This window comes from Triticum dicoccoides, chromosome 6B (genome assembly GCF_002162155.2).
Source record: "Triticum dicoccoides isolate Atlit2015 ecotype Zavitan chromosome 6B, WEW_v2.0, whole genome shotgun sequence".
Lineage (NCBI taxonomy): Eukaryota > Viridiplantae > Streptophyta > Magnoliopsida > Poales > Poaceae > Triticum > Triticum dicoccoides.
Genome location: NC_041391.1, coordinates 197,278,405 through 197,350,493, shown reverse-complemented (window position 1 = coordinate 197,350,493; position 72,089 = coordinate 197,278,405).

Here is a 72,089-nt window from a genome sequence, read left to right as displayed (position 1 = left end):
ACAACGTTAAACTTTCTGTTTTGAAATAGCAACATGTATACTTGCAAAATAAGCATGGTAAAGGCTATCCTTGATTTTTTTATTGAAAATATAGATGCAAAACATTATTATAAATAACATAAAGCAAATAATAACAAAATAAAATGATGCTCCAAGCAAAACACATATCATGTGGTGAATAAAAATAAAACTCCAAGTAAAGTTACCGATGAACGAAGACGAAAGAGGGGGTGCCTTCCGGGGCATCCCCAAGCTTGGGCTCTTGGTTGTCCTTAAATATTACCTTGGGGTGACTTAGGCATCCCCAATATTAGGCTCTTGCCACTCCTTATTCCCTAGTCCATCGAATCTTTACCGAAAACTTGAAAACTTCACAACACAAAACTCAACAGAAAACTCGTAAGCTCCGTTAGTATAAGAAAATAAAACCACCACTTAGGTACTGTTGTGAACTTATTCTAAATTTGTATTGGTGTAATATATACTGTATTCCAACTTCTCTATGGTTCATACCCTCCGATACTACTCATAGATTCATCAAAATAAGCAAATAACACAAAGAAAGCAGAATCTGTCAAAAACAGAACAGTCTGTAGTAATCTGTATCAAACGTATACTTCTGTAACTCCAAAAATTCTGAAATAAATTGGTGGACCTGAGTAATTTGTCTATTAATCATCTTCAAAAATAATCAACCTAAAATCACTCTCCAGTAAAAAATGGCAGCTAATCTTGTGAGCGGTAAAGTTTCTTTTTTTTACAGCAAGATCATAAACACTTCACTCAAGTCTTCCCAAAGGTTCTACTTGGCACAAACACTAATTAAAACATAAACCACATCTAACCAGTGGATAGATGAATTATTATTACTAAACAGGAGCAAAAAGCAAGAAACAAAAATAACATTGGGTTTCCTCCCAACAAGCGCTAACCTTTAACGCCCCTAGCTAGGCATGATGATTTCAATGATGCTCAAATAATAGATAAGAATTGAAACATAAAGAGAGCATCATGAAGAATATGACTAGCACATTTAAGTGTAACCCACTTCCTATGAATAGGGATTTTGTGAGCAAACAACCTATGGGAACAATAATCACCTAGTATAGGAAGGCAAAACAAGCATAACTTCAAGATTTTAAGCACATAGAGAGGAAACTTGATATTATTGCAATTCCTACAAGCATATGTTCCTCCCTCATAATAATTTTCAGTAGCATCATGAATGAATTCAACAATATAACCATCACATAAAGCATTATTTTCACGATGCACAAGCATATAAATTTTACTACTCTCCACATAAGCAAACTTCTTCTCATGAATAGTAGTGGGAGCAAACTCAACAAAATAGCTATCATGTGAAGCATAATCCAATTGAAAATTAAAATCATGATAACAAGTTTCATTGTTATGTTTATTATTTATGGCATACGTATCATCACAATACTCGTCATAAATAGGAGGCATGCTTTCATCATAATAAATTTGCTCATCAAAACTTGGGGGACAAAAAAATATCATATTCATCAAACATAGCATCCCCAAGCTTGTGGCTTTGCATATCATTAGCATCATGGGTATTCAAAGAATTCATACTAACAACATTGCAATCATGCTCATCATCCAAAGATTTAGTGCCAAACATTTTATAGACTTCTTCTTCTAGCACTTGAGCACAATTTTCCTTTCCATCATTCTCACGAAAGATATTAAAAAGATGAAGCGTATGAGACAAACTCAATTCCATTTTTTGTAGTTTTCTTTTTATAAATTAAATTAGTGATAAAACAAGAAACTGAAAGATTCGATTGCAAGATCTAAAGATATGCCTTCAAGCACCCACCTCCACGGCAACGGCGCCAGAAAAGAGCTTGATGTCTACTACACAACCTTCTTCTTGTAGATGTTGTTGGGCCTCCAAGTGCAGAGGTTTGTAGGACAGTAGCAAATTCCCTCAAGTGGATGACCTAAGGTTTATCAATTCGTGGGAGGCGTAGGATGAAGATGGTCTCTCTCAAGCAACCCTGCAACCAAATAACAAAGAGTCTCTTGTGTCCCCAACACACCCAATACAATGGTAAATTGTATAGGTGCACTAGTTCGGCGAAGAGATGGTTATACAAGTGCAATATGGATGGTAGATATGGGTATTTGTAATCTGAAAATATAAAAACAGCAAGGTAACTAATGATAAAAGTGAGCGTAAACGGTATTGCAATGCTAGGAAACAAGGCCTAGGGTTCATACTTTCACTAGTGCAAGTTCTCTCAAGAGTAATAACATAATTGGATAATATAACTATCCCTCAACATGCAACAAAGAGTCACTCCAAAGTCACTAATAGCGGAGAACAATCAAAGATATTATGGTAGGGTACGAAACCACCTCAAAGTTATTCTTTTTGATCGATCTAATCAAGATTCCGTAGTAAAATAACACGAAGCTATTCTTTCCGTTTGATCTATCATAGAGTTCGTACTAGAATAACACCTTAAGACACAAATCAACCAAAACCCTAATGTCACCTAGATAATCCAATGTCACCTCAAGTATCCGTGGGCATGATTATACGATATGCATCACACAATCTCAGATTCATCTATTCAACCAACACAAAGTACTTCAAAGAGTGCCCCAAAGTTTCTACCGGAGAGTCAAGATGAAAATGTGTGCCAAACCCCTATGCATAAGTTCATTGAACCTGCAAGTTGATCACCAAAACATACATCAAGTAGATCACGTGTTATCCCATTGTCACCACAAATAAGCACGACAAGACATACATCAAGTGTTCTCAAATCCTTAAAGACTCAATATGATAAGACAACTTCAAGGGGAAAACTCAATTCATCACAAGAGAGTAGAGGGGGAGAAACATCATAAGATCCAACTATAATAGCAAAGCTCACAATACATCAAGATCATATTTCCTCAAGAACACGAGAGAGAGAGAGATCAAACACATAGCTACTGGTACATACCCTCAGCCCCGAGGGTGAACTACTCCCTCCTCGTCATGGAGAGCGCCGGGATGATGAAGATGGCCACCGGTGAGGGATCCCCCTCTGGCAGGGTGCCGGAACAGGGTCCTGACTGGTTTTTGGTGGCTACAAAGGCTTGCGGCGGCGGAACTCCCGATCCATTGTGCTTTATGGAGGTTTCAATATTTATAGGAATTTTTGGCATATGTCTCACGTCAGGGGGGTCTCCGGGCTGTCCACGAGGCAGGGGGCGCGCCCAGGAGGGTGGGCTCGCCCCCCCACCCTCGTGGGCAGCCCGGGACTCTCCTGGCCCAACTCTTTCACTCCAGGGGCTTCTTTTGGTCCACAAAAAATCATCAAAAATTGGCATGTCAGTTGGACTCCGTTTGGTATTCCTTTTCTGGAAAACTCAAAACAAGGAAAAAACAGAAACTCGCACTGGGCTCTAGGTTAATAGGTTAGTCCCAAAAATCATATAAATAAGCATATAAATGCATATAAAACATCCTAGATGGATAATATAATAGCATGGAACAATAAAAAATTATAGATACGTTGGAGGCGTATCAGTGTCGAGGGAGAGTTGCGTCACCACGACAACGTGGTGATGGTGAAGCACACGAGTAAATGACAAACTACTCTTAAAAAGATATAAGTGAAGATCATTGAGTAGTTACATAATTATGTAGCTATGTGAAGACTCTCTCTCATTTAAGTATTTCAGATCTTGGTATTTTATTTAAACAGCAAGAAAAACAAAACAAAATGACATTGCAAGGATAGCATAACTCATGTGAAGAAGCAAAAACATAGGTTCAACCGATACTTACCGTTAATTGTTGAAGAAGAAAGGTGGGATGCCTACCAGGGCATCCCCAAGCTTAGATGCTTGAGACTTCTTGGAATATTATCTTGGGGTGCCTTGGGCATCCCCAAGCTTGAGCTTTTGTGTCTCCTTAATTCCTTTTATATCATGGTTTCCCTAAATCTTAAAAACTTCATCCACACAAAACTCAACAAGAACTCGTGAGATAAGTTAGTATAAAACAATGCAAAAACCTTATCATTTTCTACTGTAACAAATTACTAAAATTATTATTCAACATTGCATACTAAATGTCTCTGCATATTTAATACTCCTATACTCAAATAGAATCATTAAACAAGCAAGCATATGAAAACAATGCAAACATAACAGTAATCTGCCGAAACAGTATAGTCTGTAAAGAATGCAAGATTCATCGTACTTCCCTAACTCCAACAATTATAAAAAAAATACTAATCTGTAGAAGATTTATCAGAGCTCATTATGCAAAAATATTCAACATTATATCACCCTCTGACTTTTCTAGGGAATTTTCGCAACAGTGGTAAACTTTCTGTTTTGAAACAGCAACATGTATACTTGCAAAATAAGCATGGGAAAGGCTATCCTTGACATTTTTATTGAACATAGAGATGCAAAACATTATTCTAAATAACATCAAGCAAATACTAACAAAATAAATTGATGCTCCAAGCAAAACACATATCATGTGGTAAATAAAAATATAGCTCCAAGTAAAGTTACCGATGAACGAAGACGAAAGAGGGGATGCCTTCTGGGGCATCCCCAAGCTTAGGATCTTGGTTGTCCTTGAATATTACCTTGGGGTGCCTTGGGCATCCCCAATCTTAGGCTCTTACCACTCCTTATTCCATAGTCCATCGAATCTTTACCCAAAACTTGAAAACTTCACAACATGAAACTCAAAACAAAACTCGTAAGATCCGTTAGTATAAGAAAATAAATCACCACTTAGGTACTGTTGTGAACTCATTCTAAATTAATATTGGTGCAATATCTACTGTATTCCAACTTCTCTATGGTTCATACCCTCCGATACTACTCATAGATTCATCAAAATAAGCAAACAACACAATGAAAATAGAATCTGTTAGAAACAGAACAGTCTGTAGTAATCTGTATCAAACGTATACTTCTGTAACTCCAAAAATTCTGAAATAAATTGCTGGACCTGAGGACTTTGTCTACTAATCATCTTCAAAAATAATTAACCTAAAATCACTTTTCTGTAAAAAAAATGGCAGCTAATCTCGTGAGCGCTAAAGTTTCTGTTTTTTACAGCAAGATCATATAGACTTCACCCAAGTCTTCCCAAAGGTTCTACTTGGCACAAACACTAACTAAAACATAAAACCACATCTAACCAGAGGCTAGATGAATTATTTATTACTAAACAGGAGCAAAAGCAAAGGACAAAAATAAACTTGGGTTGCCTCCCAACAAGCGCTATCGTTTAACGCCCCTAGCTAGGCATGATGATTTCAATGATGCTCACATAAAAGATAAGAATTGAAACATAAAGAGAGCATCATGAAGAATATGACTAGAACATTGAAGTCTAACCCACTTCCTATGCATAGGGATTTTGTGAGCAAACAACTTATGGGAACAATAATGAACTAGCATAGGAAGGCAAAACAAGCATAGCTTCAAGATTTTCAACACATAGAGAGGGAACTTGATATTATTGCAATTCCTACAAGCATATGTTCCTCCCTCATAATAATTTTCAGTAGCATCATGAATGAATTCAACAATATAACCAGCACCTAAAGCATTATTTTCATGATCTACAAGCATAGAAAATTTATTACTCTCCACATAAGCAAAATTCTTCTCATTCGGAATGGTGGGAGTATCATAAGAGACTTGAATACTATAAATTGTTTCCCCATTAAAAGAGTAATGTTCGTAAAAAGGGTAATCAAAATCATGACAAGTTTTATAAATATAATCATCACTACTTTTTATAGCATAAGTTTCAACACAATAATCATCATAAGTAGCAACTTTATGATAACTAAAATAACTCCAAGTCACAATAATCATCATAAGTGGAAGCAATCCAGGCGACTTGCACTGCAAGTCCCCTGGATTGCTTCTGTTCCAAAAATAACTTTCCCAAAGGTTTCATTCCGTTTAGACTCCGTTTGATATTCCTTTTCTTCGAAACACTGAAATAGGCAAGAAAAGAGCAATATGGGCTGGGCCTCCCGTTAATAGGTTAGTCCCAAAAATGATATAAATGTGCTTAGTAAAGCCCAAAAACATCCAAAACAGATAATATAATAGCATGAATGCTTCATAAATTATAGATACGTTGGAGACGTATCAGCGCCTAGGGGGTAGGGCGCGCCCCCTGCTTCGTGGGCCCCTCGTGGGTCTCTTGACCTAGTTCCTTCGCCTATATATACTCTTATACCCCAAAAACACCCAGGAGAGCCACGAAATCACTTTTCCACCACCACAACCTTCTGTCCCTGTGAGATCCCATCTAGGGGCCTTTTCCGGCGTCCTACCGGAGGGGGATTCAATCACGCAGGGCTTCTACATCAACACCATTACCCTTTCGATGAAGCGTGAGTAGTTTAACTCAGACCTACGGGTCCATAGCTAGTAGCTAGATGGATTCTTCTCTCTCTTTGATTCTCAATACCACGTTCTCCTCGGTGTTCTTGGAGATCTATTCGATGTAATATTCTTTTGCAGTGCGTTTGCCGAGATCCGATGAATTGTGGATTTATGATCAGATTATCTATGAATATTATTTGAGTCTTCTCTAAATTCTTATATGCATGATTTGATATCTTTGCAAGTCTCTTCAAATTATTGGTTTAGTTTGTCCTACTAGATTGGTTTTTATTGTAATGAGAGCAGTGCTTAGTTTTGGGTTCAATCTTGCGGTGTCCTTTCTCAGTGACAGTAGGGGCAACAAGACACGTATTGTATTGTTGCCATCTAGGATAAAAAGATGGGGTTTTCATCATATTGCTTGAGTTAATTCCTCTACATCATGTCATCTTACTTAATGTGTTACTCCGTTCTTTATGAACTTAATACTCTAGATGCATGCTGGATAGCGGTCGATGTGTGGAGTAATAGTAGTAGATGCAGAATCGTTTCGGTCTACTTGACACGGACGTGATGCCTATGTTCATGATCATTGCCTTAGATATTGTCATAACTTTGCGCTTTTCTATCAATTGCTCGACAGTAATTTGTTCACCCACCGTAATATTTGCTATCTTGAGAGAAGCCACTAGTGAAACCTATGGTCCCCAGGTTTCTTTTCCATCATATAAGTTCTCTTTTACATCATACTAGTTTTCGATCTACTATTTTGCACTCTTTTACTTTCCAATCTATAAACAAAAAAAAACCAAAAATATTTACTTTATCATTTATCTATATCTATCAGATCTCACTTTTGCAAGTAACTGTGAAGGGATTGACAACCCCTTTATCGCGTTGGGTGCAAGTTGTTGATTGTTTGTGTAGGTATTTGGTGACTTGTGCATTGTCTCCTACTGGATTGATATCTTGGTTCTCAAACTGAGGGAAATACTTACTCCACTTTGCTTCATCACCCTTTCCTCTTCAAGGGAAAAACCAACGCAAGCTCAAGAGGTAGCAGGAAGAATTTATGGTGCCGTTGCCGGGGAGATCTACGTCAAGTCAAGCCATACCAAGTACCCATCATAAACTCTTCTCTCTTGCATTACATTATTCGCCTTTCGGCTCTCGTTTTCCTATCCCCACCTCTAAGACGATTTTCAAAAAGATTTGGCTTTTCTTTCTCCCTCCTTCCGTTCGATCTTTTGTTTCCTTATGTTACCATGTGCCTTCTTTTTGCTTGCATCTTCGCTTGCTAAAAGTTTATGGATCCTCATCCACTTGCTAATCGTTTTAAGAGATCCCATTATGATGAACCAATTTCTAGTGATTTGGGTGCACTAGATTATCTTCATGATGTTTTGCTTGAAATTCGTGAATCTAAAAATTGTGATGAAGAAATTTATGAAGAAATTCGCGATAGCTCCTTGAATAAAAAGCATGATTGCAATGATTTTACTATAAATTCTATTAATGTCAATTGTGATGATATGAAAAACCCTAACCTTGGGGATGCTAGTTTTGCTATGTCTACTATTTGTTGCAATGATCATGATTGGGGTGATTCTTCTTATGATCTTGAAAATTTATTTAAGCCCCATGATGAATATAAGATTAATAATAATGGTTGAAATAATATTTAAAGTGGGTTTAGAAGAGTGTCAACTTTAGATCCCACGTATTTGGAGAATGTTCAATCTTATGTAATTTTTTATAAAAGTGGGTTTGGAGAGGTCATGACTTTAGTTAATGTTAATCCCACTATTTCGGAAGAGTGTCAACTTTGCATGCATGTGGATCATGTAGAGAATATGTTATGTGATAGCTATTTTGCTGAATTTGCTTATGATCCTACATGTAATTATTATGAGAGAGGAAAATATGAATGTAGAAATTTTCATATTACTAAATTACTTCTCGTTATGTTGAGATTGATACTGTTTCTTCCTTCTTCCTTGCATATGCTAGGTTTTGCTTGCCTTGATAATTTGTTTACATATAAAATTCCTATGCATAGGAAGTATGTTAGACTTAGATGTGTTTGTCACGTGTTTTATGATGCTCTTTTTGTGCATCAGTTCTTCTCTTTCATGTGAGCATCATTGAAATTATCAATGCCTAGCTAAGGGCGTTAAACGATAGCGCTTGTTGGGGGAAACCCAATTTTATTTTTGTTCTTTGCTTTTTGTTCCTGTTTAGTAACAAATAATTCATCTAGACTATTGTTAGATGTGGTTTTGTGTTCTAATTAGTGTATGTGTACCAAGTTAAACCTTTAGGATAGCTTACAGTGATAGTTGTGTTGATCCTGCTGAAAATTAGAAACTTTTTCACCTAGTAAATTAGTTTTCAAAATTCGCGGAAATGTTCTTTTGATCTTATTCTTTTTGCTATGGATTGGTTCACAAATTTCTCAGGGTTTCCTAATTTACCAGGATTTTTGGAGGTACATAAGTACTCGAGAGTTTCATATTACTACATGTTGTTCTATTTTTGATAGATTCTGTTTTTTGCGTGTTGTTTGCTTATTTTGATGAATCTATGGGTAGTATCGGGGGGTATGAACCATGGAAAAGTTGGAATACAGTAGATATTACACCAATATAAATAAAGAATGAGTTTGCAACAGTAACTTAAAGTGGTGGTTTATTTTAATATACTAACGAAGCTCATGAGATTTTCTGTTGAGTTTTGTGTTGTGAAGTTTTCAAGTTTTGGGTAAGGATTTGATGGACTATGGAATAAGGAGTGGCAAGAGACTAAGCTTGGGGATTCCCAAGTCACCCCAAGGTAATATTAAAGAAAAACCAAAAGCCTAAGCTTGGGGATGCCCCGGAAGGCATCCCCTCTTTCGTCTTTGCCTATCGGTAACTTTACTTGAGGCTATATTTTTTATTCACCACATGATATGTGTTTTTCTTGGAGCGTCTTGTATGATTTGAGTCTTTTCTTTTTAGTTTACCCAATCATCCTTGATGTACACACCTTTTGGGCGACACGCGCATGAATCATGATTTATTAGAATAATCTATGTGCTTCACTTATATCTTTTGAGCTAGACAATATTGCTCTGGTACTTCACTTATATCTTTTTAGAGCACGATGGTGGCTTTATTTTATATAAATTGTTGTACTCTCATGCTTCACTTATATTATTTTGAGAGTCTTTTAGAATAGCATGGTAATTTTCTTTGGTTTTAAATTTAGTCCTAATATGATGGGCATCCAAGAGGAATATAATAAAAACTTTCATATAAAGTGCATTAAATACTATGAGAAGTTTGATTCTTTATGATCGTTTTGAGATATGAAGATGGTGATATTAGAGTCATGCTAGTTGAGTAGTTGTGAACTTGAGAGATACTTGTGTTAAAGTTTGTGATTCCCGTAGCATGCACGTATGGTGAATGATACGTCTCCAACGCATCTATAATTTTTGATTGTTCCATGCTATTATATTACCCGTTTTGGATGTTTATGGGCTTTACTTTATACTTTTATATCATTTTTGGGACTAACCTACTAACCGGAGGCCCAGCCCGAATTGCTATTTTTTTTCCTATTTCGGTGTTTCGAAGTAAAGGAATATCAAACGGAGTCCAAACGGAATGAAACGTTCAGGAGCGATCTTTTTGGAACAAACACAATCCAGGAGACTTGGAGTGGACGTCAAGAAGCGATCGAGGTGGCCACGAGGGTGCCCGACGCGCCCTAAGGGGGTGGGTGATACGTCTCCAATGTATCTATAATTTTTGATTGTTCCATGCTATTATATTACCTGTTTTGGATGTTTATGGGCTTTATTCTACACATTTATATCATTTTTGGGACTAACCTACTAACCGGAGGCCCAGCCCATATTGCTGTTTTTTGCCTATTTCAGTATTTTGAAGAAAAGGAATATAAAACGGAGTCCAAACGGAATGAAACCTTCGGGAGTGTTATTTTTGGAACAAATCTGATCTGGAGATCCTAGAGTGCAAGTCAAGAAAGCTCTAAGGGGCCCACGGGATAGGAGGGCGCCCCCCCTGTAGGGCGCGCCCCCTGTCTCATGGGCCCCTAGGGCGTCCACCGACGTACTTCTTCTTCCTATATATATCCATGGACCCCGAAAACATCCAAGGGCACCACGAAACACAATTTCCACCACCATAACCTTCTATATCCGCGAGATCCCATCTTGGAGCCTTCACCGGCACTCTGCCGGAGGGGGAATCGACCATGGAGGGCCTCTACATCAACATCCTTGCCCCGCCTATAAGTTGTGAGTAGTTTACCACAGACCTACGGGTCCATAGTTATTAGCTAGATGGCTTCTTCTCTCTTTTTGGATCTCAATACAATGTTCTCCCCCTCTCTTGTAGAGATCTATTCGATGTAATCTCTTTTTGCGGAGTGTTTGTCGAAATCCGATGAATTGAGGGTTTATGATCAGATTTATCTATGAATATTAATTGAATCTTCTCTGAATTCTTTTATGTATGATTGAGTTATCTTTGCAAGTCTCTTCGAATTATCAGTTTGGTTTGGCCTACTAGATTGATCTTTCTTGCCATGGGAGAAGTGCTTAGCTTTGGATTCAATCTTGCGGTGTTCTTGCCCAGTGACAGAAAGGGTTGCAAGACACGTATTGTATTGTTGCCATCGAGGATAACAAGATGGGGTTTATATCATATTGCGTGTGTTTATCCCTCTACATCATGTCATCTTGCTTAATGCGTTACTCTGTTCTTATGAACTTAATACTCTAGATGCAGGCATGAGTCAGTCAATGTGTGGAGTAATAGTAGTAGATGCAGACAGGAGTCGGTCTACTTGTTTTGGACATGATGCCTATATACATGATCATGCCTAGATAACATCATAATTATTCGCTTTTTTATCAACTGCTCGACAGTAATTTGTTCACCCACCGTAATACTTATGCTCTTGAGAGAAGCCTCTAGTGAAACCTATGGCCCCCGGGTCTATCTCTTATCATATTTGCTTTCAATCTACTTTTATTTGCATCTTTACTTTCTTGCATCTATATTATAAAATACCAAAAATATATTTATTTTATCATACTATCTCTATCAGATCTCACTTTCGCAAGTGGCCGTGAAGGGATTGACAACCCCTTTATTGCGTTGGTTGCGAGTTCTCAATTTGTTTGTGTAGGTGCGTGGGACTTTTGAGGAGCCTCCTACTAGATTGATACCTTGGTTCTCAAAAACTGAGAGAAATACTTACGCTACACTTGCTGCATCACCCTCTCCTCTTTGGGGAAAACCAACGCTAGCTCAAGACGTAGCAAGAAGGATTTCTGGCGCCATTGCCGGGGAGGTCTTCGCTCAAGTCAAGACATACCAAGTACCCATCACAAACTCATCTCCCTCGCATTTACATTATTTTCCATTTGCCTCTCGCTTTCCTCTCCCCCACTTCACCCTTGCCGTTTTATTCGCCCTCTCTTTCCCTATCTTCTCTCCGTCTTTGTGTTTGCCTTCCCGTTGCCATGGCTGACTCAAAAAGAACTAAGGGATTCCTCCCGAGTTCTAGTGCCTTGGATAACCCCTCTATCCTCTCTAAGCTCATAAACAATGATGCTACGGAAAGACCCACCGGGGTCACTAATGAGAGTTTAAATGATTTTGATGAAGATGACTCCGGAATTTTTTGCTATTTGCTTGATGAATCTTTAAAAGATGCTTGGGATAGGTTATTAAGGATCCGGGCTAGCTATGTGCCTCAATATCAAATTGATGTTTACTTAAAAAGTTTCTATGTTGGCTTGCCCGCTTCTTTCAAACAAGTTCTAGATTCTATTTTTGAGGAAGGTTTTCTTCAAGGGGATGCTATAGATACTTATGAAAAAATTAAAACCATATTTGGGCACCCCTTAAATGATAAAGTTGAATCAACTACTCTCTTGTGCTTTTATCAAAATGAAATTATCAAAGAAATGAAGTCTAGCTTAGATGCAAATTTCTGTAACGTGCTTAATCTTACTTCATCCATTAATGGCAATGTCCTTACCCTGAATAGAAGAATGAATGCCATAGAAAGGAGATCATCTCTTGTTACTTATGAATCAAGTGCCAAAGATAGCACTAGTTAGATCTATCCTTGCTTTTATGCCTAGCTAGGGGTGTTAAACGATAGCGCTAGTTGGGAGGCAACCCAATTTTCTTTATGTTATTTGTTTTTGTTCCTGTTTAGTGTTAAATTTTGTTTCTACTTTCTGTTTAGATGTGTTTTTATCTTTTGTTTAGTGGTTGTGCCAAGTAGAACCTATAGGATAAACTATGATGATGGTTGATTTGATTATGCTGAAAAACAGAAACTTTGCACTCACGAGATAAAATTCAATAAATCAGAGAAAAGAGATTTTGCATTGATTCTTTTTGCTTCTGATCAATAAACAAAATTTCCAGTACTTCCTATTTTGGTAGGATTTTTAGAGTCCCAGAAGTTTTCGTTAGTTACAGATTGCTACAGACTGTTCTGTTTTTGACAGATTCTATTTTTCGTGTGTTGTTTGCTTATTTCAATGCATCTATGGCTAATAAATTAGTTTATAAACCATAAGGAAGTTGGAATACAGTAGGTTTAAAACCAAAATAAATAAAGAATGAGTTCATTACAGTACCTTATGTGGTGGTTTTGTTTTCTTTCACTAACGGAGCTTATAAGATTTCCTGTTGAGTTTTGTGTTGTGAAGTTTTCAAGTTTTGGGTAAAGCCTTTATGGACTATGGAATAAAGGGTGGCAAGAGCCTAAGCTTGGGGATGCTTATGGCACCCCAATATATTCAAGAATATCCAAAAGCCTAAGCTTGGGGATGCCCCGGGAAGGCATCCCCTCTTTCGTCTTCGTTCATTGGTAACTTTACTTGGAGCTATATTTTTATTCGCCACTTGATATGTGTTTTGCTTGGAGCGTCGTGTATTATATTGGTCTTTGCTTGTTAGTTTACCACAATCATCCTTGCTGTAACACACCTTTTGGGAGAAGCCTATTTGATTAGGATTTGCTAGAATACTCTATGTGCTTCACTTATATCTTTTGAGCTTGATAGTTTTTGCTCTAGTGCTTCACTTATATCTTTTAGAGCATGGTGGTGGATTAATTTTATAGAAATTGCTAGTCTCTCATGCTTCACTTATATTATTTTGAGAGTCTCTTAGAACAGCATGGTATTTTCTATGGTTTTAATTTGGTCCTAGAATGATGAGCATCGAAGTTGGGTATAATAAAAACTATCATAGAAAGTGAATTGGATGCTATGATCAATTTGATGCTTGATAATTGTTTTGAGATATGGAGGTAGTAATATTAAATTCATGCTAGTTGGGTAATTATGGATTTAAAGAATGCTTGTGTTGAAGTTTGTGATTCCCGTAGCATGCACGTATGGTGAACCGCTTTGTGATGAAGTTGGAGCACAATTTTATTTATTGAATGTCTTCCTTATGAGTGGCAGTCGGGGACGAGCGATGGTCTTTTCCTACCAATCTATCCCCCTAGGAGCATGCGCGTAGTGCTTTGGTTTTTGACAACTTCTAAATTTTTACAACAAGTATATGAGTTCTTTTGACTAATGTTGAGTCCATGGATTATACGCACCCTTTCACCCCTCCATTATTGCTAGCCTCTCTTGTATCGTGCAACTTTCGCCGGTACCATACACCCACCATATTCCTTCCTCAAAACAGCCACCATACCTACCTATTATGACATTTACATAGCCATTCTGAGATATATTGCCATGCAACTTTCCACCGTTCCGTTCATATGACACACATTACTTTTGTCATATTGCTCTTTGCATGATCATGTAGTTGACATCGTATTTGTGGCAAGGCCACCATCATAATCTTCATACATGTCGCTCTTGATTCATTGCATATCCCGGTATACCGCCGGAGGCATTCACATAGAGTCATATCTTGTTCTAGCTTTGAGTTGTAAATCCATAAAAGTGTGATGATCTTCATTATTAGAGCATTGTCCCAGTGAGGAAAGGATGATGAAGACTATGATTCCCCCACAAGTTGGGATGAGACTTCGGACTTTACAAAAAAACAAAAACAAAAGAGAAGGCCAAAAAGAAAAGAAAAAAAAAAGAAAAGAAAGAAAAAAAGAATGAGAGAAAAAGAGAGAAGGGACAATGCTACTATCTCCACACTTGTGCTTCAAAATAGCACCATGATCTTCATGATAGAGAGTCTCATATATTGTCACTTTCATATACTAGTGGGAATTTATCATTATAGAACTTGGCTTGTATATTCCAATGATGGGCTTCCTCAAAATGCCCTAGGTCTTTGTGAGCAAGCAAGTTGGATGCACACCCACTAGTTTTCTTTTGTTGAGCTTTCATATATTTATAGCTCTAGTGCATCCGTTGCATGGCAATCCCTACTCACTCACATTGATATCTATTAATGGGCATCTCCATAGTCCGTTGATACGCCTAGTTGATGTGAGACTATCTTCTCCTTTTTGTCTTCTCCACAACCACCATTCTATCCCACATATAGTGTTATGTCCATGGCTCACGCTCATGTATTGCATGGAAGTTGAAAGAGTTTGAGATTATTAAAGTATGAAACAATTGCTTGGCTTGTCATAGGGGTTGTGCATGATTAAATACTTTGTGTGATGAAGATGAAGCATAGCCAGACTATATGATTTTGTAGGGATAACTCTCTTTTGGCCATGCTATTTTGAGAAGACATGATTACTTGCTTAGTATGCTTGAAGTATTACTATTTCTTATGTCAATATGAACTTTTATTTTGTATTATTTGGATCTGAACATTCATGCCACAATGAAAGAAAATTACATTATGAATTATGCTAGGTAGCATTCCACATCAAAAATTCTCTTTTTATCATTTACCTACTCGAGGACGAGCAGGAATTAAGCTTGGGGATGCTTGATATGTCTCCAACGTATCTATAAATTTTGATTGTTCCATGCTATTATATTACCTGTTTTGGATGTTTATGGGCTTTATTCTACACATTTATATCATTTTTGCGACTAACCTACTAACCGGAGGCCCAGTCCATATTGCTGTTGTTTTTGCCTATTTCAGTATTTCGAAGAAAAGGAATATCAAACGGAGTCCAAACACAATGAAACCTTCGGGAGCGTTGTTTTTGGAACAAATCTGATCTGGAGAGCCTCGAGTGCAAGTCAAGAAAGCTCCGAGGGCCCCACGAGATAGGAGGGCGCCCCCCCTGTAGGGCGTGCCCCCTGTCTCGTGGGCCCCTCGGGCGTCCACCGATGTACTTCTTCTTCCTATATATACCCACGGACCCTGAAAACATCCAGGGACACCACAAAACACAATTTCCACCACCGTAACCTTCTGTATCCGGGAGATCCCATCTTGGAGCCATCGTCGGCACTCTGCCGGAGGGGGAACCGACCACGGAGGGCCTCTACATCAACATCCTTGCCCCTCCTATGAGTTGTGAGTAGTTTACCACAGACCTACGGGTCCATAGTTATTAGGTAGATGGCTTCTTCTTCCTTTTTGGATCTCAATACATTGTTCTCCCCCTCTCTTGTGGAGATCTATTCGATGTAATCTCTTTTTGCGGTGTGTTTATCGAGATCCGATGAATTGTGGGTTTATGATCAGATTTATCTATGGATATTAATTGAATCTTCTCTGAATTCTTTTATGTATGATTGAGTTATCTTTGCAAGTCTCTTCGAATTATCAGTTTGGTTTGGCCTACTAGATTGATCTTTCTTGCCATGGGAGAAGTGCTTAGCTTTGGGTTCAATCTTCCGGTGTCCTTTCCCAGTGACAGCAGGGGCAGCAAGGCACATATTGTATTGTTGCCATCGAGGATAAAAAGATGGGGTTTATATCATATTGCAGGTGTTTATCCCTCTACATCATGTCATCTTGCTTAATGCGTTACTCTGTTCTTATGAACTTAATACTCTAGATGCAGGCAGGAGTCGGTCGATGTGTGGAGTAATAGTAGTAGATGCAGGCAGGAGTCGGTCTACTTGTTTTGGACGTAATGCCTATATACATGATCATGCCTAGATAACGTCATAATTATTCGCTTTTCTATCAATTGCTCGACAGTAATTTGTTCACCCACCGTAATACTTATGCTCTTGAGAGAAGCCTCTAGTGAAACCTATGGCCCCGAGTCTATCTCTTATCATATTTGCTTTCAATCTACTTTTATTTGCATCTTTACTTTCTTGCATCTATACTATAAAATACCAAAAATATATTTATCTTATCATACTATCTCTATCAGATCTCACTTCCGCAAGTGGCCGTGAAGGGATTGACAACCCCTTTATTGCGTTGGTTGCGAGTTCTCAGTTTGTTTGTGTAGGTGCGTGGGACTTTTGAGGAGCCTCCTATTGGATTGATACCTTGGTTCTCAAAAACTGAGGGAAATACTTACGCTACACTTGCTGCATCACCCTCTCGTCTTCGGGGAAAACCAACGCTAGCTCAAGATGTAGAAGTGGGCACCCCCCCACCCTCGTGGGCCCCTCAAGCGTCCACCGACCTACTCCTTCCTCCTATATATATCCACGGACCTCGAAAACATCCAAGAGCACCACGAAAAACTATTTCCACCACCGCAACCTTCTGTATCCGCGAGATCCCATCTTGGAGCCTTCTTCGGCGCTTTGCCGGAGGGGGAATCGACCATGAAGGGCCTCTACATCATCTCCAAGGCCTCTCCGATGAGCTGTGAGTAGTTTACCATAGACCTTCGGGTCCATAGTTATTAGCTAGATGGCTTCTTCTCTCTCTTTGATTCTCAATACAAATTTCTCCTTCCTCTTCTTGGGGATCTATTTGATGTAACTCTTTTTGTGATGTGTTTGTCGTGATCCAATGAATTGTGGATTTATGATCAAGTTTATATATGAGAAATATTTGAATCTCCTCTGAATTCTTTTATGTATGATTGGTTATCTTTGCATGTCTCTTTGAATTATTATTTTGGTTTGGCCTACTAGATTGATCTTTCTTGCAATGGGAGAAGTGCTTAGCTTTGGGTTCAATCTTCCGGTGTCCTTTCCCAGTGACAGCAGGGGCAGCAAGGCACGTATTGTATTGTTGCCATCGAGGATAAAAAGATGGGGTTTATATCATATCGCTTGAGTTTATCCATCTACATCATGTCATCTTGCTTAATGCATTACTCTGTTCTTATGAACTTAATACTCTAGATGCAGGAAGGAGTCGGTCGATGTGTGGAGTAATAGTAGTAGATGCAGAATCGTTTCGGTCTACTTGTTGTGGACGTGATGCTATATACATGATCATGCCTAGATAATCTCATAGCTATGCATTTTTCTATCAATTGCTCTATAGTAATTTGTTCACCCACCGTAATACTTATGCTATCTTGAGAGAAGCCACTAGTGAAACCTATGGCCCTCGGGTCTATCTTTTATCATATAAGTTTTCCATCTACTTTTATTTGCATCTTTTATTTTCCAATCTATATTATAAAAATACCAAAAATATTTATCTTATCATATTATCGCTATGAGATCTCACTTTTGCAAGTTACCGTGAAGGGATTGACAACCCCTTTATCGTGTTGGTTGCGAGGTTCTTGTTTGTTTGTGTAGGTGCGTAGGACTTGGGAGGAGCCTCCTACTTGATTGATACCTTGGTTCTCAAAAACTGAGGGAAATACTTATGCTACTTTGCTGCATCACCCTTTCCTCTTCAAGGGAAAAACCAACGCATGCTCAAGAGGTAGCAAGTAGGATTTCTGGTGCCGTTGTCGGGGAGGTCTTCGCTCAAGTCAAGACATACCAAGTACCCATCACAAACTCATCTCCCTCGCATTACATTATTTGCCATTTGCCTCTCGTTTTCCTCTCCTCCACTTCACCCTTGCCGTTTTATTTGCCCTCTCTTTCCCGTTCTTCTTTTTTTGCTTGCCTCTTGTGTGCTCGTGTGTTAGTTATTTATCTCATTATCATGGCTAGTCCTCCTATCATCATTAATACTCCCGATCATGAAGTCTTAATTTTAAACAAAGGGAGGGAGAAAATCTAAAAGATGCTTGGCATAGAATTTGCAATGCTCAAAATAGATCTACTAGGAAGCAATCTACTTGTGTTCTTCTTCGCAATTTTTATGTAGGCATTACTCCTTGGAATAGATACATTCTTGATACCATTATCGGAGGTAACTTTTTGGGTAGCCATACTTTTGATGCTTATAATGCCATGACAGATTTGTTCGGTCTACCACCTCTTTTGGTTAACGGAACAATTTTAACTTTAGAACATGTGATGCAAAGGCTTGAAATTATTGAAAATAAAGTTGCTACTGTTGAGTTAATTGAAAATTTGGATAAAAAGATCCACAACAAAATTACTCAATATGGATCTAAGGTTGGAGTTACTTTGAAAAGTTTTAAATAAAAGGAACCTATAGTTAATGAAAGGATAGACCAAGATTCCACAAGAATCAGTAAACTTGAGGATATTATTACTAATTTAGGGTCTGCCTTTTCACCCATGAAAAATACTCCAACTCCTCCTACAAAAATTCCTAAATTAATGTATGTTCCCAAAAATAGGGATGAATCTTCTAGTAAGGAAAATGCGGATCTCAAATCAATAAGTATTCAATCCAATTTCTTCGCTCTTATTAAAGAACCTTTTGCTACAAATGAATATCTTGATTTTTTCCTAAGAGCTTAATCATTACCAAAAAGAAAGAAACTCCTATGGGTTATAAGTGTTCTATTGAAGAATTGAATACCAAAGATGGCAACACTTAGATTTATTCTCGCTTTTATGCCTAGCTAGGGGCGTTAAAGATAGCGCTTGTTGGGAGGCAACCCAATTTTATTTTTATTTTTTGCTTTTTGCTTGGTTTAGTAATAAGTAATTAATCTAGTTTCTGTTTAGACGTGTTTTTATGTTTTAATTAGTGTTTGTGCCAAGTAGAACCTATAGGATAACTTACGGTAATGGTTAATTTGATTCTGCTGAAAAACAGAAACTTTGCATGCACGAGGAAAAATTCAATAAATCATAGAAACGTGCTTTTGCGTTAATTCTTTTTGCTGTAGATCAACATACAAATTGCCTAGGACGTCCTATTTTTTTAGGATTTTTGAATTTCCATAAGTATTCGAATGTTACAGATTGCTATAGACTGTTCTGGTTTTTACAGATTCTGTTTTTCGTGTGTTGTTTGCTTATTTTGATGAATCTATGGCCAGTATCGGGGGTATGAACCATAGAGAAGTTGGAATGCAGTAGGTTTAGCACCAATATAAATAAAGAATGAGTTAATTACAGTACCTTATGTGGTGATTTTTCTTTCTTGCACTAACGGAGCTTATGAGATTTCCTGTTGAGTTTTGTGTTGTGAAGTTTTCAAGTTTTGGGTAAAGATTTGATGGACTATGGAATAAAGGGTGGCAAGAGCCTAAGCTTGGGGATGAACATGGAACCCCAAGATATTCAAGGACAACCAAAAGCCTAATCTTGGGGATGCCCCGGAAGGCATCCCCTCTTTCGTCTTCGTCTATCGGTAACTTTACTTGGAGCTATATTTTTATTTACCACATGATATGTGTTTTGCTTGGAGCGTCTTGTATGATATGAGTCTTTCCTTTTTAGTTTACCACAATCATCCTTTCTGTACGCACCTTTTCGGAGAGACCCACATGATTTCGAATTTATTAGAATACTCTATGTGCTTTACTTATATCTTTTGAGCTCGATAGTTTTGCTCTACGTGCTTCACTTATATTTTCTAGAGCACGGCGGTGGCTTTATTTTGAAGAAATTGTTGATCTCTCATGCTTCACTTATATTATTTTGAGAGTCTTTTAGAACAGCATGGTATTTTCTATGGTTATAAAACTGGTCTTAGAATGATGAGTATCCAAGTTGGGTATAATAAAAACTATCATAGAAAGTGCATTAAATACTATGATCAATTTGATGCTTGATAATTGTTTTGAGATATAAAGGTAGTAATGTTAGAGTCATGCTAGTTGGGTAATTATGAAATTGAGAAATACTTGTGTTTAAGTTGGCAAGTCCCGTAGCATGCACGTATGGTAAAAGTTGTGTGACAAATTTGTTGCATGGGGTGCTCTTTTAATTGCCTTCCTTATGAGTGGAGGTCGGGATCGCGCGATGGTTAACTCCTACCAACCCTTACCCTAGGAGCATGTGTAGTAGTACTTTGCTTCGAGGGCAAGTAGACTTTTGCAATAAGTATATGAGTTCTTTATGACTAATGTGAGTCCATGGATATACACACACTTATCCTTCCACTTTGCTAGCCTCTATTATGCTGCGCAACCTTCGCCGGTATTATGCACCCATTATTTACCTTGCTCAGAACAGCCACCATACCTACCTATTATGGCATTTCCATAGCCATTCCGAGATATATTGCCATGCAACTTTCCACCATTCCATTTACTATGACACGCTCCACCATTGTCATATTGCTCTTTGCATGATCATGTAGTTGACATCGTATTTGTGGCAAAGCCACCTTCATAATTATTTCATACATGTCACTCTTGATTCATTGCATATCCCGGTACAGCGCCGGAGGCATTCACATAGAGTCATATTTTGTTCTAAGTATTGAGTTGTAATTCTTGAGTTGTAAATCAATAAAAGTGTGATGATCTTCATTATTAGAGCATTGTCCCAAGTGAGGAAAGGATAATGAATACTGTGATTCCCCCACAAGTCGGGATGAGACTTTGGACTTTATAAAAATAAAAGAGGCCAAAGAAGCCCATACAAAAAAAAGAGGCCAAAGAAGCCCACCAAATAAATAAAAAAATGAGAGAAAAGAGAGAAGGGACCATGCTACTATCTCCTTTTCCACACTTATGCTTCAAAGTAGCACCATGATCTTCATGTTAGAGAGTCTCCTATGTTGCCACTTTAATATACTAGTGGGAATTTTTCATTATAGAACTTGGCTTGTATATTCCAATGATGGGCTTCCTCAAAATGCCATAGGTCTTCGTGAGCAAGCAAGTTGGATGCACACCCACTTAGTTTCTTTTGTTGAGCTTTCATATATGTATATCTCTAGTGCATCCGTTGCATGGCAATCCCTACTCACTCACATTGATATCTATTAATGGGCATCTCCATAGCCCGTTGATACACCGAGTTGATGTGAGACTATCTTCTCCTTTTTTTGTCTTCACAACCACCATATACCACACATAGTGCTATGTCCATGGCTTGCGCTCATGTATTGCGTAAGAGTTGAAAAAACTGAAGTGCGTTAAAAAGCATGAACCAATTGCTTGGCTGAAACCGGGGTTGTGCATGATGGGAGTATTTTGTGTGATGAAAATGAAGCATGGACTAAGTATATGATTTTGTAGGGATAAGCTTTCTTTGGCTATGCTATTTTGATAAGACATGATTATTTGTTAGTATGCTTCGAGTATTACTAGTTTTATGTTTTGTAAGCTTTTATCTTGAATCATTTGGATCTGAACAATCATGCCACAATGAAGAAAATTACCTTGAGAATTATGCTAGGTAGCATTCCACATCAAAAATTCTGTTTTTATCATTTACCTACTCGAGGACGAGCAGGAATTAAGCTTGGGGATGCTTGATACGTCTCTAATGTATCTATAATTTTTGATTGTTCCATGCTATTATATTACCCGTTTTGGATGTTTATGGGCTTTACTCTACACTTTTATATCATTTTTGGGACTAACCTACTAACCGGAGGCCAAACCCGAATTGCTGTTTTTTTTGCCTATTTCAGTGTTTCGAAGGAAAGGAATATCAAACGGAGTCCAAACGGAATGAAACCTTCGGGAGTGATCTTTTTGGAACAAACGCAATCCATGAGACTTGGAGTGGACGTCAAGAAGAGATCAAGGCGGCCACGAGGATGCCCGGCGTGCCCTAAGGGGGTGTGCGCGCGCCCACCCTCATGGACCCGTCGAGCATCCACCGACCTACTCCTTCCTCTATATATCCACGAACCCCGAAAACATCCAGGAGCACCATGAAAAACTATTTCCACCACCGCAACCTTTTGTATCTGCGAGATCCCATCTTGGAGCCTTCGCCGGCGCTTCGCCGGAGGGGGAATCGACCACGGATGGCCTCTACATCATCTCCAAGGCCTCTCCGATGAGTTGTGAGTCGTTTACCACAAACCTTCGGGTCCATAGTTATTAGCTAGATGGCTTCTTCTCCCTCTTTGATTCTCAATACAAAGTTCTCCTTCCTCTTCTTGGAGATCTATTCGATGTAACTCTTTTTGTGGTGTGTTTGTCGAGATCCGATGAATTGTGGGTTTATGATCAAGTTTATCTATGAGAAATATTTGAATCTCCTCTGAATTCTTTTATGTATGATTGGTTATCTTTGCAAGTCTCTTCGAATTATCAGTTTGGTTTGGCCTACTAGATTGATCTTTCTTGTAATGAGAGAAGTGCTTAGCTTTGGGTTCAATCTTGCGATGTCCTTTCCCAATGACAGCAGGGGCAGCAAGGCACGTATTGTATTGTTGCCATCGAGGATAAAAAGATGGGGTTTATATCATATTGCTTGAGTTTATCCCTCTACATCATGTAATCTTGCTTAATGCGTTACTCTATTCTTATGAACTCAATACTCTACATGCAGGCAGGAATCGGTCGATGTGTGGAGTAATAGTAGTAGATGCAGAATCGTTTCGGTCTACTTGTTGCAGACATGATGCCTATATACATAATCATGCCTAGATAATCTCATAGCTATGCACTTTTCTATCAATTGCTCGACAGTAATTTGTTCACCCACCGTAATACTTATGCTATCTTGAGAGAAGCCACTAGTGAAACCTATGCCCCCCGGGTCTATCTTTTATCATATAAGTTTTCCATCTACTTTTATTTGCATATTTTATTTTCCAGTCTATATTATAAAAATACCAAAAATATTTAGCTTATCATATTATCTCTATCAGATCTCACTTTCGCAAGTAACCGTGAAGGGATTGACAACCCCTTTATCGCGTTGGTTGCGGGGTTCTTGTTTGTTTGTGTAGGCGCGTGGGACTTGGGAGGAGCCTCCTACTGGATTGATACCTTGGTTCTCAAAAATTGAGGGAAATACTTACGCTACTTTGCTGCATCACCCTTTCCTCTTCAAGGGAAAAACCAACGCATGCTCAAGAGGTAGCAGTGAACCGTTATGTGATGAAGTTGGAGCATGATTCATTTTTTGATTATCTTTCTTATGAGTGGCGGTCGGGGATGAGCGATGGTCTTTTCCTACCAATCTATCCCCCTAGGAGCATGCGCATAGTACTTCATTTCGATAACTAATAGATTTTTGCAATAAGTATGTGAGTTCTTTATGACTAATGTTGAGTCCATGGATTATATGCACTCTCACCCTTTATTGCGTTGGGTGCAAGTTGTTGATTTTTTGTGTAGGTATTCGGTGACTTGTGCGTTGTCTCCTACTGGATTGATGCCTTGGTTCTCAAACTAAGGGAAATACTTACTCTACTTTGCTGCATCACCCTTACCTCTTCAAGGGAAAAACTAACACAAGCTCAAGAGGTAGCAAGGGGGGTGCCGCACACGGCTAGGAATAGTTGATGTGTGTTCTAGGCACCCCCATGTATATAAAGGAGGGAGGGGGAGAGAGGCAGCCCTAGGCATGCCCAAGTAGGAGGAATCCTACTTGGGCTCCTAGTCCAAGTCAGCCTGCTTCCTTGGGGGGGGGGCGACCCCTTGTGGGCTGGTGTGCTCCCCTCCTATGGCCCTTTTGGCCCATATATTCCCCCGGGGGGTTCCGGTAACCCCCCCGGTACTCTGATATGTACCCAATACATTCCGGAACACTTCAGGTGTCCGAATACTATCATCCAATATATCAATCTTGACCTCTCGACTATTTCGAGACTCCTCGTCATGTCTGTGATCTCATCCGGGACTACAAACAACATTCTATCACCAAATCACATAAATCATATAATACAAAATCTTCATCGAGCGTTAAGCGTGCGGACCCTACGGGTTTGAGAACTATGTAGACATGACCGAGAGACTTCTCCGGTCAATAACCAACAGCGGAACCTGGATGCTCATATTGGTTCCTACATATTCTACAAAGATTGAGGGAGTCCTGGATTAGGGGGTGTCCGGATGGCCGGACTAAGACCTTTGTCCGGACTCCCGGACTATGAAGATACAAGATTGAAGACTCCGTCCCGTGTTCGGATGGGACTTTCCTTGGCATGGAAGGCAAGCTAGGCGATACGATATGAAGATATCCTCCCATTGTAACCGACTCTGTGTAACCCTAGCCCTCTCCAATGTCTATATAAACCGGAGAGTTTTAGTCCGTAGGACGAACAACAATCATACCATAGGCTAGATTCTAGGGTTTAGCCACTCCGATCTCGTGGTAGATCTACTCTTGTACTACCCATATCATCAATATTAATCAAGCAGGAGTAGGGTTTTACCTCCATCAAGAGGGCCCGAACCTGGGTAAAAACATCGTGTCCCTTGTCTCCTGTTACCATCCGCCTAGACGCACAGTTCGAGACCCCCTACCCGAGATCCGCCGGTTTTGACACCGACATTGGTGCTTTCATTGAGAGTTCCTCTGTGTCGTCGCCTTTAGGCCCGATGGCTTCTTTGCTCGTCAATCGCGATGCGGTCCGGGATGAGACTTTTCTCCCCGGACAGATCTTCGTATTCGGCGGCTTCGCACTGCAGGCCGACTCGTTCGGCCATCTGGAGCAGATCGAAAGCTACGCCCCTAGCCATCAGATCAGGTTTGGAAGCTTAAACTACACTGCCGACATCCGCGGGGACTTGATCTTCGACGGATTCGAGCCACGAATGGGCCCGCCGCACTGTCACGCTGGGCATGATTTAGCTCTGTCATTGGACAATGCCCAGAGCGTCGCTCAAGTGTCCGCTCCGACTATTAGCTCGGAGCCCACTACACCAGTCGGGCACGGACGGTTGGACGCCGCCCCGAAAACTACAACCTCTACGGCGATAGAGGCGGATACCAGCCTAGTCCCCCGCAAGGCCCGTGACTCCAAGGTGCCGGACTCCGTAAATCCCGCACCTCTTCCGATTAAGCCCGATTGGGCTCCGGTCATGGAGTTCACCGCCGCAGATGTCTTTCAGCACTCGCCTTTCGGCAATATCCTGAATTCGTTAAAGTCTCTCTCTTTGTCAGGAGAGCCCTGGCCGGACTACGGCCAACACGGTTGGGATACGGACGACGAAGAAATTCACAGCCCACCCACCACCCACTTTGTAGCCACTGTCGATGATTTAACCGACATGCTCGACTTTGACTCCGAAGACATCGACGGCATGGACGCTGATGAAGGAGACGATCAAGAACCAGTACCTATAGGGAACTGGAAAGCCACCTCGTCATATGACATATACATGGTGGACACCCCTAAAGTGGGGGATGGCGAGGAGAAAACGGAGGATGACCCCTCCAAGAAGCAACCCAAGTGCCGACGTCAGCGGCGCGGCTCTAAGTCCCGCCAAAGCAAAAATGGCGATTCCGGCACCGGAGATAACAATACGCCGGACAGTGCCGAAGACAACCCCCTCCAGCAGGATTTAGTGCAGGAGGACGAAGGAGCCAGCCCTCATGAGAGAGCGGCCGACAAAGAGGATGAGGACGACAATTACATGCCTCCCTTCGAAGACGAGGCAAGCCTCGACGACGACGAATTCGTCGTGCCAGAGGATCCCGTCTTACAAGAGCGTTTCAAATGCAGACTCGTAGCCACGGCAAGAAGCCTCAAGAAGAAACAACAGTAGCTTAGAGCTGACCAAGACTTGCTAGCCGAGAGATGGACCGAAGTCCTGGCGGTCGAAGAGTATAAACTAGAACGCCCACCAAGAGCTACCCGAAGCGCAGGCTGCTACCTCAACTTGAGGAGGAAGCAACTAAACCTACATCACCAGCGTACGATACGCCCGATCGGCCACCCCGTGGCCGCGATAGAGAGGCCTTCAGGCCCTCAACCCAAGCCGCACCCCGACACCGCTCAAAACATACCAGAGTATGGGGAGACGCAACAGACCTGCGAGACATCTTGGAGAATAAGGCAAGGCAAACAAGATCGATCTACGGATCGCACGGGCGCCCCGCTTCACGTGACGCTAGCCGTCACGCCGGACATAATAAGTATGGCCCGGCCGAATACAACAGACCAAGCTCGTCCGAGCTGCGTCGTGATATAGCCCAATACAAGGGTGCCGCACACCAACTATGCTTCACAGACGAAGTAATGGATCATCAAATCCCCGAGGGCTTCAAACCCGTAAACATCGAATCATACGATGGCACAACAGATCCTGCGGTATGGATCGAGGATTATCTCCTTCATATCCACATGGCCCGTGGTGATGATCTACACGCCATCAAATACCTCCCGCTCAAGCTTAAAGGACCAGCTCGACATTGACTTAACAGCCTGCCAGCAAAGTCAATTAGTTGTTGGGAGGACCTGGAATCCGCATTCCTTGACAACTTCCAGGGCACGTACATGCGACCACCAGACGCCGATGACCTAAGCCACATAATCCAGCAGCCAGAGGAATCGGCTAGACAATTCTGGACACGGTTCCTAACCAAGAAAAACAAAATAGTCGATTGTCCGGATGCCGAGGCCCTTGCAGCCTTCAGGCACAACATCCGAGACGAGTGGCTTGCCCGGCACCTAGGACAGGAAAAGCCGAAGTCTATGGCAGCCCTCACGACACTCATGACCCACTTCTGCGTGGGAGAAGACAGCTGGCTAGCTCGTAGCAATAACATAACCAAGAGCTCCGGCAATTCAGATACCAAGGATAACAACGGCAGGTCACGCCGCAACAAGCATAAGCGCCGCATTAACGGTGATAATACTGAAGATACGGCAGTCAATGCCGGATTCAGAGGCTCTAAACCGGGTCAGCGGAAGAAGCCATTCAAACGAAACACTCAGGGCCCATCCAGCTTAGACCAGATACTTGATCGCTCGTGCCAGATACACGGCACCCCCGAACAGCCAGCCAATCACACCAATAGGGATTGTTGGGTGTTCAAGCAGACAGGCAAGATAAGTGCCGAGACCAGAGACAAGGGGCTACATAGCGATGACGAGGAGGGGCCCCGGCCGCCGAACAACAAAGGACAGAAGGGATTTCCCCCGCAAGTTCGGACGGTGAATATGATATACGCAACCCACATCCCCAAAAGGGAGCGGAAGCATGCTCTCAAGGATGTCTATGCGCTGGAGCCAGTCGCCCCAAAGTTCAACCCATGGTCCTCCTGCCCGATCACCTTCGATCGACGGGACCATCCCACCAGCATCCGTCACGGCGGATTCGCCGCACTGGTCCTAGACCCAATTAACGACGGATTTCACCTTACCAGAGTCCTAATGGACGGCGGCAGTAGCCTGAACCTGCTTTACCAGGACACAGTGCGAAAAATGGGCATCGATCCTTCAAGGATTAAACCCACAAAGCCAACCTTCAAAGGTGTCATACCAGGGGTAGAAGCCAGCTGTACAGGCTCGGTCACACTCGAGGTGGTCTTCGGATCACCGGATAACTTCCGGAGCAAGGAGTTAATCTTCGACATAGTCCCATTCCGCAACGGCTATCACGCCCTGCTCGGACGAACCGCATTTGCAAAATTCAATGCGGTGCCGCACTACGCATATCTCAAGCTCAAGATGCCAGGACCTCGCGGAGTCATCACGGTAAATGGAAACATCGAATGCTCTCTCCGAACGGAGGAGCACACGGTGGCCCTGGCGACGGAAGTACAGAGTAGCCTCTCAAGGCAGTTCTCCAATCCAGGCGCCAAACGTACGGACAACATCAAGCGAGCCCGAAGTAACCTACAAAAAATCTAGCTGGCACGTTCCGAGCAAGCATAGCAGTGCGGCCCCAACCCCAGCCCCCGCCAAACGGAAATACTGGTACCACGCGTACATAATTACGCCTTAGAGATACCATGGGCATAAGGGGAGGGGCACAACAACGGCACGCCCAGAATGCGGCTCAACCGCACTAGGGGGCTCCCTATTTCGCCATTTTCCTTTTCACACACTTTCAGGACCCAACTATTCGGAAGGCCTGTCCGGCAATACTCTCACCGAACCAACGATGCAATAGCCAGGGAGGAAGCAAGCCACGTCAAAAGTCAAGGTGGTCTCTATAACGAGTTTAATACCTGCTTCTCTTACAATCCTGCAGCTTGCCCCTGGAGGGGAATATGTCAAATACTCCCATCTCTTGCTTACCGCACTTTTGGTATCGTTCTGCTTTCACAGCAGCCCTTTTTTAATGAACAATATATAGCTCTTACCTATTATTGTACTTATCTATTTTTATATGCAAATATGTTCAGTCATGACACTATGCAACCGTACACTTTGGTACGGATAATACACCAGGGGCTTACAACACCCCATAACATGGTGTGAGAAGATCGAACACTCTAACAAGTGCGGCACCCTGAACTTATAGCACTATATGCATCGGCTCCGAATCATGTCTTTGGTCAATAGTCGGGTTTGCCCGGCTCCCATGTTTTGGTACCTTACGTTCCGCATTGTTGGCTAAGGTAGCGCTGGGAGAACTACTGCGATTGTTCCCCAGTTGAGCTGGGTTAACACCTCAGTAGAGAAAGCTAAAACTGACTGTCATGATAGCGCGAGAGACCGGTCGCTGTTCGCGAGGTTTCTTCAAGTCCTTAAAGACTTATGCCGCTTCGAGCGAGGAACCGGACTTATCCGGCCTAGGCATGGATAGCGCCCTGAACTCAGTCTTCCGAATACTAGGGGCTTCGTCGGAATTTAAAATTATAGAATTCTATGGCTAAGTGAGAGTGATAAAGCATTATAAGTCCGACGGCCTGGTTCGTTGTGCTGAACGCCTCCCTAGATGGACCCAAGAATGGGAACAAGAGCGCTTAGGTTTATCCCGAACACCCCAGCACTCGTGGCATGGGGGTCGAAGCTGACGACTTGCATCTCTCAGATTTGATAAACGGCCGCACAGAAGGTAATATTTTAAATTAACAAGAGTTGCTTAACGCATATGAACAAAGCTTCAGCGTACATGATAACAAATGCGAGTTTACTCAAAAATTACATCTTTGGAGCACTCATCCGCTATGCGGCGGGCACCCTTCAGAACGCCATTATAATACATCTCAGGCGTACGGTACTCCTTGCCCGGCGGTGGCGCATCCGTCAATAGCTTCTTCGCGTCTAGCTTGCCCCAGTGCACCTTAGCACGGGCAAGGGCCCGACGGGCACCTTCAATACAAACGAAGCGCTTGACGACCTCAATCCACGGACACGCGTCCACCAGCCGTCGCACCAGACCGAAGTAGCTCCCAGGCATGACTTCTCTAGGCCACAACCAAGCTATGAGGCCCTTCATGGCATGTTCGGCCACCTTGTGGAGCTCAACCAGCTGTTTCAGCTGGTCGCTCAGGGGCACCGGATGTTCGGCCTCAACATACTGAGACCAGAACACTTTTTCCGTCGAGCTCCCCTCTTCGGCTCGGTAGTATGTGGCGGCATCTGACACACTATAGGGCAGATCTGCGAACGCTCCTGGAGAGCTCCGGATTCGGGTAAGTAGCAGATAATTAACTTTTATATTTTTGCTTTGCATAAAGAATGCCTTACCCGCCGCTATCTTCTTCATCACCTCGATCTCTTGAAGGGCCTTCTGGGCTTCGGCCTTAGCGGTCTTGGCACTCTCAAGAGCCAAGGCAAGCTCGGACTCTCGAGTCTTCGAGTCACGCTCCAAACTCTCGTGTTTTTCCACGAGAGCCTGGAGCTCTTGCCGCACCTCCGCCACCCGCGCCTCCCGCTTCTCTCGCTCGGTGTGCTCCAAGGCCGCACTCTTTTCGGCCTTCGAAATCGCCTCTTTCAGGGTCGCCACCTCGGTCGTGGCTCCTGCAACATTAACGTTGGTCCTGTTATTATTATGCAACCAAGTATTTATATATACATTTACAGGAGGTACTATGTACCCTCTTTATCCTCGAGCTGCTTCTTGGCACGACCGAGCTCGCTCTCGGACCGCTCGAGGCTTTCCTTCAAGGCATTGACCTCCGCAGTCAGTGCGGCAGAGGTCAGCAGCGCAGCCTGCATTCCCATACTGACATATTTCTATTAGACTCCTGCCTATATCTTTTGAGATCGTCAGTTCGGCTTTTCTTTCCGAACACCGAACTGAGCATCAGGGGCTACTGTCTATGCGGTAGCATTTTTTATATATGTTTTTGAACACATACCTCAAAGCCTATTAACAGGCTTGTGCAGGCTTCCGTCAGCCCGCTCTTGGCGGACTGAACCTTCTGAATCACCGCACTCATAATAGTGTGGTGTTCTTCGTCGATGGAGGTGCCGTTAAGTGCCTCCAGCAAATTGTCTGGCGCCTCCAGGTGGACGGAAGTCGCCGGCATCGCGGGCTTGTCCTTCTTATGAAGGCGCCGCCTATCGAGCTCTGGAACCACTGATGGTTCCGGAGCAGTGTCCGGCCCGGAGCCGGACTTAGATCCCTCCGGGGCTTTACCCCCTTTGGGCTGAGATTCATAAGGTCGCCTTGTGGCGCTTCCAGGACCACCTCCTCCTGGTTTCGTCCCCTAAGGGACTCCACCTCAGCGTCGTCTGTAGGGAGAGGGGAGGAGGCCGTCGGAAGTGAAGCGCTATTCACATCCGACGAATTCAGAGATCCGCTCGACGAATCGCCAAGCTGAGCTCTGGGCGGACTGCATGATTAGCATTGGTGTTAGAAGCTATCAAATGATAAAGGAGTGCAATAATTCATTCGGGTAGCCGGACACTTACGATTTTGCTAGGGGCTTGACCCTGGATGGCCAGTCCTTCCCGCCGTGTTCAGTGTCGGGGGCATAGTCCGGCAGAAGGGTCTTCCCCTTCTTGGACCCTCTGGCTTCCCTAATTGGGGCGGCCTTTCTCTTCTTTACTCCCCCCGTCGGAGGGGGAGAGGCATCTTCTTCTTCCTCCTCCTCCTCGTCTTCGGAGGCGGAGGGTGCGTTGGGGCTGTCAGGCAAATCCGACGGCACCGGGCGCCGGGAACTCTTTCGGGTCCCCGTGGCCTTCTTCTCCGGCAGCACGTGAGGTGCCGGAACCAGTAGCTTCGCTAAGTGTGCGTCTACTAGGCCTTCGGGCAAAGGGGCCAGACAGTCGAACTGTCCAGATGTCCTCTTCCAGTCCTGTCAAAGGAACGGGAGTTTAGATCCCACATAAAAATCACGCTATGAAATTTGGGTATCCTGTAAGGGACTAAATGTAAGCTTACTTCGGAGGCTTGACGTTTGGCGCAGAATCCGCAATCCTCGGTTATGGGAGGGGAGACCTCGGAACTCTTGAAAAGCACCTTCTAGGCGTCCTCGTGCTTCGTTTCAAAGAGCCGGGACAGAGTCTGGTGCCGGGCCGGGTCGAACTCCCACAAATTGAAGTCCCGTCGTTGACACGGGAGGATCCGGCGGAAGAGCATGACCTGGACCACGTTGACAAGCTTGACCTTCTTGGTTACTAGGTCTCGGACGCAGGTTTGGAGTCCGGTCACCTCTTCCAGATTGCCCCCCGACAGGCTCGTCTCTTTCCAAGATGTGAGCCGGGTGGGGATGCCGGATCGAAATTCGGGGGCCGCTGCCCATTTAGGGTCACGCGGCTCGGTGATATAAAACCACCCCGATTGCCACCCTTTGATGGTTTCCACGAAGGCACCCTCGAGCCAGGTGGCGTTGGCTATCTTGCCCACCATGGCGCCTCCGCATTCCGCCTGTCGGCCTTGCACGACCTTCGGCTTGACACTGAAGATCTTCAGCCATAGGCCAAAGTGGGGCTGGATGCGGAAGAAGGCCTCGCACACGATGATAAACGCTGAGATATTGAGGATGAAGTTCGGGGCCAGATCGTGGAAGTCCAGACCGTAGTAGAACATGAGCCCCCGGACGAACGGATGAAGAGGAAAACCCAGTCCACGGAGGAAATGGGGAAGAAAAACAACCCTCTCATGGGGCCTGGGGGTGGGGATGAGTTGCCCCACATCTGGGAACCGGTGCATGATGTCGTTAGACAAGTATCCGGCCTTCCTCAGGTTTTTGATTTGTCCCTCCGTGACGGAGGAGGCCATCCATCTACCTCCCGCTCCAGACATGGTCGGAGAAGGTTGAGGTGGGAAGTGCGGGCTTGGGCGCTGGAGCTCGAGCGCGCAAGGACGGATAAGCAGAGGAGGAAGAGGGCGTGAATGGAAAGGGCGGATTCTTATCCCCTTATATGGGCGGCCAAAACTACGGGCCCTCCACCGGCCTAATAAAACTCGCTTATCTCCCAAGCGCCATGGTTAATGGCGCGGTTGGGTTACCCACACCTGTATTGATGAGAATCCCGGAATAAGGGGACACGATCTCTGCTTTGACAAGACGTGCCAAGGAAACCGCCTCGCTAAACGCGCTAAGGTGGAACAATAAAATGAATAAAGAGCCTGGCTGTGGCATGATGTCACGCCACGGAATACGTCAGCAGATCTGATTGATACAAATATTATTCTCTCTATGAAGGAATGTGGAACTTATTTTGCAGAGCCGGACACTACCCTGGTGTTCAACATCTTCAATGAAATATTCGGAGGAGGAACCCGCCTTGCAATGCCGAAGACAACTTGCGCGCCGGACTCGTCGTCATTGAAGCCTGGTTCAGGGGCTACTGAGGGAGTCCTGGATTAGGGGGTGTCCGGATGGCCGGACTAAGACCTTTGTCCGGACTCCCGGACTATGAAGATACAAGATTGAAGACTCCGTCCAGTGTCCGGATGGGACTTTCCTTGGCGTGGAAGGCAAGCTTGGCAATACGATATGAAGGTCTCCTCCCATTGTAACCGACTCTATGTAACCCTAGCCCTCTCCGGTGTCTATATAAACCGGAGAGTTTTAGTCCGTAGGACGAACAACAATCATACCATAGGCTAGATTCTAGGGTTTAGCCACTCCGATCTCGTGGTAGATCTACTCTTGTACTACCCATATCATCAATATTAATCAAGCAGGAGTAGGGTTTTACCTCCATCGAGAGGGCCCGAACCTGGGTAAAAACATTGTGTCCCTTGTCTCCTGTTACCATCTGCCTAGACGCATAGTTCGAGACCCCCTACCCGAGATCCGCCGGTTTTGACACCGACAAAGATCTTTATCGGTCGAACCATTATGAAAACATACGTTATTCCCTTTGTCATCGGTATGTTACTTGCCCGAGATTCGATCGTCGGTATCTTCATACCTAGTTCAATCTCGTTACCGGCAAGTCTCTTTACTCGTTCCATAATGCATCATCCCATAACTAACTCATTAGTCACATTGCTTGCAAGGCTTCTTCTAATGTGCATTACCGAGAGGGCCAGAGATACCTCTCTGATACTCGGAGTGACAAATCCTAATCTCGATCTATTCCAACCAAACAAACACCTTCTGAGATACATGTAGAGCATCTTTATAATCACCCAGTTATGTTGTGACGTTTGATAGCACACAAGGCATTCATCCGGTATCCGGGAGTTACATAATCTCATAGTCGGAGGAATATGTATTTGACATGAAGAAAGCAGTAGCAACAAAAATGAACTATTATTATGCTAAGCTAACAGATGGGTCTTGTCCATCACATCATTCTCCTAATGATGTGATCTCATTCATCAAATGATAACACATGTCCATGGCTAGGAAACTTAATCATCTTTGATTAACGAGCTAGTCAAGTGGAGGCATACTAGGGACACGGTGTTTTGTCTATCTATCCACGCATGTATCAAGTTTTCAGTTAATACAATTCTAGCATGAATAATAAACATTTATTAGGAATAAGGAAATACAAAATAACAACTTTAGTATTTCCTCTAGGGCATATTTCCTTCAGTCTCCCAGACAAAGACGCCAAAAATTCTTCGTGCTACTTGTGAGCTGCGTTGGGATTTCCTCGAAGAGGAGAGAATGATACATTATAGTCGAGATAAGTATTTCCCCTAGTTATGAAACCAAGGTTATCAATCCAGTAGGATAACCAAGCAACACTATGTAAACATCACCTACACAAACAATAAATACTTGCAACCCAATGCGTAGAGGGGTTGTCAATCCCTCAACGGTTATGAGCAAGATTAAATTGTATATGTTTTGATAGATAGATTTGACAAAAATACAAAATGAAATAAATAAAATAAAAATGCAGCAAAGTATTTTAGGATTTTTATATGATAAAAGATAGACCCATGAGCCATAGTTTTCACTAGAGGCTTCTCTCGAGAAAATAGCATACGGTGGGTAAATTTTTTTACTATTGGGCAATTGATACAAAAGCGAATAATTATGATAATATCCAAGGCAATGATCATGTATATACGCATCACGTCCAAGATTAGTAGACCGAAACAATTTTGCATCTACTACTATTACTCCACACATCAACCGCTATCCAACATGCATCTAGTGTATTAAGTTAATGGAAAAACGGAGTAATGCTTTAAGCAAGATGACATGATGTAGACAAGATAAACTCACGTATGGATAAACCTCATCTTTTTACCCTTAATAGCAATGACACATATGTGTCATGTCCCTTTCTGTCACTGGGATTGAGCAGTGCAAGATCAAACCCATTACAAAGCACCTCTTCCCATGGCAAGATAAACAATCTAGTTGGCCTAACCAAACCAATAAATTAGAGAAGAAATACAAAGATATATTAATCATGCATAAAAGAGTTTAGAGAGAATCCAAATAATATTCATGGATAGATCTGATCATAAACTCATAATTCATTGGATCCCAATAGTACATCGGATAGAACTCCAAGAGCATCAAGGAGAACATTGTATTAAAGAACATCGAGAAAGAAGAAGCCATCTAGCTACTAAATATGGACCCATAGGTCTGTGGTAAACTACCAACACATCATCGGAGGGCCGCAAGGATGATGAAGAACCCTCTGTGATCGTTTCCCCCTCCGGTAGAGTGCCAAAAAGGGTCCCCATATGGGATCTCTTGAGAATAGAGGCTTGCGGCGGCGGAAAAAGTATTTCGTGGACTCTGGTAGGCTTTCTGATTTTTAGAATTTATAGAGGTGGAGTTAGGTTAAACGGAGTCTTGTGGGCCCCACTACCGACTTGGGCGCGCCCTGGTGCCTAGTGGGCCACTTGATGACAGGAAAATGGCGGGCATGCGAATACGCGTCCACGTCATTGATACAGAGTGAAATTTAAATGCATAAAATAAAAATAGAATCAAACATTGCAAGTACTTTATTTCCAAAACTCTTACATTTACATAAAATTTTTGTTAATTACATCTCCGAAGAGAAAACCCCTGATTAAGAATTCTAACATATCTATTACATAGGATTACATCCCATGCCTATTACAATATTCTACAAGAGAAATCCTCCTCGCGGTCGATGATGAACTCCTTCTTGGTGAACTTAAAGTTTAGCTTCATGCAAATACTCCTCCGTGATTTCATCTATGATGTTGGGAATACATTTTCCTAGCATGCAACAATTTGTTCGTGTTCAACCTCATTTATATGCAGAATGGAGATTGAATTTGGATAGGCATAATTTTATCCTACACTTGGCACATAGGATATGGATATGTATTTTCCTTTAGGAATTTTGCACGATATATTTGGTTGGTGGCATGGATATACGTGGCATGCCAATTTTCATAAGTTTTGCATAATCACATTACTACTATCATTGTGTAGCACTGGTATGGTGCCCGCATGTAGCGTAACGGGCTGAAGCTTTGTGACACAATCTTGATGATTTTTCTGGTGCATATCATATGTGCCATATTTTGTTGACTTAAGTCCACACAGTATCAAGCCTGACGTGAGTGGAGTTTGCTTATGATATTTTTGTTCGAAGCCTACATGAGCCGCATGGAATATGCCTTATCATGTATTTTGCATGAATTTGTATGCACATGTGGATTTGGAGTGAACCTATTTTTATTAAGTTCTGCTTTACCTATATTACTACTAACACCGCGTAGCACTAAGATAATGCCCTCGTGTAGGTTAACCAAGTGAAGGTTTATGAAACAATTTTAATATTGCATGTGTTATATGACACTTATATTTTTTTTGGTTTATATTTGCACTTTACATGGTATTAAAACTCCACACCGCATCATTTTAATCAGCGCTCGTGTGTAGTATAACCCGATTAAAGCGAGTTTGTGATATCCATTTGTGATGATGTTAATAGTTTAGGCTCTTATAGCATTGGAGCATGTTTGTAACATCTTTTATATGACTTTTGCCAAAATATGTGGCATAAATGTTTTATTTAGATTTATCTCACTTGTATTCTACTAACACCGCGTAACACAAATATCTTGTCCACGTGTAGTGTAACCAAGTAAAATTTGTTTTATGATGGCATTATTTATATTGCATGTTTTGGTCTTTGCGTGTGTAGCATGAACGCATATTTTAGTTAAGTTTTGCCTTGCTTGTATTACTACCAACATGGTGTAGCATCAAAATAATGCCCATGTGCGGCGTAACCAAGTGAAATAAAATTATCGTATATTCTTGTCTGTATTACACCTAGCATGACATATAATGTCTGTAGAGTAACCGAACAAGAGTTATGAATTTTTTCTAGCACGTTCATAATTTATCTCCAACCTAGTCATATGAATTTCATTTATGATGACCAAACCAAGATAATTTTTTATGAAGTTTTCATACCTATGATACTCTCTTAATTTGTATCCGCGTATAGGGACCAAAACAAGGAACGAGACGCTCATCCTGGCTTGTATAGCTAAGGGGACCGAACCAAGAAGGAGATCATTAGGACCAAGCATATATGCAACATGTAAAAGAAATATGCATGCTCCTTGATTCGTACAGGGATGATCGAACCAATGACGAAAATTTGAGGTAGCTATAACATGCTCCTTGGTTTGTACCATGGTGGCCGAACCAAAGATGAAATTTTAATGTAGATTAAACATGCACCTCAGTTTATACCGCAATGGCCGAACCGAGGGCAAGAAGTTTGGGGATATGAAACATGCTCCTTAATTTGTACCATGATGGCCGAACCAAGGGATAGAAATTTAGGAGAAGAAGGAGAAGAAAGCTCCCTGGCATGTACCACAATGGCCAAACTAGGGGTTATAGGAGAGCCATTGAATCTCATCTTTCAAACCTCCTGCACACAGGACACCTGCCTCCTTCTCTCCTCCTATGATACTGTATGTGTGTGTGATTTTTAGCATTCTCTCCTCCTGTGATACTGTATGTGTGTGTGATTTTTAGCAGAAGAGAGGAACAAACTAAGGGCCGACCCTAGAGCAGTCCATCCGCCTGGTATTTAGAGAAACTCTAGCAGACCTGTGATGTCTACTATGCAACCTTCTTCTTGTAGACTTTGTTGGGTCTCCAAGTGCAGAGTTTTGTAGGACAGTAACAAATTTCCCTCAAGTGGATGACCTAAGGTTTATCAATCCGTGGGAGGCGTAGGATGAAGATGGTCTCTCTCAAACAACCCTGCAACCAAATAATGAAGAGTCTCTTATGTCCCCAACACACCCAATATAATGGTAAATTGTATAGGTGCACTAGTTTGGCGAAGAGATGGTGATACAAGTGCAATATGGATAGTAGATATAGGTTTTTGTAATCTGAAAAATATAAAAACAGCAAGGTAGCAAGTGGTAAAAGTGAGCGAAAACGATATTGCAATGCTAGGAAACAAGGCCTAGGGTTCATACTTTCACTAGTGCAAGTTCTCTCAACAATTATAACATAATTGGATCATATAACAATCCCTCAACGTGCAACAAAGAGTCACTCCAAAGTCACTAATAGCGGAGAATAAACGAAGAGATTACTATAGGGTACGAAACCACCTCAAAGTTATTCTTTCCGATCTATCCATTGGGTTATTCCTATATGTGTCACAAACAACCCTAGAGTTTGTTGGTGAACGTAGTAATTCAAAAAAATTCCTACGATCACGCAAGATCTATCTAGGAGATGCATAGCAACGAGACGGGAGAGTGTGTCCGCGTACCCTCGTAGACCGAAAGCGGAAGTGTTTAGTAACGGGGTTTATGCAGTCGAACGCACGTACGACACCTCTGTGTTCAGCACACGTTCAACATGATGACGTCCCTCGAGCTCTTGATCCAGTTGAGGACGATGGAAAGTTATGTCAGCACGATGGTGTGGCGACGGTGTTGATGATGTTTTAGGTGCAGTGCTTCTCCTAAGCACTACGACGATATGACTGTCGGTGTCAAAACCGGCGGATCTCGGGTAGGGGGTCCCGATCTGTGTGTCTTAGGCTGATGGTAACAGGAAGCAAGGGACACAATGTTTACCCAGGTTTGGGCCCTCACAATGGAGGTAAAACCCTACTTCCTGCTTGATTAATATTGAAGATATGTGTAGTACAAGAGTAGATCTACCACGAGATCATAGAGGCTAAACCCTAAGAGCTAGCCTATGATGGTATGATTGTAATTGTGATCGGCCTTCTAAGGACCATGCTCTCCAGTTTATATAGCCACCAGAGAGCTAGGGTTTACATGGAGTCGGTTACAAGGAAGGAAATATAATATCCGGATCACCAAGCTTGTCTTCCACGCAAAGGAGAGTCCCATCCGGACACGGGCCTAAGTCTTGAGTCTTGTATCTTGATGCTTCTATAGTCCGGACGATGTATATAGTCCGGCTGTCCGGATACCCCCTAATCCAGGACTCCCTCAGTAGCCCCTGAACCAAGCTTCAATGACGATGAGTCCGGCACACAGTCTTGTTTTCGGCATTGCAAGGCAGGTTCCTCCTCCGAATACTCCAATGTACCCATCCTGATGAATAGTGTCCGACATCTCATTAATGTTGTACTCCTCGGCTTCAGTGTTTTAATAATGACCATTTCCATGTGTCGAGCGAATGCGAGGAGTCGAGGCATTTTTGCATTTGCCACCCTCGGTCCTTCGGGCTAGCCGTCTATTTGAAGAGACGGGGATTCCCAGATCCAAACCTCACTCTCCCTCCTTGAGCAAGCATCCAACAGAGCACCCAGAAAAAACCATTCCAACATGGCCGGTCGTCGCAGCTCTTCTGCTCGCTCCCCTTGCCCCAAGCCGGGGGACTGGGGAGAGTGTTCAGTTTCTCATAGCCGTTTGCTAAAGTTACAAACCCAAGGGCTCCTCCCGCCGGCGTTCATGGTCCCTGTTCGAGCCGGAGTGGCCACCTATAATGGCGGAGAACAGGCGGGGAGATCTCCCAATCCGTCTCCAGAGGAGCGAATATGCCTAATTCCGGATCTGTTAAGGGGCGTCGGGTTTCCTATTCATCCATTCCTTCGTGGGCTTCTGGAGTTCTACGGCCTCTAGTTGCACAATTTTACCCCAACCTCCATACTGCATATAGCAGGGTATGTTTCCCTTTGTGAGCTATTTCTAGGCTGCGAGGCTCATTTCGGATTGTGGAAGAAGCTGTTCTGCTTTGTCCCCCACAACCAGGGAGACTCCCTATGTCAAGTGGGCGGGGCCGAAGTATGGCGTATCACCGAGACCGGATACCTATCCGGTACTCCCAAGAAGGCACTAGATAACTGGGCTTCAGAGTGGTTTTATATTAACGATGCTCCCATTCCGGATCCAGTCCGGACAGGACTCCCCAAGTTCAGTAACACCCCGCCGGGGGCACGTCTAAGCTGGCGCCCCCGAGGCCCCCAAGAAGAGGATTCCAGGGAAGTACATTTCCTGATGAGCAGGATAAAGTTACTGGCCAAATCCGGACTGACGATAGTCGAGGTCATGGCAATTTGCATAATGCGGGAAGTGCAGCAGCTTCAATATCAGAGCAATCCCATGTGGCACTACAACGGGACAGACGATGCCACCCGATGTGGCCGTAAGGGTCCAGACTCCTTCACCGCTCTGGCAAGGATACTGTCCGACCTGTACAAAGGAGAAGAGGAAGACTTCCTCCATATCAAACCATGGGACGAATTCTCCATGTACAATTCCGCAAACTGGGTAAGTCGTCATTTATTTTCTCGCTTCACTTACTGTGGCATTCTTTGCTAAAGTTACTCGCATCGACATTTCCGAGCAGGAACTGAGGAGGGCCGTAGAAGGAATTTCCAGCCCTTCCCCGCAGCCAAAGGACCCCGAAAGGGCCCTGGATCCAGGACTCGAAGAAGACCCAGATGCGACCGTGGAGCTTGTCGACGGGATATTTATCGGGCGAGCCGTGACGGCGCCTCAGTGGCCATTACCGCTGATTATCCTGGACTGCTACCATCATCGCGTGTAAGCCAATCCAAAGACTCGATCCTCCGAAGAGGACTCTTTCCTGATGTCACGCCTTATCCCTGAAGCATCGTGTTTTTTGCAGAAGCGACGTTCGGAGCGCAGGGCCGAGCCCCTAGGGACCCATCAGCCACAGGAGTCCGGATTGGGCAGGCTCACGAGGAGGGCAGTCAGGACCGACACGCTTCTATAGAGGTAAGGAAACCATCTGTCATGTACTTTATTGTTATTTGAAGTATAACAGTGCCCTTCTCATCCTGACAGGAAGAGGGGGATCCGGACTATATCCGGAGATCCTGCCAACCATGCCTCCACCAGTCGGACTCCAGAACCGACTTCGAGAGAGGAGGCGGACGTAGGGCCAATGCCGCATAGTCTTCCGACAGAGGACGCATATATGCTCTCTGCCATGAATTCTGAAGTAGAGAGCTCCATGAATCACCGGTGTCGACGGGCCGTGCTTCGCCACAACATCTTTTCCAAAGAGGCATTTAATGCTTTTAATTCAGGAGACGCATATATCCGAGCTGCTCAAAGCGGACTCGCCCGGGCGACAGTCCAGTATACCAAAGATATACGGGTAAGAAAGTTTGATGAGCATGTATAGCAGTAGCCCCTGAGACTTGAAACGGTTGAAACAACAGTTTTAAGTATCAATTTATGCGCAGGTTCTTGTAGATAAGAATGAGCAATTGTCTTGGGAGCTAGAGGAGTGCAAGACTCAACTCAGGGCCACGGTTGACAAGCTAGAGGAATCCCAGAAGGCATCCTCCGGTAACATTTATCTTGAGTGTACGAAAGTGAACCAGTTAGCAACTGGCTGGTATGATGAATTTAACAGAAAATTCTGCAGATAACCCTAGAGTGAATCCGGAGGGTGGCAGGGATGACGAGTCGCATCTCCAGAGGCAACTAAAGGCCGGTGAGCGCATTCTTACGCAAGTGAAGCATGATAAGAATACGCTCCAAGATGCCAATGTTCGGCTGGATGTGGAATTGAAGGACGTCTGCGCGCAGCTGGCAGACTCCATGAAGGAGAACAGAAGGCTTCACCGCGGCATTTATCGTAAGTGCCTAAACGAACTATAGTATAGTCTAGCGAGGAAGTATATCGAAAAGGTTTTGTTTGTAGGAATGCTTACGGGTCGCTCTGAGGAGGAGATGCCCGCATCTGCAGGTGATTTACTGCAGGACCTCTCACAACTGCACTAGCGAGCGCGGCAGGTGATGCAGGGCATTCGCAGTCTCTGTGGCCATCAAGCTCCCTGCCAAATGGCATGGGGGGCTTGTGGACATTCTTCAAGGAGCACGGCAGCGTTTCCGTTTGTGGAAGATATCAGCCTGCCGGCAAGGTGCAAGAGAAGCATGGGCCATGGTGAAGAAGCGCTACACCAAGCTAGACCCGAACCATATGGCCGAAGTTGGACCGGCCGGGCCAGATGGGCAAGAAATTCCTGTGAGTCTGGTATATGACCAGGTGGCGTTAGCCGCAAAGTATTCTCAACAGGATTGTAAGCTAAATAGCATGTTGGATGGTATAGAGGATGAATATAATCAGTCCAAATGACTGTGTAATTCGATGGACATAAGTAGCCCCTAGCCGGATTAAAATCATTTGTCATGGCGGACCTTTTCGCTTCAGCCCCCGGATCCTAAAGTCCGGGATGTGTCCGAATACCCGCTCGGTTATACAAAACCGGAGTATGTGTGGAAACCAGGCGTAGGGTTCATAAGTGCTTGAACAAACAAGTACCCAACTAGTTATGTTATATTACATGGATAGTAAGAAACATCTTCCAGGGAGAATAGTTCTGTTAAGGGTTCCTTTCCCTGGGTAAGCATGTGTCAAGGCACATGTCCGCACTACGAACCAAAGCACAGGAGACAAAACTTCTAGGGATTAATGTTATAATAAACGAAGACATCTTTTGTTCACCGACCGAATATTCTCTTAAGGAAACTAGCTTTCGGCTTCACCCAGTCTGAGGTACACATCCGGCTCAACCGGCAGTAACAATCGCAGAGGTGCTCCCCTTATGCCCTAGCCGAATTAACGGGAACGTAGGGCATAAACACAGGAGCCGGGCAACCCAGCTTGGCCAAATCTTAAGTCATATCGATGCATATAATGGTGAAGAAAAGGCACACATGGAAAAAGAAACGCATGTGTGACGGGCAAAAAGCCCTGAAAGTAATTTATATTTAGCTTCCGTATAGGAAGCCCCCAGGTAAAGCTTACACACATAGTGCGGCCGGAGTAATCCGGGAGTCCGTACTGTATTAAATACTGTGTGTGAAAAGAAAAAGATCGAGAAAGGAAAAGGGAGGGAGCATAATTGAAAAAGGAGGGTTAAGGAGACAAACACTGAGTTCGGCGCTAGACGTAGAATCTCCGGAGTCTGACCGCATTCCATGGGTTCGGCTCGAGTCTGTTATCAGACGCATTACGTAAGCGGTACCCTCCTCCGGTGAGAACTTTGTCGATGATGAAGGGGCCTTCCCACTTGGGTTTGAGCTTGTCCTACTTCTTCTCCGGTAAGCGTAGAACGAGTTCGCCAATGTTGTAAGTTTTGGCCCGCACTTCTTTGCTTTGGTATCATTGAGCCTGTTGCTGATAGAATGCGGAAGGGGCCATAGCGACATCGCGCTCCTCCTCCAGGGCATCCAAGTTAGCCTGCCGATCTAACTCGGTTTCCTTCTCTTCGTACATGCGTACGCGTGGCGAATCATGTATTATGTCGCAAGGTAGTACTGCTTCCGCACCGTACACCATAAAAAATGGTGTATATCCGGTGGTGCGATTCGGCGTGGTCCGCAGCCCCCAGAGTACGGAGTCGAGCTCCTCGACCCAATGAGTATCCGACTCTATCAAGGATCGCACTAGTATGGGTTTGATGCCGCTCATGATGAGACTCTTTGCCCGTTTGACCTGGCCATTTGTTTGAGGATGGTAAACGGAAGCATAGTCGAGCTTAATGCCCATTTTGCCGCACCAAGATTTCACCTCATCGGCTGTGAAATTTGAGCCATTATCGGTGATGATGCTGTGGGGGACACCGTATCGGTGTACGACCCCGGATATAAAGTCTATCACTGATCCGGATTCGGCCGTTTTCACTGGTTTGGCTTCTATCCATTTGGTGAACTTATCTACCATGACCAATAAGTATTTTTTCTTGTGGATCCCCTCTTTAAGGGGTCCAACCATATCCAGCCCCCAGACCGCGAAGGGCCAAGTTATGGGGATTGTTTGGAGAGCGGTAGGGGGCATATGACTCTGATTGGCAAAGAGCTGGCAACCAACGCAGTGTTGGACAAGGTCCTGTGCGTCTGCTCGAGCTGTCGGCCAATAGAAATCTGTACGGAAGGCTTTGCTGACCAATGCTCAAGCCGCAGCGTGGTGCCTGCCCAGTCCGGCATGGATTTCAGCCAAGAGCTGCCGCCCTTCCTCTTAGGAGATGCACCTTTGGAGCACTCCGATGGCACTTTTCTTATAGAGTTCCCCTTCATGGACCTTGTAAGCTTTAGAATGCCGAACGATGCAGCGTGCTTCATTTTGGTCTTCGGGGAGCTCCTGCCTATTTAGGTAGGCCAAGAAAGGCTCAGTCCATGGGGCGATAACAACCATTATTTCGTGGGCTGACGATGTTATTTCGGTGGTGGAGCCTCCGATTATGTCTGATAGTTCGGAGTCTGGGGATGTATTCGGATCCGTGCTGGTGTTGCCGGACTCCCCTTCCCATACCACGGATGGCTTGAACAGCCTTTCCAGGAATATGTTAGGTGGGACAAGGTCGCGTTTAGCGTCGATGCGGGCAAGGACATCTGCCGCTTGATTGTTTTCTCGAGCCACATGGTGGAATTCGAGCCCCTCGAACCGAGCTGACATTTTAAGGACGGCATTGCGATAGGCCGCCATTTTCGTATCCTTGGCATCAAAGTATCCATTTATTTGTGATCTTGCGAGGTTTGAATCCCCGCGCACTTCTAGGCATTGAATGCCCATAGAGACTGCCATCCGAAGACCGTGCAATAGAGCCTCGTATTCAGCTGCATTGTTGGAGTATGTATATAATATTTGGAGGACGTATTGGACCGTGTCTCCAGTGGGAGAGGTCAGGACTACACCTGCTCCCAATCCGGCTAGCATTTTAGAGCCGTCAAATTGCATGATCCAATTAGAGGATGCGCCGTACTCTTTAGGGAGTTCGTATTCCGTCCATTTAGCGATGAAGTCAGCTAATACTTTCGACTTGATAGCCCGCGGAGGCTTGTATGTTGTGTCAAACGGAAGGAGCTCGATGGCCCATTTAGGAATCCGGCCTGTGGCATTGCGGTTATTTATTATATCGTTTAGTGGTACTTCAGAGGCCACCGTAATCGAACACTCTTGAAAGTAGTGTCATAGTTTTCGGGATGACATGAAGACCGCGTATGCTATTTTTTGATAGTGTGGGTATCGGGATTTGCATGGGGTGAGGACCATGGATACATAATAAACCGGCTTCTGTAGCGGGAATTTGTATCTGTCAACCTCTCGTTTGATGACGAGTATTGCGCTTACAACTTGATGTGTTGGAGCTATGTACAGCAGCATAGGTTCGCCGATATTTGGCGCTGTTAGGACTGGATTATTGGCCAATAAGGTCTTTATTTCATCAAGTCCGGCCGCGGCTGCATCCGTCCACACGAAGTGTTCGGTGCGTCGAAGGAGGCGGTAAAGAGGCAATGCCTTTTCTCCTAACCTGGAGATAAAGCGGCTCAAAGCAGCCACGCATCCAGCTAGTTTCTGGATATGTTTGAGGTCTGTTGGTATAGCCAACTGCGACAAAGCTCGAATTTTTGCCGGATTGGCTTCAATTCATCTATCGGAAACGATGAAGCCCAGCATTTTTCCGGAGGGGACGCCGAAAACGCATTTCTCCGGATTCAGCTTGATGTCGTATGTTCGTAGGTTGTCGAACGTAAGCCTCAAGTCATCTATTAGGGTTTCGACGTGTCTTGTTTTTATGACTACGTCGTCCACGTATGGCTCAACTGTTTTGCCGATTTGCTTTTCCAAGCATGTTTGAATCATGTGTTGATAGGTTGCTCCAGCATTCCTAAGCCCGAAAGGCATAGTGTTGAAGCAGAAAGGGCCATATGGCAGTATGAAAGCTATTGCAGCTTGATCGGACTCTGCCATCTTTATTTGATGGTATCCGGAGTATGCGTCGAGGAAACACAGTGAGTCGTGTCCAGCTGTGGCATCAATGATTTGATCGATGCGAGGGAGGGGAAAGGGATCCCTGGGGCAAGCCTTGTTAAGGTCTTTGAAATCGACGCACAGGCGCCAGGATTTGTCCTTCTTTGGTACCATTACCAAGTTCGCCAGCCAATCCGGATGTTTGATATCTCTGATGAATCCGGCCTCAAGTAGCTTGGCTAGCTCCTCCCCCATGGCTTGCCGTTTGGGCTCCGAAAATCGCCTTAGGGTCTGTTTAACAGGTTTGTATCCCTTCAGTATGTTAAGGCTGTGTCCGGCCAATTCGCGTGGGATGCCCGGCATGTCCGATGGGTGCCAGGCGAAGATATCCCAATTCTCGCGTAAGAAGTCGCGCAGTGCGGTGTCCATAGCAGGGTTCAACCATGTCCCGATGGAAGCTGTCTTCATGGGGTCCGTTGGGTGGACCTGGAATTTGACTATCTCATTTGCGGGTTTAAAGGAGGTGGACTTGGGTCGCTTGTCGAGTATCACGTCGTCCCTGTCCAAGGTGGCGCGCAACATTGTTAATTCTTCTGCCGCTAGGGCTTTGGATACTGCTTCCAAGGCTAGTGTTGCGGTTTTGTTTTCGGCGCGGAGTGCAACGTCTGGATCACTAGCTAGAGTGATGATTCCATTGGGTCCGAGCATTTTAAGCTTCATATACCCGTAATGGGGTATGGATTGAAAGCTTGCAAACGCGTCCCGCCCTAGAAGGGCGTGGTATCCGCTGTTGAAAGGAGCCACTTGGAAGGTGATTTCTTTGGACCTGTAATTCTCTGGGGTGCCGAATACCACATCGAGTGTGATTTTTTCCGCACACCGTGCCTCCCAACTAGGGATAATTCCCCTGAAGGTTCTGCCACTTTGTTCAATGCGGCTTTTGTCAATCTCCATCTTCTTGAGTGTTTCTTCATAGATTAGGTTTAATCCGCTTCCGCCGTCCATGAGTACTTTAGTGAGCCGAAAGCCGTCCACTATTGGGCTGAGGACCAGAGCGGCCGGCGCCCGGACGGGCCGGAATTGGGGTTCGTCACTGGCATTGAAGGTTATAGCAGTGTCGTTCCATGGATTTAGTTTTGCCACATGGCAGATTTCAGCAGAGCTTCGATGAGCTCGCTTGTGCCTATTGTTCGAGGCGAAAGTCTCAAAGACCATCAGCACCGTATTGTGTTCCTTGGCGGGATGTGGTTCTGCTTTACGGCTCTCGAGGAGATCCTCGCCACTCTTAGCTACCTGCCGGAGTATCCAACATGCCCTAAGGCTATGGGTCGGCGTTGCATCCGGCGTGATGTGAAGCTTACATGGCCCGTTGAGCCATTCTTCCAATATGGTTCCACGCCCTGTGGCGGGTTTTGGTTTCTTGGGAATTGAGTTGGTCGACTTACGAGAGTTCGGAAAAAGGTTCTGGTGAGGGTCGTACTATCCCAATATTCTGTTAGGGTCTTCCAGGCACTTTCCATCGCACAACACTTCTATACTATGGTTGCCAAGTCCGTAAAGTGCACTATGTCACGGCGACTTATAGCATTAAGGAGTCCTTTGTTCGTGCAGTTTCTACAGAAAAGAGAGACTACGTCCTCCTTGTGGTAGTCCTTGACCTTATTAAGAGCAAGGAGAAATCTGGCCCAGTAATGGTGTACCGTCTCCTGGGGCTCCTGCCTGATACGGGAGAGACGATTTAAGTCCGAGCGGGCGTCGTTGGCTGAATCCGGATTCTGATCCGATCTGACGCCCGGGGGCACGGGAAGTACCGAGCCTGACAGTTCGGGATTTGGAGTATTACCTAATCCCTTGGCCCAACGCCCGATTCTAAGTCCGGGACCTGGGTCGTGTCTTCCTTTGGGTGGGTGTTCGACTCACCGAGTTCGGTGATCCGGACATAGTTCTTCCTCAAAGTTGAGGGGCAACCCACGTGTGGTTCCTCCACTACCGCTATCTCATGGGTGGCTGGCGGGGATCTAATGTCCCTCTGGTCGGGTTTAAGCCCAATCCGGTCGTAGTCCGTAGCGACTCCCAAAGCGGCAATGCGATCCAAGAGCTCGCTAAGAGAGGAGAGCTCTATCGGATCCATCTGTTCGGCAAGCTCCAAATCGATGCGAAGGTTATGCGTGATGACCCGAGAGGCCATCGTCGGCGCGATAGCCGATGGGGCGGTCATAACGAAGCCGCCAAGCCGGAGAGTCTGGCCTACAACCAACGCTTCCCCAGAGGTGGTGTCATCCTTGACAATGAGACGAGCCATCGAGCCTTTGCAGCGATGACACAGAGGAACTCCGAATGAAAGCACCAATGTCGGTGTCAAAACCGGCGGATCTCGGGTAGGGGGTCCCGATCTGTGCGTCTTAGGCTGATGGTAACATGAAGCAAGGGACACAATGTTTACCCAGGTTCGGGCCCTCTCGATGGAGGTAAAACCCTACTTCCTGCTTGATTAATATTGAAGATATGTGTAGTACAAGAGTAGATCTACCACGAGATCATTGAGGCTAAAGCCTAAGAGCTAGCCTATGATGGTATGATTGTAATTGTGATCGGCCTTCTAAGGACCACGCTCTCCGGTTTATATAGACACCGAAGAGCTAGGGTTTACGTGGAGTTGGCTACAAGGAAGGAAATATAATATCCGGATCGCCAAGCTTGTCTTCCACGCAAAGGAGAGTCCCATCCGGACACGGGCCGAAGTCTTGAGTCTTGTATCTTGACGCTTCTATAGTCCGGACGATGTATATAGTCCGGCTGTCCGGATACCCCCTAATCCAGGACTCCCTCAATGACCGAGGTGTTAAATTGTGGAGGGGGGCACTGCACACGGCTAAGAGAATAACTATTATGGTTTGGGGTGCTCCCCTACCCCCGTATATAAAGGAGGGAGGGAGGAGGCCGGCGGCTTAGGAGGGGTGCGCCTATAGGGGGAGTCCAAGTAGGATTGGGTGGAGGAGAAAGAGGAAAGGAGGGGTGCCACCTCCCCTAGTACAATTTGGTTTGGGCTAGGGGGGTGTGCGCCTCCACCTGGCCGCTGCCTCCTCTCTTCCACTAAGGCCCATGAAGGCCCATTAATCCCCCGGGGGGTTCCGGTAACCTCCTAGTACTCTGAAAAATGCCCGAACCTTTCCGAAACCTTTCTGGTGTCTGAACATAGCCTTCCAATATATCAATCTTTATGTCTCAGCCATTTCAAGACTCCTCGTCACGTCCGTGATCTCATCCGGGACTCCGAACAAACTTTGGTCATCAAAAACACATAACTCATAACACAAATCGTCATCGAACGTTAAGCGTGCAGATCCTATAGGTTCGAGAACTATGTAGACATGATCGAGACACATCTCCGATCAATAACCAATAGCGGAACCTGGATGCTCATATTGGCTCCTACATATACTACAAAGATCTTTATCGGTCAAACCGCATAACAACATACGTTGTTCCCTTTATCATCGATATGTTACTTTCCCGAGATTCGATCATCGGTATCATCATACCTAGTTCAATCTCGTTACTGGCAAGACTCTTTGCTCATTATGTAATGCTTCATCCCACAACTCATTAATCACATTGCTTGCAAGGCTTATAGTGATGAGCATTACCGAGAGGGCCCAGAGATACCTCTCGGATACACGGAGTGACAAATCCTAATCTCGACCTATGCCAACCCACCAAAGACCTTCGGAGACACCTGTAGAGCATCTTTATAATCACCCAGTTACATTGTGACGTTTGATAGCACACAAGGTGTTCCTCCGGTATTCGGGAGTTGCATAATCTCATAGTCAGAGGAACATGTATAAGTCATGAAGAAGCAATAGCAATAAAACTTAACGATCATTATGCTAAGCAAATGGATGGGTCTTGTCCATCACATCATTCTCTAATGATGTGATCCCGTTCATCAAATGACAACACATGTCTATGGTCAGGAAACATAACCATCTTTGATTAACGAGCTAGTCAAGTAGAGGCCACTTTGTTTTGTCTATGTATTCACACATGTACTAAGTTTCTGGTTAATACAATTCTAGCATGAATAATAAACATTTATCATGATATAAGGAAATATAAATAACAAATTTATTATTGCCTCTAGGGCATATTTCCTTAAGTATCCCACTTGCACTAGAGTCAATAATCTAGTTCACATCGCCATGTGATTTAACACCAATAGTTCACATCTGCATGTGGCCAACAACCAAAGGGTTTACTAGAGTCAATAATCTAGTTCACATCGCTATGTGATTAACACCCAAAGAGTACTAATGTTTTGCTTGTGAGAGAAGTTTAGTCAATGAGTCTGCTAAATTCAGACTCATATGTATTTTGCAAATTTTCTATGTCTACATTGCTCTTCATGGAGCTACTCTAGCTAATTGCTCCCACTTTCAATATGTATCCAGATTGAGACTCAGAGTCATCTGGATTGGTGTAAAGCTTACATCAACATTACTCTTTACGATGATCTCTTTATCACCTCCATAATCGAGAAATACTTCCTTAGTCCTCATAGGTAACTAAGGATAACTTTGACCGCTATACAGCGATCCACTCCTGGATCACTATCGTACCCCCTTGCCAAACTCATAGAAAGGCACACAACTGGTCTGGTAAATAGCATGGCATACTTTATAGAACCTATGACTGAGGCATAGGGAATGACTTTCATTCTCTTTCTATCTTCTGACATAGTCGGGTTTTGAGTCTTACTCAACTTTACACCTTGTAATACAGGCAAGAACTCCTTCTTTGACCGATCTATTTTGAACACTTTCAAAATCTTGTCAAGGTATGTACTCATTAAAAAATCTTCAAGCGTCTTGATCTATCTCTATAGATCTTGATGCCCAATATGTAAGCAACTTCACCAAGGTCTTGCTTTGAAAATCTCCTTTCAAACTATCCTTTATGCTTTCCGGAAAATTCTACATCATTTCCGATCAACAATATGTCATTCACATATACATATCAGAAAGGTTGTAGTGCTCCCACTCACTTTCTTGTAAATGCAGGCTTCTCCAAAAGTCTGTATAAAACCATATACTTTGATCACATTATCGAAGTGTATATTCCAACTCCGAGATGCTTGCACCAGTCCACAGATGGATCACTGGAGCTTGCACACTTTGTTAGCACCTTTAGGATTGACAAAACCTTCTTGTGGCATCATATACAACTCTCCTTAGATATATCCATTTAAGGAATACAGTTTTGACATCCATTTACCAAATTTCATAAAATATGGCAACTGCTAACATGATTCAGACAGACTTAAGCATCGCTACGGTTGAGAAAATCTCATTGTAGTCAACACCTTGAACTTGTCGAAACCATTTTGCAACTAGTCGAGCTTTGTAGATAGTAACACTACCATCAGCGTCCGTCTTCCTCTTGAAGATCCATTTATTTTTATGGCTTGCCGATCATCAGTCAAGTCCACCAAAGTCCACACTTTGTCCTCATACATGGATCGCATCTCAGATTTCATGGCCTCAAGCCATTTCGTGGAATCCGGGCTCATCATCGCTTCCTCATAGTTCGTAGGTTCATCATGGTCTAGTAACATGACTTCTAGAATAGGATTACTGTACCACTCTGGTGCGGACCGTACTATGGTTGAGCTACGAGGTTCGATAGTAACTTGATATGAAGTTTCATGATCATCATCATTAGCTTCTTCACTAATTGGTGTAGGAATCACTGGAACTGATTTCTGTGATGAACTACTTTCCAATTCAGGAGAAGGTACAATTACCTCATATAGTTCTACTTTCCTCCCACTCACTTCTTTCGGGAGAAACTCCTTCTCTAGAAAGGTTCCGTTCTTAGCGACAAAAATCTTGCCTTCGGACTTGTGGTAGAAGGTGTACCCAATTGTTTCCTTAGGGTATCCTATGAAGACACTTTTCTTCGATTTGGCTTTGAGCTTCTTGGGCTGAATCCTTTTGACATAAGCATCACATCCCCAAACTTTAAGAAACGACAGCTTAGGTTTGTTGCCAAACCACAGTTCATACGGTGTCGTCTCAATGGACTTTGATGGTGCCCTGTTTAAAGTGAATGCAGCTGTCTCTAATGCATAACCCCAAAACAATAGTGGTAAATCGGTAAGAGACATCATAGATCGCACCATATCCAATAAAGTGCGGTTATGACGTTTGGACACACCATTACGATGTGGTGTTCCAGGTGGCGTGAGCTGTGAAACTATTCCACATTGTTTTAAATGAAGGCTAAACTTGTAACTCAAATATTCACCTCCATGATCAGATCATAGAAACTTTATTTTCTTGTTACAATGATTCTCCACTTCACTCTGAAATTCTTTGAACTTTTCAAATGTTTCAGACTTGTGTTTCATTAAGTAGATATACCCATATCTGCTCAAATCATCTGTGAAGGTCAGAAAATAATGATACCTGCCACGAGCCTCAACACTCATTGGACCGCATACATCTTTATGTATTATTTCCAATAAGTCAGTAGCTCGTTCCATTGTTCCGGAGAACGGAGTTTTAGTCATCTTGCCAATAAGGCACGGTTCACAAGTATCAAATGACTCATAATCAAGTGATTCCAAAAGCCCATCATCATGGAGATTCTTCATGCGCTTTACACCAATATGACCTAAACGGCAGTTCCACAAGTATGTTGCACTATCATTATCAACTTTGCATCTTTTGACATCAATATTATGAATATGTGTATCACTACGATCGAGATTCAATAACCATCAACATTGGGTGTATGACCATAGAAGGTTTTATTCATGTAAACAGAATAACAATTATTCTCTGCCTCAAATGAATAACCGTATTGCAATAAACATGATCTAATCACATTCATGCTTAACGCAAACACAAAATAACATTTATTTAGGTTCAACACTAATCCTGAAAGCATAGGGAGTGTGCGATGATGATCATATCAATCTTGGAACCACTTCCAACACACATCTCACTTCATCCTCAACTAGTCTATATTTATTCTGCAACTCCTATTTTGAGTTACTAATCTTAGCAACTGAACAAGTATCAAATACCCAGGGGTTACTACGAGCACTAGTAAGGTACACACCAATAACATGTATATCAAATATACCTTTGTTCACTTTGTCATCCTTCTTATCCGCCAAATATGCGGGCTAGTTCCGCTTCCAATGACCATTTCCTTTGCAGTAGAAGCAGTCAGTTTGAGGCTTAGGTCCAGCTTTGGGCTTCTTCACAGGAGTGACAACTTGCTTGCCATTCTACTTGAAGTTCCCTTTATTTCCCTTTGCAATTTTCTAGAAACTACTGGTCTTGTTTAATCATCAACACTTGATGCTCTTTCTTGATTTCTACCTTCGTCGATTTCAGCATCACGAAGAGCTCGGGAATTGTTTTCGTCATCCCTTGCATAGTATAGTTCATTACAAAGTTCCAGTAACTTGGTGATAGTGACTAGAGAACTCTGTCAATCACTATCTTATCTGGAAGATTAACTCCCACTTGATTCAAGCGATTGTAGTACCCAGACATTCTGAGCACATGCTCACTAACTGAGCAATTCTCCTCCATCTTTTAGGCGAAGTACTTGTCAGAGGTCTCATACCTCTCGACATGGGCATGAGTCTGAAATACCAATTTCAGCTCTTGGAACATCTCATAAGCTCCGTGGCATTTAAAACATTTTTGAAGTCCCGGTTCTAAGCCGTAAAGCATGGTGCACTAAATTATCAAGTAGTCATCATATTCAGCTAGCCAAACGTTCATAACGTCTGCATCTGCTCCTGCAATAGGTCTATCACCTAGCGGTGCATCAAGGACATAATTCTTCTATGCAACAATGAGGATAAACCTCAGATCACAGTCCCAATCCGCATCACTGCTACTATCATCTTTCAACTTAGTTTTCTCTAGGAACATATAAAAACACAGGGAAGCTACAATGCGAGCTATTGATCTACAACATAATTTGCAAAATACTATCAGGACTAAGTTCATGATAAATTAAAGTTCAATTAATCATATTACTAAATAACTCCCACTTAGATAGACATCCATCTAGTCATCCAAATGATCACGTGATCCATATCAACTAAACCATGTCCGGTCATCACGTGAGATGGAGTAGTTTTCAATGGTGAACATCTCTATGTTGATCATATCTACTATATGATTCACGTTCGACCTTTCAGTCTCAATGTTCTGAGGCCATATCTGCATATGCTAGGCTCGTCAAGTTTAACCCGAGTATTCTGCACGTGCAAAACTGGCTTGCACCTGTTGTATGTGAACGTAGAGCTTATCACACCCAATCATCACATGGTGTCTCGACACAATGAACTGTAGCAACGGTGCATACTCAGGGAGAGCACTTATACCTTGAAATTTAGTAAGGGATCATCTTATAATGCTACTGCCATACTAAGTAAAATAAGATGCATAAAAGATAAACATCACATGTAATCAAAATATGTGACATGATATGGCCATCGTCATCTTGTGCTCATGATCTCCATCACCGAAGCATCGTCATGATCTCCATCGTCACTAGCTCAACACCTTGATCTCCATCATAGCATCGTTGTCATCTCGCCAACAATTGCTACTACGACTATCGCTATCGCTTAGTGATAAAGTAAAGCAATTACATGGCGATTGCATTTCATACAATAAAGCGACAACCATATGGCTCATGTCAGTTGCCGACAACTCTGTTACAAAAACATGATCATCTCATACAACAATTTATATCACATCATGTCTTGACCATATCACATCACAACAAGCCCTGCAAAAACAAGTTAGACGTCCTCTACTTTATTGTTGCAAGTTTTACATGGCTGCTACGGGCTTATAGCAAGAACCGTTCTTACCTATTCATCAAAACTACAATGATTTTTTGTCAAGTGTGTTGTTTTAACCTTGAACAAGGACCGGCCGTAGTCAAACTCGATTCAACTAAAGTTGGAGAAACAGACACCCGCCAACCACCTATGTGCAAAAGCATGTCGGTAGAACCAGTCTCATGAACACGATCATGTAATGTCGGTCTGGGCCGCTTCATCCAACAATACCGCCGAATCAAAGTAAGACGTTGGTGGTAAGCAGTATGACTATTATCGCCCATAACTCTTTGTGTTCTACTCGTGCATAAAACATCTACGCATATACCTGGCTCGGATGCCACTGTTGGGGAACATAGTAATTCAAAAAAAAATCCTATGATCATGCAAGATCTATCTAGGAGATGCATAGCAACGAGACGGGAGAGTGTGTCGACGTACCCTCGTAGACTGAAAGCGGAAGCGTTTAGTAACGCGGTTGACGTAGTCGAACGTCTTCACGATCCAACTGATCCAAGTACCGAATGTACGGCACCTCTGTGTTCAGCACACGTTCGGCACGATGACGTCCCTCGAGCTCTTGATCCAGTTGAGGACGAGGGAGAGTTCCTTCGGCACGACGGCGTGGCAACGGTGTTGATGATGTTTTCAGCGCAGGGCTTCACCTAAGCACTACGACGATATGACCGAGGTGTTAAACTGTGGAGGGGGCACCGCACACGACTAAGAGAATAATTGTTGTGCTTTGGGGTGCTCCCCTGCCCCCGTATATAAAGGAGGGAGGGAGGAGGCCGGCGGCCTAGGAGGGGCACACCTATAGGGGAACTCCAACTAGGATTCTGAAAGGATTGAGAAGAGGGGTCTAGAGGGGGGTGTCTGTGTCAAAACCGGCGGATCTCGGGTAGGGGGTCCCGAACTATGTGTCTAAGGCTAATGGTAACAGAAGGCGGGGGACACGAGGTTTACCCAGTTTCGGGCCCTCTCTATGGAGGTAATACCCTACTTCCTACTAGATTGATCTTGATGATATGAGTATTACAAGAGTTGATCTACCACGAGATCGATGAGGCTAACCCTAGAAGCTAGCCTATGATTATGATTGTTGTTCTTAGTCCTACGAACTAAACCCTCCGGTTTATATAGACACCAGAGGGGGCTAGGGTTACACAGAGTCAGTTATAGAGAAGGAAATCTACATATCCGAATCACCAATATTGCCTTCCACGCAAAGGAGAGTCCCATCCGGACAAGGGACGAAGTCTTTTATCGTGTATCTTCATAGTCCAACAGTCCGGCCAAAGTATATAGTCCGGCTGTCCGAGGACCCCTTAATCCAGGACTCCCTCAGTAGCCCCTGAACCAGGCTTCAATGACGATTGAGTCTAGCGCGAAAATTGTCTTTGGCATTGCAAGGCGGGTTCCTTCTCCGAATACTCCAAAGTAGATTCTAAACACAAGAATCATGTCTGGCTCTGCAAAAACGAATTCCACATACCACCGTAGAGAGTATAATGTTTCATGGATCCAATCTGCTGACAGTTTATTAGTAGCGTGATATTACACTACGACCCAGTCAATATTCGAACCATTTTATCGGCCTGCCACAATGAGGCGGTTTCCTTGGCACGTCATGTCGAAGCAAAGATCGTGTCCCCTTATCATGGGACTCTCATCAATACGGGTATGGGCACCCCAACCACGCCATTTAACACGACGCTTAGGAAATAAGCGAGTCTCAGGAAATGTGGGGAGGCGCATGTTCTGCCTTTATAAAGGGATAAAGAGTCTCCTCTTTCATCCACGCCTTCTGCTTCCTTTGCTTATCCTTCCTCTCGAGCTCCAACGCCCAAGCATTCGCCTTCTCCGCCCACTAAAGCGCTCCGAAAATGTCCGGATCCGGAGCTGGAGGCAAGTGGATGGCCTTGATGTCTACTACACAACCTTCTTCTTGTAGATGTTGTTGGGCCTCCAAGTGCAGAGGTTTGTAGGACAGTAGCAAATTTCCCTCAAGTGGATGACCTAAGGTTTATCAATCCGTGGGAGGCGTACGATGAAGATGGTCTCTCTCAAACAACCCTGCAACCAAATAACAAAGAGTCTCTTGTGTCCCCAACACACCCAATACAATGGTAGATTGTATAGGTGCACTAGTTCGGCGAAGAGATGGTGATACAAGTGCAATATGGATGGTAGATAAAGGTATTTGTAATCTGAAATTATAAAAACAGCAAAGTAGCAAGTGATAAAAGTGAGCGTAAACGGTATTGCAATGGTAGGAAACAAGGTCTAAGGTTCATACTTTCACTAGTGCAAGTTCTCTCAACAATAATAACATACTTGGATCATATAACTATCCCTCAACATGCAACAAAAAGTCACTCCAAAGACACTAATAGCGGAGAACAAACGAAGAGATTATGGTAGGGTACGAAACCACCTCAAAGTTATCCTTTCTGTTCTATCTATTCAAGTGTCCATAGTAAAATAACATAGAGCTAGTCTTTCCGTTCAATCTATCATAGAGTTCATACTAGAATAACACCTTAAGATACAAATCAACCAAAACCCTAATGTCACCTAGACACTCCATTGTCACCTCAAGTATCCGTGGGCATGATTATACGATATGCATCACACAATCTCAGATTCATCTATTCAACCAACACCAAGTACTTCAAAGAGTGTCCCAAAGTTTCTACCGGAGAGTCAAGACGAAAATGTGTGCCAACCCCTATGCATAGGTTCATGGGCAAAACCCGCAAGTTGATCACCAAAACATACATCAAGTGGATCACGTGAATATCCCATTGTCACCATAGATAAGCACGGCAAGACATACTTCAAGTGTTCTCAAATCATTAAAGACTCAATCCGAGAAGATAACTTCAAAGGGAAAACTCAATCCATTACAAGAGAGTAGAGGGGGAGAAACATCATAAGATCCAACTATAATAGCAAAGCTCGCGATACATCAAGATCGTGCCATAGAGAAACCATGAGAGAGAGAGAGATCAAACACATAGCTACTGGTACATACCCTCAGCCTCGAGGGTGAACTACACCCTACTCGTCATGGAGAGCGCCGGGATGATGAAGATGGCCACCGGTGAGGGATCCCCCCTCCGGCAGGGTGCCGGAACAGGGTCCCGATTGACTTTTGGTGGCTACAGAGGCTTGCGGCAGCGGAACTCCTGATCTATATTCTTCTTGGAAGGTTTTAGGGTATATGGACTTATATAGGAGAAAGAAGTTGGTCGGGGGACGCTCGAGGGACCCACAAGACAGGGGGCGTACCCAGTAGGGGGGGCACCCTCGTGGCTTCCTCGAAGCTTCTTTGACGTGCACTCCAAGTCCCCTGGATTGCTTCCGTTCCAAACATAACTTTCCCGAAGGGTTCATTCCGTTTGGACTCCATTTGATATTCCTATTCTTGGAAACACTGAAATAGGCAAGAAAACAACAACATGGGTTGGGCCTCCGTTTAATAGGTTAGTCCCAAAAATAATATAAAAGTGTATAATAAAGCCCATAATCATTCAAAACAGATAATATAATAGCATGAATGGTTCATAAATTATAGATACGTTGGAGACGTATCAGCATCCCCAAGCTTAATTCCTGCTCGTCCTCGAGTAGGTAAATGATAAAAGAAAGAATTTATGAAGTGTGGATACTAGCAGGTGCATAAATTTGATCAATGATAATTTCAATCACCTTTTCTAGCATGTTTATATGTCATAACAGTAGTTCATCTCATAAAACTTCTCAAGATCAAGTAACAAGCTATTCACATGTTAAAGCATACCATAAACTTTCTTGAAAACTAGCAATCTTCATTCTCAGTCATCAAACAATTGCAATTCATCTTATTTTCAGGAAGGGTCTATGTCAGAGCTTTGATTTAGCAAACTCCACATGCTCAACTATCATATAGTCTTCTACAATTGCTAACACTCACTCAATACTTATGGTTATGAAGTTTTAGTCGAACACTGAGAAAGATAGGGGCTTATAGTGTTGCCTCCCAACGTATTCACCTTTGGGTGATGTCAACAATAATAGTTCATGCTAACTTACATCCAATTGGATATATATATCAGGATCTTTCCAACACGAGGTGCTTGCCAGAGGATAAAGTGAAAAAGGGAAAGGTGAAGATCACCTTGACTCTTGCATAAAGTAAAAGATATGAAGTAAAAGATAGGCCCTTCGCAGAGGGAAGCAGGGATTTGCAGAGGTGCCAGAGCTCGATTTTGAAATAGAGAAAAATAATTTTGAGAGGTATGATCTCATTGTCAACATAACAACCAAGAGTTCCCAATATCTTCCATACTACATACATTATAGGCGGTTCCCAAACAGAATGGTAAAGATTTTACTCCCCCTCCACCAACAATCACACTCCATGACCATCCGAAACAACGGGGTACCGTCCATACCAACAACAGTCCTGGGGGAGTTTTGTTTGTAGTTATTTTTGATTTGATTTTGATCTTTTTGATCATGGGACTGGGCATCCCGGTTACCAGCCATTTTTCTCGTGAATGATGAGCGGAGTCCACTCATCTTGAGAATAACCCACCTAGCATGGAAGGTACTGACAGCCCCTAGTCACTACATGAGCGATTAGGGCATACAAAACATATTATTATTTGAAGGTTTATAGTTTGGCACATGCAAATTTACTTGGAACAGCAGGTAAATACCGCATATAGGTAGGTATGGTGGACACTCATGGCAAAAACTGGGTTTAAGGATATTTGGAAGCACAAGTAGTATCTCTACTTGGTGCAAGGAATTTTGGCTAGCATGAGGGGGAAAGGCAAGCTCAACATGTTTGAATGATCCATGACAATATACTTTAACTGAGATGTGAGAAAACATAACCCATTATGTTGTCTTCCTTGTCCAACATCAACTCTTTAGCATGTCATACTTAATGAGTGCTCACAATTATAAAATATGTCCAAGATAGTATATTTATATGTGAAATCTCTCTTCCTTCAATATTCTTTCATGAATTGTTCAAATGACCAATACAATGTTTGCTAACCTTCAATAAATTTACTACCTCTACTTCTTAGATGTGAAGTCATTACTCCCAACGGGGTAAGCATATGAAACATATATAATTTCAGATTTATGACATTCAACTCATTCAACCATTTACTCATAGGATATAAGTGAAGCACACGAGTAAATGACAAACTACTCCAAAAAGATATAAGTGAAGATCAATGAGTAGCTAAATAATTATGTAACTATGTGAAGACTCTTTCTCATTAAAGAATTTCAGATCTTGGTATTTTATTCAAACAGCAAGCAAAGCAAAATAAAATGACATTGCAAGGATAGCACGACTCATGTGAAGAAGCAAAAACTTAGGTTCAACCGATACTAACCGATAATTATTGAAGAAGAAAGGTGGGATGCCTACCGGGGCATCCCCAAGCTTAGATGCTTGAGACTTCTTGGAATATTATCTTGGGGTGCCTTGGGCATCCCCAAGATTGAACTTTTGTGTCTACTTAATTCCTCTCATATCATGGTTTCTCTATTTCTCAAAAACTTCATCCACATAAAACTCAACAAGAACTCGTGAGATAAGTTAGTATAAAACAATGCAAAAACCTTATCATTTTCTACTATAACAAATTACTAACATCATTATTCAACATTGCATACTAAATGTCTCTGCATATTTAATACTCCTATCCTAAAATACAATCATTGAACAAGCAAGCATATGCAAACAATGCAAACATAACAACAATCTGCCAAAACAGTATAGTCTGTAAAGAATGCAAGGTTCATCATACTTCCCTAACTCCAAAAATTATAAGAAAAATATTATGCTGTATAAGATTTATCATATCTCAATATGCAAAAATATTCAACATTATATCACTCTCTGACTTTTCTAGGGAATTCTTGCAACAGCAGTAAACTTTCTGTTTTGAAACAGCAACATGCATACTTGCAAAATAAGCATGGCAAAGGCTATCCTTGACATTTTTATTGAGAATATATAAGCAAAACATTATTCTAAATAACAGAAAGCAAATACTAACAAAATAAAATGACGCTCCAAGCAAAACACATATCATGTGGTGAATAAAAATACAGCTCCAAGTAAAGTTACCGATGAACGAAGACGAAAGAGGGAATGCCATCCGGGGCATCCCCAAGCTTAGGCTCTTGGTTGTCCTTGAATATTACCTTGGGGTGCCTTGGGCATCCCCAAGCTTAGGATCTTGCCACTCCTTATTCCATAGTCCATCGAATCTTTATCCAAAACTTGAAAACTTCAACCACACAAAACTCAACACAAAACTCGTAAGCTCCGTTAGTAAAAGAAAACAAACCACCACTTTAAGGTAATGTAATGAACTCATTATTTATTCATATTGGTGTAATATCTACTGTATTCAAACTTCTCTATGGTTCATACCCTCCGATACTACTCATAGATTCATGAAAATAAGCAAACATCACATAGAAAACAGAATCTGTCAAAAACTGAAAAGTCTGTATTAATCTGTATCAAACGTATACTTCTAGAACTCCAACAATTCTGAAATAAATTGGTGGACCTGAGGAATTTGTCTATTAATCATCTGCAAAAAGAATCAACCTAGAAGCACTCTCCAGTAAAAAATGGCAGCTAATCTCGTGAGCGCAAAGTTTCTGTTTTTTTACAGCAAGATCATATAGACTTCACCCAAGTCTTCCCAAAGGTTCTACTTGGCACTTTATTGAAACAAAACCTATAAAGCATGATTACTACAGTAGAATAATCATGTGAACACATGAAAACAGTAAGGGTAAATATTGGGTTGTCTCCCAACAAGCACTTTTCTTTAATGCCTTTTTAGCTAGGCATGATGATGACAATGATGCTCACATAAAAGATAAGAATTGAAACATAACGGGAGCATCATGAAGCATATGACTAGCATATTTAAGTCTAACCCACTTCCTATTCATAGGGATTTTGTGAGCAAACAACTTATGGGAACAATAATCAACTAGCATAGGAAGGTAAAACAAGCATAGCTTCAAAATTTTCAACACATAGAGAGGAAACTTGATATTATTGCAATTCCTACAAGCATATATTCATCCCTCATAATAATTTTCAGTAGCATCATGAATGAATTCAACAATATAACCAGCACCTAAAGCATTCTTTTCATGATCTATAAGCATAGAAAATTTATTGCTCTCCACACAAGCAAAATTCTTCTTATTCAGAATAGTGGGAGTATCATAAGAGACTTGAATACTATAAATTGTTTCCACATTAAAAGAGTAATGTTCAGAAAAAGGGTAATCATAATCATGACAAGTTTTATAAATATACTCATCACTACTTTTTATAGCATAAGTTTTATCACAATAATCATCATAAGTAGCAACTTTGTTCTCATCATAATTGATTGAATCATACTCCAAGATAGTGGAATCATCACTAAATAAAGTTGACACTCTTCCAAACCCACTTTCATCAATATAATCATAAGTAAGAGGCATGCTATCATCATAACAACTTTGCATATCAAAACTTGGGAGGCTAAAAATATTATCTTCATTAAACGTAGCATCCCCAAGCTTGGGATAAACATTAATTTCAGCAAATATATTCTCAAATATTTCATCCTCATCAAACATAGCTTCCCCAAGCTTGGGCCTTTTCATATCATAAGCATAATCACTCTCATCATTAATAGTATGGATAGCACCAATAGTATAGCAATTATCATCATCACAATGAGTAGTAGGAGCAACATCATTTGGGAGGGATACCTTTTTACCTTTGCTTCTCCATTTTTTCTTTTTCTTACTCACATCATGTGTGGGCTCAACCCTCTTCTTTGAGCTCCTTGTTGATGAGATTGGTTGAATAGAAGGCTCCTCCTCGTTACCTGATTCATCATAAGCAATAATAGGAGGATATTGGGAAGTCTCTTCCCTTTCATTAGTATTCTCTTCATCTTCTATTTGCTTTCTTTTCTTTAGTTAATTGGTAATATAAGGATCTTCAATGCAATTCACCGCACAAAACATATAAATCATCTCTAGGTCAAAATCAAGAAGTTTGTAATGGGCAAATTCTGGAAGGTGCTTAATTAAACATTTCATTTCTTCATAACCCATAAGCAAACTAAGTTCATTATAATGTGCGAGGGAAATCAAATCATCACAATTTTTGGACACGATTCGATCATGAAATAATTTGCATTGGAGATGTAAATGACCACGTTCATTGCAAAGTTCATAAGCACGGCAAAGGAAATGTAAATTTTCAGCATTCTTATCTAGCCTTTCTTGCAAAAATTTAGTTTCTAAATTCTTATGCCTCTTGCAATATCCATTTTCCCTATTTGGTGTGTCCATGCAAACCCAATGCTCTCCATAAAAATCGACATGCTTATAAGAGACATTTTTATTATAACTAGTGCAATCATCATTAGTACTATGGCTATTCAAGGAGTTCATACTAAAAACATTGCAATCATGCTCATAATTCAAAGATTTAGTATCAAACATTTTATAGATTTCTTCTTCTAGCACTTGAGCACAATTTTCCTTACCATCATTCTCACGAAAGATATTAAAAAGATGAAACGTAAGAGGCAAACTCAATTCCATTTTTTGTAGTTTTATTTTATAGACTAAACTAGTGATAAAACAAGAAACAAAAAGATTCGATTGCAAGATCTAAAGATATACCTTCAAGCACTCACCTCCCCGACAACGGCGCCAGAAAAGAGCTTGATGTCTACTACACAACCTTCTTCTTTTAGACATTGTTGGGCCTCCAAGTTCAAAGGTTTGTAGGACAGTGGCAAATTTCCCTCAAGTCGATGACCTAAGGTTTATCAATCCGTGGGAGGCGTAGGATGAAGATGGTCTCTCTCGAACAACCCTGCAACCAAATAACAAAGAGTCTCCTGTGTCCCCAACACACCCAATACAATGGTAGATTGTATAGGTGAACTAGTTCAGCGAAGAGATGGTGATACAAGTGCAATATGGATGGTAGATGAAGGTATTTGTAATCTGAAATTATAAAAACAGCAAGGTAGCAAGTGATAAAAGTGAGCGTAAACGGTATTGCAATGGTAGGAAACAAGGCCTAAGGTTCATACTTTCACTAGTGCAAGTTCTCTCAACAATAATAACATACTTGGATCATAACTATCCCTCAACATGCAACAAAGAGTCACTCCAAAGACACTAATAGCAGAGAACAAACGAAGAGATTATGGTAGGGTACGAAACCACCTCAAAGTTATCCTTTCTGTTCTATCTATTCAAGAGTCTGTAGTAAAATAACATAGAGCTATTCTTTCCGTTCAATCTATCATAGAGTTCATACTAGAATAACACCTTAAGATACAAATCAACCAAAACCCTAATGTCACCTAGAACCTCCATTGTCACCTCAAGTATCCGTGGGCATGATTATACGATATGCATCACACAATCTCAGATTCATCTATTCAACCAACACAAAGTACTTCAAAGAGTGCCCCAAAGTTTCTACCGGAGAGTCAAGACGAAAACGTGTGCCAACCCCTATGCATAGGTTCATGGGCAGAACCCGCAAGTTGATCACCAAAACATACATCAAGTGAATCACGTGAATATCCCATTGTCACCACAGATAAGCACGGCAAGACATACATCAAGTGTTCTCAAATCATTAAATACTCAATCCGATAAGATAACTTCAAAGGGAAAACTCAATCCATTACAAGAGAGTAGAGGGGGAGAAACATCATAAGATCCAACTATAATAGCAAAGCTTGCGATACATCAAGATCGTGCCATAGAGAGAACATGAGAGAGAGAGAGATCAAACACATAGCTACTGGTACATACCCTCAGCCTCGAGGGTGAACTATTCCCTCCTCGTCATGGAGAGCGCTGGGATGATGAAGATGGACACCGGTGAGGGATCCCCCCTCCGGCAGGGTGCCGGAACAGGGTCCCGATTGACTTTTGGTGGCTACAGAGGCTTGCAATGGCGGAACTTCCGATCTATCTTCTTCTTCGAAGGTTTTAGGGTATATGGACTTATATAGGTGAAAGAAGTCGGCGGGGGACGCTCGAGGCACCCACGGGACAGGGGGCGCGCCCAGTAGGGGGCGCGCCCCCCACCCTCGTGGCTTCCTTGAAGCTTCTCTGACGTGCACTCCAAGTCCCTTGGATTGCTTCCATTCCAAAAATAACTTTCCCGAAGGTTTCATTCTGTTTGGACTCCGTTTGATATTCCTTTTCTTCGAAACACTAAAATAGGCAAGAAAACATCAATATGGGCTGGGCCTCCAGTTAATAGGTTAGTTCCAAAAATAATATAAAAGTGTATAATAAAGCCCATAATCATTCAAAACAGATAATATAATAGCATGAATGCTTCATAAATTATAGATACGTTGGAGACGTATCAGGCCTCCACTGTCCAGGAGAAGGATATCAAGAAACTTCGGGAGGCCGGGTATCTGGCCAAGAAGACCGCACATCGTCTCCCAACGGCTGGACAGATTGTCCCTACTCCGGAAACCCACGAGAGGGTTGTCTTCCTCCCTCACTTTGTCCACGGGTTGGGTTTCCCCTCCATCCATTCGTTCGCGGCATCATGTACTATTATGGGATCGATTTTCATGATCTATCCCCCAATTCTTTCCTCAATATCTCGATGTTCATCATCGTGTGCGAGGCCTTCCTCCGCATCTGTCCGCACTTCGGGTTATGGCTGAAGATCTTCAACGTGAAGCCCAAGGTGGTGAGCGGCGAGCACGCCGAGTGTGGAGGAGCCATGGTGAGCAAGATGCCCAACGTCACATGGCCATCAGGTACATTCAATGATTCCGTCAAAGGGTGGCAGCAACAATGGTTCTACATCACCGAGCCATGCGGCGCCAAATGGGCCGCGGCTCCCAGATTTTGATCCGGGGCCCCATTGCGGCTTACGTCCTTGCCCAAGAAGGGCCTGGACTGGTCTTCGTCAGACGAACTGGCAGTGATCCAGGCGCGTGTCAAGAGCTTGGAAGAAAAGAACATGAAACTCGTCGACATAGTCCAAGTGAAGTTGGTTCGCCGAATTCTCCCGTGCCAACACAGGGCTTGAAAATTATGGGAATTCGATCCGGCTGAGCACCAGACGCTGACGGAGCTCTTTGGCTCAATGCACGAAGATATCTGGAAGGTGCTCTTCAAGTCTGGCAAATCATGGCCGGACTCGGCCGAGGACCGCGGGTACAAACTGTCCCATCCCGCAAGTTTGGAAAGTTTTCAGATATTCAACCAAACATACGCTTTAGCCGCGTATTTTAAAGAAAGTGCTTAACATATCCTTCAATAATTTCCCCAGGGCTGGATGAAGAAGGCGGAGCGGATCCACTATACGGCCCCGCTGCCAGAAGGGCAAGCCGGCCCACTTTTAACAAAGATGTTGGTCCCGACGCCTTATAAGGCGCCCAAGAAGAAAACCGAGAAGAACGCTGGAGGGACCAGAGGCGGCCTTCGTCACAGGGGTGTTTCGGACAAAATGTCCATAGACTCAGAGGCCCGCTCTTCCTCCGAAGAGGACAAGGAAAAGGAGGAAAGACAATCCCCCCAGCGAAGGGGAGAAAGAAAAGAACAACCTCCAAACAATTGGAGACCAGGTCATCTAAGAGGGGGGAAACCTCCTCTGTAGACGATTCCACCACCACCATTGACAGCAGCCTGGAGTGGGATCCCAGGGTCCAACCCTTGGTTAAACCGTGAGTATCACAGAATCCGAATATATTAGCATATCCAAACTTATCATCGCACAATGCTGACTGTGTTGAGCCACACATATTGTAGCCCGGCCAAGTCTAGCGTCGAACAGTCCTCGTCGGAGGATTCACTAGGTTCGGACGCGATGGACAGCAGAACTCCCCGACGGCCACCTTCCCCAAACATGCAGACGACGCCGAGGTGTCGTCCCTAATGGTCCCAGGCCAAGGAGGGACCGGGAAGACTATCCGAGCGACACCCGAGGGCCAAATCCCGGGGGCCGGTCACACGGGGCAAAATCTGAACACGGGGCCGAAAACCGTCAGGGTTCCAGAATTTGGTAGGGAGCCTTCTTTGACAGAAGGTGGTGCGCCTGTTCCACCGGCGACCTCTATCCAGCGAGAGGTGCCAAATGCTTTGTTGGCTGCGTTAAATAACGCTTCCATCATTGGAGAACACCGCGCCCTTATGGGTGCGGTGATTGAGAAGATTCAGTCCGCGGAAAGCGGGTTGACTAAAGTCTGCACCAGCCTTTTAACAGGTTTGAAGGTAAGTGATGAGGCTTGAAGAGCGTCATAGTATAGATAGTAGCCCCTGATACGATGTTCGGTGTTCGAGAAGAAAAACCGAACAGAGGATCTAGTATGTGCTCGCAGGGGACTGACCATGCAACACCCTTGTTTATTTTCATGTTTTGTCTAAGCAGGCATCGTTGTTGACTGCCTCTTCTCATACTACAGAAGTCTCCGGACTGAAGCATCATCTGGAGTGGGCCGAAGAAGAGCTCGGCCACATAAAGAAGCAGTTGGAAGATAACCAAGGTATGTAAAACCTTGTCTTGATTTATTATCAATTGATGAATGATTTTGACGAAGAACATCGTGTTATGTGCCAGGAGCAACATCCGAAGTTGAAGCTCTTAAGAAGGTGGTGGCCACAGCCGAAAAAAGGGCACCCAAGGAGCAGGCTGATCGTGAAAAGCACGAGGCCAGGGTTATTGAGGTTCAACAAGAACTTCGGGAAGCTGTGAAAAGGTGCGAGACCTTGGAGCAGAGCTTGTTGGATAAACAATCTGAACTCATCGAAGCTCGGCAAGCCGCATGTGATGCCCGAGGTGAGTCCCAAGGCGCCCTCCAGGAAATCCAAGAGGCCAGAAAGATCGCGGCGGGTAAGGCTTTTTCTATGCAAAGCAAGTATGTTGAGGAAAGTTTCCTGTTGCTAACCCGAGTTCGGGGATCTCCAGGGGCATTTGCAGATTTGCCGCAACATATCTGATGCCACGCAATTTTATCGAGCCAAAGAAGGGAGTTCTGCGGAGAAGCTATTCTGGTCGCAGTATCTTGCGCCAGAATATCTTGTGCCCTTTATCGATCAGCTAAAACAGCTGGTCGAGCTGCATAGGGCTGCTGAACTAGCCATGAAGGACTTGATAATTCGGCTATGGCCTGCCGAAGCAATTCCCAGCAGCTACTTCGGGCTTGTTAAGCGGTTGATTAGCGCTTGTCCTTGGATTGACGTGATCAAGCGGTGGTGCTCGGGTGGCTTTTGCCTATGTCAAAGTGCAATGGCCGAAGATGGACGTTGTTAAACTGATGACCGAAGGACCACCCGAAGGGAAGGAGCACCGCAAGCCTGAATTGTACTACAAAGGTGTCCTGGAGGGATCCCGCCTTGTGGCGGAGCATTGTGACCAGGACATTATATACCCATGAATATTCATGTCGACCGGCATTGTAATATGAAACAAGGTTACTATGTAATGTTTGTTTAATAATTTTGCCTCCTATGCGGTTGTTTTAGTTATATTAATTCCGAGAGTTGGCCAGTCATCGGCTTCCGCCCCCACATAGGAAGTACGGGGTTGTTCGGGATGAATCCAAACACTCTTTACCCCATTATTGGGTCATTTAAGGAGGTGTTCAGCGCAACGAACCAGGCACTCAAACTATACTGCTTTATCACCCTCACTTAGCCATAGGAGTTTGACGAAAGAAAAGTAGGCGCAGCCCCTAGCGCTCGGAAGACCGGACTAGGGGCTCTATCAGCACCTGATCGAAAAAACCGATCCATCGCATGCTGCATTGATTATCGCATAATGCGGAAGAAATTTTTATGGATTTTGAGACCTCTCGAACAGCGACCAGCTCTCGCCGCATCATGACAGTCAGTTTTCGGCTTTCTCTACTCAGGTGCTCGTCCGTAAGAACCGGGCCACAATCGCAGTAGTTCTCCCTGTGCCACCTTAGCCGATATAGCGGAACGTAAGGTAGCAAAACATGGGAGCCGGGCAGACCCAACATTTGACCAAAGACATGATTCAGAGCTGATGCATATAGTGTTATAAGTTCGGGATGCCGATCAACCGCGAAGGTGTTCGGACTTATTTGCCGTATTATGGGTACAGGAAAGCCCCTGGCATATTGATACGTACCAAAGTGTACGGCTGCTAATTGACAGGGAATGTCAATAAAAATAAAAAGAAGACAGCAAGTGAACGTCATATGCGGCCATAGTTTTGTAATTAAATAATATGTCAAGGCGTATGAATACAAGTAGTGCGATAAAAGGGAATATGACCTTGAAAGCTGATGTGGCCAGGGCAGGAGCTGTATGCGGATCCGGATGATAGGAAGATGATCGTTGAGGGAAATATCTAGGGATTCCCCTGTGCGTTCGAGCTTTCTCCCGCCATGATGTATCCGTTCCTTCATAGGTTCGGTCGCCAGGTCGCATGATGATGACCTAGGCAAAAAGGTGAAACCTGAAAAGAAAATGCAAAAAATATTTGTGTGTCCCCCAACGATTGATCCGTATTATGGGACACCACCTGGCTGCGCCGCCGTTCATTTCTGAAATTATTAATGAAGCTGAGCTATTGTGATGCGAGATAGTTCAGACTCTTTCATCAGTGTTCGTGGGCCTGGCTATCAAATTAATGTCCGGCAGTAAGAGGCCACTCCGTCCTTATGCCGTTAGGGCCGCGGTGCGCTCTTCGGTACAGTGGGAGCATTTGGTGTTTCCATTGGCTGTTATAACGCCATGTGGGCCAGGCATCTTGAGCTTAAAGGAATCGTAGTGTGGCGCCGCATTAAATCGGACAAGTACGGCTTGTCCAAGCAGTGCGTGATAGTCACTGCAAAAAGGGACAATGTCGAAGATTAACTCTTCGCTTCTGAAATTATCTAGGGAACAGAAGACCACCTCCAGTGTGGTTGAGCCTATACTGCATGCCTCTATACCTGGTATTATACCTTTAAAGGTGGTTTTAGTGGGTTGGATCCCTGAAGGATCTATGCCCATTCTGTGCATTGTATCCTGATAAAGTAGGTTCAGGCTACTGCCTCCATCTATGAGGACTCGCGCGAGGCGAAATCCGTCAATTATTGGGTCAAGGACCAGTGCGGATGAGCCGCCTTGACGGGTATTGGTTGGATTATCCTTGCTATCAAGGGTGATTGAGCCCGATGACCATGGGCTATAATTTGGGGTGACTGGCTATATCGCGTAAACGTCCCCGAGTACACGCCTCCGCTCCCGCTTGGGAATGTGGGTGGCGTATATCATGTTCGCTATTTTGATTTGCGGAGGGAGCTTCTTTTGACCTCCTATCTTTGGAGGTTGGATCTCCTCGTCATCGTCATCGCTTTGCGACCCCCTCTCCTTACTGTCGGCATTTGACTTGCCGGCCTATTTGAAGACCCAGCATTCTCTATTGGTATGATTAGCTGGTGTTCCTGGGGTGCCATGAATTTGGCATGAACGGCCGAGTATGCGGTCCAAATTGGACATGCCCGGATTGTTTCTTTGGAATGGTTTCTTCCTCTAGCCGGTAACAGGGCCACTGAATCTGGTGTTGACGTTGTGTCTTCGGCACTATCACCGTTGTTTCGGCACTTATGTTTGCTGCGGCTGGGCTTGCCTTTGTCCTCTTTGGATTTTGAATGTCCAGGCTTACTTGAGGTGTTGTTGCTGCGTGCTAGCCAGCTATCTTCTCCCGCACAGAAGCGGGTCATGAGTGTTGTAAGGGCTGCCATGGATTTCGGCTTCTCTTGTCCAAGGTGTCGGGCTAGCCATTCGTCCCGGATGTTATGTTTAAAGGCCGCTAGGGCTTCGGCATCCGAACAGTCGACGATTTGGTTCTTTTTAGTTAAGAACCGAGTCTTGAATTTCTTGGCTGACTCTTCGGGCTATTGGGTTATATGACTTAAGTCATCAACGTCCGGCGGTCGTACATAAGTGCCCTGGAAGTTGTCAAGAAATGCGTCTTCCAGGTTCCCCCAACTGCCAATGGAGTTTTCGGGCAGACTATTCAACCAGTGTCGAACTGGTCCCTTGAGTTTTAGTAGGAGGTACTTGATGGCATGGAGATCATCACCGCGGGCCATATGAATGTGGAGAAGGAAGTCTTCAATCCACACCGCTGGATCTGTTGTCCCATCCTATGATTTGATGTTTACGGGTTTAAACCCTTCAGGGAACTCAAGTTCCATTACTTCATCCATGAAGCATAGGGGGTGTGCAGTGCCTCTGTGCTGAGCCACTTTGCAACGCAGTTCGGATGTAGCTGGTCTGTTGTATTCGGCTCGGGTGGATTTGTATGTAGTGTATTCGGCGTCACAGTCGCGTGTTGAGGCACGCCCCCATGATCCGTAGATCGATCTTGGCTGTCCTGCTTTGTTTTCCAGTTTGTATCGCAGGTCATGCGTGTAGCCCCGGGCCTTGGTGTTTTTAGTTGTTCGGCAACGTGGTGCGGGCTGGTGTTCGGGTTGATATGTCACTTTATCTCGGCCACGGGGTGGCCTATCAGCCGCGTCCTGTGTCAGTGCCTCGTCCTTGAATTGAGGTAACAACTTCGGCCTCGGGTAGCTTTTGTTTGGGTGTTCGAGTCCATATTCCTCGGCTGCCAGGACTTCAGTCCATCTATCAGCTAGCAAATCTTGATCACCTTGAAGTTGTTGCTTCTTATTCTTCAGGCTTTTCGTAGTGGCTATAAGTCGTCACTTGAAGCGTTCCTGCTCGGCGGGATCCTCAGGCACGGTTAATTCATTGTAGCCGAGGCTCACCTCATCCTTGGAGGGGGGTATGTAGTTGTCCTCCTCCGACTTTTCATTCGTGGCCTGTTCACCAGGGCTGGCTTGCCCGTCCTCATGCCCGACCTGTTCGAATCCAGGCTGGGTGGGGTCGTATTCATTGTCTTCGGCATCGTCCGGATTGTTGTTGTCTCCGGTGCCGGTATTGCTGTGTTTGCTATGGCGTGGTTTAGAGTAGCGCCGCTGACGTCGGTGCTTTGGCTTCTTTTAGGGAGGTTTGTCCTCACATGTATCCTTTTTGTCCTCGCCATTATATTCTTTGGGGGTATCCCCCATGTAAATGTCATATGATGAGGTGGCTGTCCAGCGCCTTGTGGGCGGTGGTTGCTCT